Below are 62,843 nucleotides of genomic sequence, written 5' to 3'. Positions count from 1 at the left end.
TGAACTTAGACTGAATGGATTCAGGGATGTCAAGGACTTGGAGATCGTAAAAGAACTGGAAAATAACCCCGGCTACAAAAATCCTGCAAGCTGCAGGGATAAGTGGGCTCCTTTTAACTGGAGAAATCTCACAATAGCTAATGAGCAACACTGAGCAATACTTGTTAGATACAGTGGTACCTCGGGATATGAACACCTCTACTAACGAACTTTTCGGGTTACGACCAGCTCTGGCCGCAAAAATTTACCTCGATGTGCGAACTCCGCCTCGGGGTACGGCCATTTTTCTGCCCTGACACGTGGTCCGTGGCCATTTTCCTGCCCCTGACACGTGGTCCGCGGCCATTTTCCTGCCCCTGACATGTGGTCCGTGGCCGTTTTCCTGCCGCACCGCGCCCGGCCATTTTCCTGCCGTGCTGCGCCGCGCCCGGCCATTTTCCCACCCCTGACGCGTGGTCTGCGGACGCCAGAACGGATTAATTACATTGAACCTTATGGGAAAATTTGCTTCGGGGTGCGACCAAATTCGGAGGGCAGAACAGATTAACCGATGGGGAAATTTGCGTCGGGTTACGACCAACTTAGGATACGCCCAGAGTCACGGAACGGATTAAGTTCGTATCCTGAGGTACCACTGTATATAAAAGGTTTTCTCTCAGGTAATAAGGCCTTATTTCTCTCAGGTAATAAGGCTTGGAACAGTACTCTGAGCACTGAGCACTATGTGCAACTGCTCAGTGACATTCACTGAGGGGGAAAGTAAAGTGTTAGTATTGCAAAGCTTACACTGGAGATGAAGGGCTAAACCTATGCTAATATGTACCATACTGTAGTCATAGGAATGTTGAATTAAGAGGAAGCCATTATATTCATCCCTCCTGAAGGTCTCCCATGCATGGGTCATGCTCATAGGGGACATATCCAGGTATAAATAAATTGGCCATTTTTGGCTGCATTGATCAACATTGTTATAGTCCCATGTAGGCTCATGGATTGGCCAAGGGACCTGGGGGGGGGGTGCCGCTTCCCCGGGGACCAGTAGAACAGGGCGACGGCCAATTTCTTCACATTTTTCAAATAATTTCAAGACCTCATCCCTGGTTAATAACATATTAAGGAGCTCCATCATATCTGCCCATGAAGGGTTGTGACTTCGAATGACTGCCTCTAAGCGTCTTATGACAGCCAATGGATCTTTTCGGAAGGAAGGAGTGTCAGAGCGCCATACTGCCAAGTCCGTTGGTGAAAAAGGAGTATGATATCTTAGAAATGCTACCCTCCCAGCTGTAGCTGGTTGCCCATCTGTAGCAGGTGTGGGAGGTAGAGATACTGGATTTAGTAACAGAGGTGCCATTATTTTGCCGGAAGGCAAAGTGCCTTCTTGCCCTTGTTCCAAACAAGTAGAGTCTGGAGCGCTGGCAATAGGGGATAAGTCGGCTAGTTCATTCCAACAGTGCCAATAAGACAATTGCTCGGGACAATTTCGTTTTAATTGGAGTTCAAGAAGCCTCAGTTTCTCACAGTGGAATGTACTCATGGGAGGCCAAATTGCATTACCACTTGTGTCTAGATATTGAGTCCATTCCATACATAGTTCACGTGCACGTCTTTTCCTCATTCCTGGCTGGATGGGCAAAATCCCCTTATCCCAAGCCTGTAACAATCTTCCCAAAGAGGAAGATGGGGGTACTGTCGACTTAGTATTCCCCATACCCTCTCGTGTCCCTAAACGTGGCACTGGTGCCCGTTGGATTTGGGGTGTGTCCAAACACCCAGAGACTCCCTATTAGAGTACTGACCGTCTGCGCGCTTCAAAACTCCTGATCACTTATCAATTTTGCAATTTTCTAGCAATTTTGCAATTCCTAGCACACTAGCGGTAATCGCCCAGTTATAGTATCAGCCACTCGTTTAAGCACAACTGTAGCCTCAGCTACTTATGCAAGCACAACCTGCCCGGGCACGCGGATCGCCCTGGTCCCGCTATCTGGGTTGCTCTGGTCATCACCCAACAAGAGCTAGCAGAGGCCCGGGGGCGTCTTGAACCAGTTCGACACACAGCCTTGGTCTGCAGTCGGGTTTTATAAAAGGGATCAAACACACATTCCCAGGTTCAGCTTATGGTCATTCACTCACAGACTCGCTACACACATATATCACTTAACAACCGAACACTGGGGCACAACAAATTATACACAGACGCTGGGCTTATAAGAAAAAAGAAAATTTTGGGTACTCACCCACTATGATGTTGTCCTAAGTTCATGCAATCGGTTGGCACAAAACCAAACTTCCCCTTACTACCTACAGGGCAATCCCGCAGGAAAACCACAAACCCTCTGGGCAAATGGCCCGGTGCTGGCAGGGCGTGTTATCCTCCCGGGACCCAGCCCATTAGGTTAGCCCAGTCCCATCTGGAGTGCCAAATGTTGGAAGAAAGTTTTATCTTACCAGGTCCGTTTCTGAGCCAGGAGTAAAGACACTGACGAATTGCATGAAGTTAGGAGGTTTATTCTTCACCCAAGAGCAGAAGCAATGACAGCATGCAGTTAGGTGGGCGGCCGCGCTGGACCCCCTCCATGTAGCACATTATATACCTTTCCTTACATTCAGATCCACGTTAAGATGTCATGACTTTTCTGATCCAATCAAAGTCAGTTACCTTGATCCATACTCCTCCCCTTACGCAGGACCCCTTTCTCTGGTGCTGATTAAGGTTCCTTTCTATATGTAAACTAATTTTTATCACCTTGAGTATTAACAGCCATATGTAAACTATCCTTTATCACTCTGATTGTCCACCAGGCGCTGTCCTGATTTACATCCCTAAGAAATGAGGTCAGGACCGCTTATCTTTCTTTGTGAGGGGTCATCTGAACAGGAAAAGACTATCAGGTCAAGATAGTTTATCTGCTTACATGAATTGTTTTCCAGTCAGGAAGAGACAAACCATGAGAGCAATTAACGTATCCTTGAGATATTAAGAAGTGTTGAGGGTCACATTCTCAAGAATGTAACCTTTCGATAATCTAAAGTGAGGCCAATCACTGTGAGGTCAACCATACATACAGGAAAGGGAATATTGGCATATTGCTGGGCCTGCTGTTACTTCATGTTATACAAGCAGGTAAAGATAAATGTCTAAATATCTAAAAATGTCTACATGTCCCAACCTTCTAACACTATCATAAAAAAAATCCATTGGAAGCCTAAGCCACAACTGAATAGTAAAAGTTTGTTTCAGAAGAAAGCAGAGGAGGCGCAGAAGGGTCCCCAGAGCCGAAGCGCGCCAAAGGCCTTGCAATCTGCCACTCCGCCCGCAGGTGCCTCCAGACCGGCATGGCCCCCATACCACCTCCCGGCACCACAGGAGCCGAACTCCAGCTATGCCCGCGAATGAGCTGCTTGCGCCCTACCAAAGCCGCCCATTGGGCCTGCGCGGCTGGTGCCGTCCAGGAAAGGCCGAAAAGCCCTTGTCGCCATGCAAGAGGCGGCGGCAGACCAGGTAGGGCTCGCAGGGGCTCCCCGCGTCGTGCCACCAGTCCGGGAAGGCGTCCTCTGTGAAGCCGGCCTCAGGACACACTCCTTTCGACCTTGCAGAGAGCTCCACGGCCCGAGACACGCTGCCCTCGAGGTCCTGGGCCCTGCTCCTGCAGAGGTCCCAAAGGGGGACGCACCCTCGGCACCACCGAGGGGAGCAGGTGGCATTTCAGGCTCTGGCCGTCAGGTGGGTGTCTGTACGGGGATGCGCTCCCTGGCCGCTGCCCCAGAAGAGGGACAGACGGCAGGTGCGCTTTCCAGAGGAAAGGTGTCCTAGAAAGGTCACCTTTTGGTCCACCAGCACGAGTGGCAGAAGCAGGAGGAGCTGCCGCGTCCGTGTCGCTGGAGCGGAGGCGGAGTCGCATTTGCCACAGCAGAGGTTACGGAGGACTCGGGACGCTCCTCCACCGAAATTGTGGGCGGCGGAAGTGCAGAGACTGGAGCCCATGACTGGGACACCAGGCAGGTCGCTGGTGACACCAACATGTAGCGTGGGCGAGACGCTGGGCAGGTTGGAGAAGGAGCGAGCGAAAAGCAGGAGGCCCAAGAGGAGCTCGGCGCATGTGTCTACTGGACATAACCGCGGGTGGGTGCATGAGTGAGAGAGACGATCACGCTGGAACGGTATTGGACGCCTGCCAGGCAATTCCATTGTAATCGAACTAGGCGAGGCTTCATGGGGCCGCTACTGAGTGGGAAGGAGATGCTTTGGGTCTTCCGAGGAGAGCAGAAATGGTTTGGCGCTGGCCCCATAGCAGCCCTGTCCAGTGGTGGTTCTTTCTGGTCAGTCTTCAGAGGCAACCACTGAGGAACAGCTGGCAGTAGACTTGGTAACATGTTTTTCCAATCAGCCGCCTCTAGTCTGCCAGCTTCTCTCCTTCTGGTCTCATGTTCTGTCAGAGGTTGGATTCCAGGATGCAGCTTCATTCCCTTACCCAAGTTTCTATGTATGCATGTGGATAAACTACCTTGAATTGAATTAGATCTATCACGCCAAATTTCATTTATTTCTTGTGAATTTTGATGTAATGGTTAAAGTGGCAGATTCAGTCTGTGAGACTGAATTCTTATTCAGTGGTGAAATTTGCTGGCTAACTTTGGCCTAGTAACTCTCTCTTGGGCCATCTCTCCCATCCCACCATTGGTTTAAAGCACCGTCTCTGTAAAAAACAAACTGATCACAAAAATGGCTTTCCATATTACTGCCCTTGTCTTGCATCTCTGACATCGTTGCATTGTTCTGGCAAACTGTGTTGTCCAGATTTGGCTGATTTCCAGTACAGAAGAACTGACAAATAATCAAGAAATAATTATTTTCAGTGATGAAGAGGAGGATGGCTGCATCTAAATTTGGGGTTGTAGACAATTGGAATTGCCCCAATATGCCTCCTTTTTCCCATTCAATAAAAGAGTGGAGCTCTGCTCTTCTTTCCTGTACCTGGTTGGAAGCCTGGAGAGAAATATATTTATAGAATAGGTAGGGAGAGGTAGTGATTATGAAAGGAACATGCGGGAAACTGAAATGTGCTCCAAGTCGAGCTCAATTCCTTGTGACTTCATGGACTCATCCTGGAAGTTTCCTTGGCAATAATACAGAAATGATCTGCTGTCACTTTCTTCTGAGATGACTCACTGATCTCCAAGTCAGACCACCCAGAGCACTGAGATTTTATGTCAGTTCCTCCACCAGGAGGTGATTACATGGCCAGACCAAAGGCATAAGGAAGTCCGGACCCTGAAAGAAGAGTTCCTTGTTTTATGAAGATATATATAACCAGAGTGTGGAATGTAGGAAGCATAAATCAAGAAAAAATTCAAATTATCAGAGTGGAATATATTATATTGAATAGTTTAGGAATGAGTGAACTTAAATGAAACAGCAAGGGCCACTTTAAATAAAATGATTACATGATAGTCTATACAGGTCAAGAGGTCATCTGAAGGGTGGCAATTCTGCTCACAAAGGATGCTGCCAAATACATGCTAATACAGTATATGATAGGATCGCATGTATTTAGAAGTTGAGTATATCCAGTAAACAGCAGTAGAAAAGTAAATGCACTTCCTACAGACACAGTTTGTCTGTCAGCCCAATTTTTGCTTAATTGTGACTTGGGATGGGATACATCAAATACCGTTCCCCAACAATATTACAAATAAAAATGTAGTGTCAACAAAAAACAAATCCATAAACCAACTTATCAACAGGGCTTACCAATCATATACTCCATTTCCAAAAGGATGGGCTCATCTGTTACTTTGGCCCAACACCTGTGAAAAGCCACATTTTTAAAGGTTTCCTAAAGACTAATAGATTTGGGGATTATGTATAAGCTTTTGTTTTTCCCTGTGAAAAACAACTACCTTGGTTTTGGCGTATCTTGGTCTATAGAAACAAGAACACTGAGAGAACAATGACTGAATTTGAAGATCTTATAATATGTAATAATAAACATTTGTTAGGTACAATTTATAAATTACCAGTGAAGTATGATTCAGAATCCAAACAAGTTGAAGACTATGATTCAATAGATGCAGAATTTAAATATAGAGATGCAACAGTGGGAATTATCATTGCTCTGGTCTTAATTGCTAAAATAATTCTTTAAAAAAAGAAAAAGAAGAAAATGGAAATGTAAAGAACAGGTTGGATTCCCTGCCTCCCCCCAGACATTTATTATTTATTAGAGCTATATGGGCATATTTATTATTTATTAAACTTATATAGCCACCCATCTCAAATACATGATTCTGAGCAACTAGTGATATTAAAAATAAAGAAACCACATACAGAAAACAAAACACAGAGCAGTCAAAAGAAAATTACAAAAATATCATACAGTCATCACAACCAGGAAACAGACTCCATCACATACCCAGGGCCCCAGGCCCGAGCACATATGTAGTGGCAATGTTGTAAACCCCAACAGTACTGGAATATGATTCCTAATGGAATGGAGCAAATTCTATAACAACCTGAGATATTCTTATTAAATTTCACTAAACCATATATTCCTTCAAAATACATTGAATTAGCATTGTATATGTTAACAGCCACAAGGATTCTATTTGCTTTTTATTGGGGAAAACCTTTGACTCTTTTGGAAGAATGGCTAACTAAATTGTGGTAGTATGTTTCAGTGTTGATGCTATTCCCTGCAATCTGGTTCTGTAATCTAGAAAGTGCCTTGCAACTTGTTGTATGCATCCCACTTGAGTGTTCTGACACTCAAGAAATTTTTTTTTGCAGAGCTTTTGAATGAAATGCCACATCTGGGATTCATAGCTAGTGAAGCTACCTGAGCCCTCCACCCCCCAAAAATGCAGGTTTGGCACTGCCAACTTTCTAATGCTGATAATATGGCTGAAAGAAAAAAAAATGCTGAACTCTTACCCCAAATCTAAGTTTAAACTGAGAAGCAGAGTTAGGCTCTTGTAGCTGTCTGTTACAGGTTCTGTCCCAAATATATGTTACAGCTTTTTTTTGTTTTTACTGACAAGGAGTTTTATATGGCTGTACTGTCTACTGCTTTTATTACTTAGGGGGTATTGTTTAATAGTAATTTATTAAAAATTACAATTAAAAAGATAAAAACTAATACAAACTAAAAAAAAGAAAAGAAAAAGAAAAATAGAAAGTGCAGAGAAGAAAAAATAGAAAAATAGAAAAGGAAGAAAAAAATAAGAATATAGTAAAGAAAAAGAAAAGAAATATATAAAGAAATGACCTCCCCCTTCACATCACAAGTATAAACTATTTTAGTGACTTATCATCTTCTCTTAAAATACAACAAATGATATTTTCTTCCCATATCCCATCTCTTATCTATAACAAATCCTTAAAGCCTCATCGTTCAGTCCTGATCAGCACAGGTCCATTAAGGATTACCAGAAATAACAACATATCTATTTTAACCTTGATCAAATAAACCAACTTTATATTCATTCCTTTTAACGATCTTGAAGGGATCAATGTCCTAGAACTTGATTTTTCACTTTTTCTTTGTCTCTTCTTACAAAAATTCTTCAAAGTTTTAACAAGTCTCTTTCATAAATTGAATATAGGAAAATTATCCAGGTCACTCTCTTGATTTGTTATTTGTATTTAATTTAATTTAAATACTTTTGATTTTTAAATAATTTAATAAATATAATAAATAATGTAATTATTTAATTAAATACATTTAATTATTAAGACATTAGCTGCTTTCTTTTGTATGTCCAGCATAGCATCTCTTTCCATATCATTCTTGTAGCCTGTCATTTTTAAATCCACTTTAAGGTCAGTCTCAATCTTCTCCAGTAAAACTGGTTCCTCTTTCATGACATCTTATAAGCACAGTCTGTCTATAAAGGCAGATACTCTTAAAATTAACTTCTGGGTCCATTGTTCAAAAATATCCTTCAATATGTCCAATGTGAAAATATTTTGCTTCATTATGTATTAGTAAGTCAAATTTAAGTGCTCTTCTCCTTTAATTGTAATCTTTAGTTCCTTTTGGTTCCCTCTAGTGTCCAACCTTCAATGTCTCATCCTATCATGTTTTTTTTTAAAGAGAATTCAAAACAAAAGCATTTTCCCAAGGGAAGGATTCTTATAATTAATTCCAAAATCTTATTTCAAATCCATCTGGACCCTTAGTGCATTTGTAACTTTCCAAAATCAAAGTTCTAATCACCCTTTTGCTGTTTATTCCAGAAGAAAAAAAATAGTCCTTAAACTTGTATTTAAAACTTCTTTTGCTAAGGATTGAAGGAAACTCATCTGGTGCTGTAAAACCTGTCAATCCAAAGGTTCCTAATAGCTGAAAAGCACTTCACAAGCAATTTCCAAAAGTGATTAGAAAAGGAAGTATGCGAACCCAGTGTCCTTTTGAAGGCGCTGACCATGGTTTGAGCAAAAAGATGGCTATTCCCTTGTCTCCCAGAGATCTAAACCTGCTGGAGACTGCTATCTTGCAGTCTCTTTGTGAGGAGCAACTGTCTGGAGTACTTGTGGGCGATTTCAAGTCCTCTCCTTGTCCGAAGAGGAATTACGAAGAGCTGGTCTACTCACCAGCTCTTCATTCTGCAGTGGTTGTCAGCACTGCTTTTAGTGGAATTGTCTTCAGTTCACTATTTCCTCCCTGGAAATCGGGGGGAGGGGGCTACTTTTTGTCTACTTCAGCCAGTGTATCCTGTGAGCTATTCCCAGGTGCTGTGGGCCATGGCTACTCACTGTCCTTGCAGCACTTACAGTATTTGTGATCTATGGAAGCTGTGTGAAATTGATAAGAACTCAGTTTCCCCTGAGACTGAACTTCAGAGTGACAAGTGCAGTCTAAAAATGTGAGTTCAAATGGGATGGTGTACCCCTGATTATTCTTGCAATTCTTCCACCATGCCTGTGAATTATTACCTGGCCTATTTCTGAACATGGATTTTATGAGTGATAAATTGATATTGAAAAATGATGTGATAGGCACCACCTCCAACCTGTCAAATTATTTCTGGGTGTGAGTTGGATGCTCTTACAGAAGAGTGCTAGACCAATATTCAGAAACAGTCTAAGTGAGAGGGCACCAGCACTACTGACCTGTAATTTGGGTAACTTGAAGGGTGGCTAAAGATTTCATCCCAGGTGCCTGCCCACAGCTACCCAACCTCATCCCACCACAGATTAAGGATTATTATTATTATTATTTTCCTGTTGGTAGGCAACACTGAGTGGGAGAAACACCCAGCTAGAATCCATCAATGGCTGTTCTTAAATTGTTCTGCATTAAAACTGTAAGGACAGAATCAGTGGTGTTTTTGAGGCAGAATAGGTATACTGTAGTCGTTGGGGGAGCCCAGTTTATGCTGATATACTTTTCTGCTGACTGAAGGAATGCATATTGGTTATAAGGAAGACTCCTGTGTGATTTCTAAAAAGTATTGCTAGATGAAGATGTTCAGTCCCTTATTTGCATGCTGAGCCTTTCTACACTTTCACCATTTTCCTGCTAGTGACTTTTCATATCGCCCAGGCATTCTTGGTGATATAAAACTTGCTTCTTTACTCTTGCAGTAATGTTATGTGTCAAACTTTGACTGTACCATGGATTGTTTGAACAGTGTTTTTGTTGAATAAAGAGAGAATAGTTGGCTGTATGGACAATATGTTGAAGTGAAACAAACTACAGTGTGGGAACCTAGTTGATGTATTGGAAATTCTTTTTGCTTCTTAATGTGTAGTTTCATTCATAGGCTGAGTTTATACATTATGTACTAAGACAAAATATAGGTTGGTTTATGGCTTAATGCAATGGCTTTCAAACAATGTGATGCCCCCTAAAATGATAACATGAATTTGTGCGTACCCCTCCCCATATGACTAAAATAATTATTTTATTTGAATTAAGATTGGGCAAGAAATTTGCCATTTTTAGTAATTAAATTGTAGTCTGTATATTACATAAAACAGTAATAGAATTGTACAACTTTATGAATTAAAACACTTTCACTGGAAAAACCAAAAAGAAGCTCCAATTTTAAAAATTATATTTTTAATGGGAATTGCTTACTTTTGCATAATTCCTGAAATCTGCATTTCATTTTGAAGACAGCCAGTTTTTCTTTTAAATCAGTTTCTCTTTTACTGTTCTTAAAAATGCTGCAGTTTTCAAATCACTCACAGATTGTAAGTTTCTGTTACTGTTCTCTCCCCCACCTTCTTTCTTTTCTTCCTCCATCATGATTCCTGCTCCAAAAGGACCTCTAAGGCAGGGATTTCATCCTTTTTCTCACAAACCCCCTGGGGTTGTGACCCACACTTTGAGAAACAGTAGCTTAGGGCAATGTGTAAATCTTTGGATTATTCAACAACTTATAGTTAAAACAAGCCACAGGTTGGCAAATATGCAAAGCCAATCTTAAAGAGCCATTTAATTTCCTTATTTAACCACTAGATGTCAACAGGTGATAAATAATGTGGGAATTACAAAGTAGGGTTCTCTTTCAGGTATCTTAAGAACTAACATGTTCAGAAATAACGTTAGCATTATCATCACAGGGATATATTTCAGTGAAGTCAAAGTTTCAAGCATGAGTGAGACTACAGTACCTCTTTGTATTCATTAACACTGCTTGACTTTTTTCTGGCTTCTATATGAGCTTGAAAAAAAAATGGTTCTAAAGCACTTCTGAATCATTTTTGAAGTGTGCACTGGCTTTATAGGCAGCTTTCAATTCCAGAATATTCTGAGAAGCAGTGCTAGTCCTGATTATGTTGTTTGTTTTATCTGTGCTCTGTTGGAATATGAAAAATGAGCCAGATAACAATGTCACCTTGCATCTGCTTATCTCATTTAGTTAGAACCCAGTTGGCTCCCTAGTTTATCAAGGAACTGGGTGTAATAAGAGATGGAGATGACTCAAGCATCAATGGCGGAAAACTGAACCTGCCTGGACATGTCAGAAAGCCAACTTACAGGCTTCTGAGTTGGCAGCAGTGCAAGAAATAAAAAAGTCTTCCTACTATTTTTGTTTCAGCAAGATTCTATCCTGCAGACTTTCTCATTGGCAAAATGCCTTTGGCTTCTAATTATGATCCACCAAAAGATCAAAGATCTAAATCCTACAGAGATAACTTTCACATGATTCTTTTCTTGTAACATCATACAATGTTTTTCTGATGGATGCCATAGTACAGTTTGTCCACAAAATGTCAGAAGTCATAGTCTCTCTCATTTGTCGGTGGTTTTAATTATTTATGTCACTTTGGCGCAGCCTGTTTTAAGGAAGTTGATGGGTTCCTTAGCATTCTGAAGGTTATCACAGAAAGTTGTATGCTTGTCCATAAAATGAAAATGGGGTGATGGTCAGATGAATGCCTGCTTGCAAGATGAGGAAGTATAATTTTAAAGAGGTAATTATTTGCCTTCTGATGTTTTAATTAATTGTTCAAGGAGAATCTAGACAACTTTAGATCATTATCTAATCTTCCTTCTCTGTTGAAAGCAGTAGAAAGGGCGATAGTGACAAAATAATTTTCAGATGGAATAATGATAGACTATTTCAAAACAACAGCAGATTCTGTAACTTTAAAAAGTATTCTCATTACACTGTAAGATGTTCAGCTTGTTTTATCTATGCCCTCTAGAGACACAGAATTCTGCTCTTCCCAAACTTGTTACAGTGACATATGCCAGTGATTATGCCTAATTAACTTATGATCTCTGTAGCAAGCATCATCATTGCTTAATCCAATAAGTCTGTGCCTACACTGTATTGCTCTGGCTCATCCTAAGCAAGAATGCATTTAAGAGATATTCAGACTTCCTTGGAATTTGTGATAACTTGGATCTGAATTGCACAGCAGGTTGGCCCTAAGCCTTCACAACTTAATACATTTTAGTAATATCTAAACAAGGTCTCCATAAATAAAACTCTCTTCCTCTCTGTCCTTGTTCATCTGAAACTTTGCAGGAAGCTTTGTGGGGGTGTCTTTATGTTGCCTGTGCATTTTTATATAAATTGCTCTCAATCCTTTAGTTGGGAAAGTCAATTGGTCTTTTTTTTTTTTTAGTTCTCAAGGGTTAAAGTAAATTAGCAATAAAATAAAATAAAATAAAATAGAATAAATAGAATAAAAAGAAAGAAAGAAAGAAAGAAAGAAAGAAAGAAAGAAAGAAAGAAAGAAAGCAAGCATACTTGTGCCTGTTAATCTTCAACATAGCCATTTCATACCTTCAAAAGGGCCTGCTCTCTGTGCAGATGTAATCTGATTCTCCCCAAAATTTAAAAATTTTCTAAGCTTTTCTTTATTTTCTTCTTGCACTCAAACTGAAAGATATCCGTGACTGCAAAAAATGAACGCAGGCAACTCTGCTTTGGTTCCAAGCTTAAGTATTGCTGGAATCTGCCCTTTTTAATGGCAGTGCTGCTGCTTCTGATAAGAATATTATCTCTTTGTACAAGCCTAGCTTGTATTTTATAGATTAATCCAAGTGATGCCAAAGGGGACAGGGCTCTAAACTATTATTTTCTTTACCTCATCAGCTTTTATATGCAGCAGTGAAATATAAGCCCTTTTTGAGAGAGAATTAAGAGTTTTTAAATTTAAGTTATAAAAGGATTGCAGTGAGATACTTCAACATGGAGAGGGACAAATAAGGATAAATTTATCAAGAAACACTTCTTATTTGGATTAAAAATAGATGAATTCTTGTTCTCTACTGTAATCATTTTTTCTGGAGATGACTGAAAAACTGAACCAGTGACCTATCTATGACTAAACAATATTGCATGTTTCCTTATTTCTTAAGTTGTTTCCTAAAGAAGTGTCATTGATTTTGAATGCAGAATAATTACTAAGTTCAAAGGTCATCAGGCAACTTTATTTTGTGATGATGGCTATCATACTCATCCAGAACCCTGGCGGAGCTACCTAAGTTGGAAGGCTGGTGGATGAAGTTCATACATGCTACATACACAGTACACATTAGGATTGTTAGGGAGGATAAAAGCTTTATTCTCGTCTTCTCCCTCACTGAGCACACAACCATTCCTCTCCCTCCTTCCCACCACTTACATGTCCTAAGTTTTTTCCATGGGAAGGAGATGAGACATCTTGCCCCACTATTTTCTTCCAGAATTTTGTCTCTGTGCTTCCATTAGCATTAGAGAAATGGATGGACACACACACACACACATACACACACTGCTCAGATGATGGCCAGTAATGATTGGCCAAGAATGGAAAGGGGGGCAGTCTGATAGCCAAAGGTTGCCCACTTGGTAAATTGACAAATTGATGGGAATTGTCCCTACTGTATCTGCATGTATATTTCAGGAATCTTGAGCCAAAAGAAAGAAATATTTTTTTTAAAAATTATCTTTTTAGTTTCCAGTGAAATTAGCTTTATTTCATGTGTCCTCTCATGTTGATAAATTACTTTGGAAATCAAAGTCAAACCCAGAGGGAGTTTTTATTCTGCAAGCTTCATTGAAAGGGGTAGGATCATATTTCTTGTCTTTAGATCTTGTTAATAAACATTTCTTTTTAAAAAACGATTAGTGTTTCATTTCATATGCTTCTATCTTAATTTAGTCAAAGTCATGTATAACTGATTAAACTTAATAGCTGATAACTCTGAATTAATTTGTGGAATTTTATCGTGGATGAGCATCATAAGACACGCTTCCTATGTATGCTTCCTAAGTATACTTCTCTTGCTGACCAGAGCAAATAAATTTAATCCAAGTGATATTTATCCAGAACATATATGACATTCTGTTTCCATAAAAAGAAAAGAAAAGAAAAGAAAAGAAAAGAAAAGAAAAGAAAAGAAAAGAAATCAACAAACTCATTTTAACTAATTTATAGCAGCACCCAAAACCTCACATTATCTTCCAGGAGTGATCAAACACAGAAAGCTACCAGATAAAATACTTTGTTGACATCTCTGGTTTCAACACTTTTTGCTGCTATTTGTCCATGCCTTTTCAGGAAAATACAGAGTGGCTTCCAGTAATGAGCTTAACATCTGACTAGAGGGTAAAATCCCATGGTTGCACAATAGAATGTTTCACCCCACACGTGCTGCAATCCACATGAAATTAAGCTGAAACGAAGCATATATCTAGCAAAGAGGAGAGAGGTAATGCTTTTATAAAAGGAGACCTAGCTTGATTTTAAAGTCTTGGAGCTCAAGGTACTCTCTGTCAGGGCGCGTTCCTGATATATTGAACTGTGCTGCATGAAGGCAATACAGAATGCTGCTCTTTTATCAGTTTCCATGGGATTTCACCACAGAACCTCTCCTGGATTCAGACCACAGTATCCAACATATGCTATCAATGTGCTGGGTCATAAGAAACTAAACCTGCATCACTGTCAAGTGTGAAGGCAACATCTGAATACATTTTAGCTTTCAGATACAAGCGCTGTTGTGAATGGAAATTGGGCACACAGATCCCAACCAGAAATATGAAACCACTCTCTATTCCTTTCTGTGTGATATTCCTCTGTGTTACACAGTTTTCACAGAGGTACTCCTTTAAATGAAGTTTCCTTATGCATTATATTTTGAAATAAAAAATGTATTATGATTGTTCAGTGTTGGATTGCTGTTATTTCCAATTATATTTTCATTTTCTTGGGAATTTTTTTGATAAAACGTTTATAATCATGATAGATTCACCAATAAATATATAGGTCTGCAGAGCCAGCAGAATCCAAAGATAAATGGTTGCTTGTTTAAATGCTCCCACATATAAAACCTTTGAGGTTTATGCCAAGACTTCTGCCTAAGGTGAGGTTTTTCTCTCCAAGAAGATGGTTTTCATAATGGAACTTCTGTCACTGCACCCCAAAGCACTCGTATGCATCTAGAAAAAATCTTAGTGGCTTGACTCTGCTAATGAGATAAACAGCGCCACCCCATATGTTGCTTTTATGGCGTCTTCTCAGCATTAAACAAAACAAGGGATGGTGGGAAGTTAGAATGCTGAATTGTGTCAGTACAGATTGTAAAAATAAAAAAGATGTCCTTTTTATTTTTATTTGAAACATTCCTCTATGTCGAAATCTCTTCCATTGAAGTAATCTAGTACATCATAAACCAAGTTGCACTAAATCTTTCTCTGTGTGTGGTAACATTATTCAGAATGCAGGGCTTTGATTTGAAGTAAAACAGACCCCAGACTGGCAAATGACTATCATCTCGCCTGCTGGGCTACAGATAGAGTGGAATGAAGAGCGAGACTACAGTACTTTATTTTATTTTATTTTATTTTATTTTATTTTATTTTATTTATTTATTTATTTATTTATTTATTTATTTATTTATTTTTCAAATTTAGATACTGCCCATCTCACAAAAAGTGACTCTTTATCCCTCAACTTCAGCCTTTCCCTCCTTGGGCACTGTAGATGGCCTCTCCCAGCATTCTCAGCAACAGCCATGATGGCCGGGAATTAAGTCTGGAGGGGGCTGTGATTGGCTGCTGCTGTATCCTAGTGGTAAATTATTCTTCTGCGGTGGATCATTCTGTAGCTGAAATAGTATCTGCACACATGCATCCACAAGCTTAGGGAAACTGATTTCCAGAAGTAACCCCCACACATATCCAAAATCACTTAAGAAAAAACAAAACAAAGAAATAACAATAGCAACAAAACCTGAGAGGCTGGGTTTCCAGAAACAATGCAGGGAGAACCAAGGATGGATTTAACTCAGACAATTATGGCTTATTTAGCAAACTGTTTATTAAAGTTGTACCTTAGTACAATATGTGAATCTAGTACTGTATCTGACAATTGATGGTGAAGAAAAGCTGCCAGTCTAAAAAGTCCAAAATTTGGTTAATATTATTCATAATATTATTTACACTGAATGTTTAACCTCAGAAGGTATGATAGATTTTGAGGAACTTGAAGAAGCGACTAAATTTCTGCTTCACAAGGATTCTACAAATCTTTCTGAGAATATTTCTTGTGAAGTGTTCCATTGGGCAAATAGTTTTGTCAACTTTTGGAAAAATAGTATGGAAATTTACTCAGAAGTATGAAATGATAATAAAATTATTTTTCAAGCATAGATAGAAGTTATAATCCAGCATTCATGAAAAAAATGCAGATTTTTCTGATGAAGCAGAATTGATAATATTTTCTGTTATCCATGTGAATTGGCAATAGAAATGGATTTTGAGGAGCTAATTCATGGTTTTGCAACCAAAAAAAAAAAAAAAAAAGCCAAAAAGCAAAATTTTTAATGGAAATTAGTTTATTTATAAAATGTTTACAGTAACTATAAAATATTTGCATTAGTGTGTTTATAAAATGTGTGCAATATTAGTATTGATAGTAAAAAATAATACAAAGCAAAACATCAACAAGATAATCTCCATAGTCCATAGGCTTCATATAACTCTTCCTCAAGATGGATGTTATATTAAATGTAAAAAGTGAAAAGGAAAGGAAATATTTTGAGGCTGTGGTAGAGAAGCCACAGGGTGGGGTACTCTGCAATGTTAAGACATTAATAAAATATTCTGTAGTGAATGCGACTGTGAGAGTTAGGTCTCACATTGTGAGAGGAAAACAATTTGTCACTAAAAAAAAAAAAAAAAGGTGGAAAGTGAGCCTCGTACCCAAAGGAGAGAATTTCCCCCCACCCCCATTATATAGCTCCAGACAGAGGAAGAGGCATAAGAATTTCAACTTTAATTTCACTATAAAGTGACCACATTTGATATTCAGAGGTTTTGGAATTCTTTCATAATGGCTTCTTAGTTTTTCTACAATAAAATTACTCAGCAGAAGTTCCTCAATTCTTGTGTGCCTATTAGTCGATTCCAGTCTACCTTGCTGGCAGAAGCTTGATATTGGAGAAATTCCATTTCAGGAAATTCAGTCACAGAAAGAGGTAAATGAAATGGTAATGGGTGGAAAAAAAGCAAAGCTCCAGAAAATCAAACTTTGAAGAGCCAATCAGCCCAGTAGACGTTGTCCTCTCAGATGTTTGTTTGTTTTTTACAAGGAGGCAGACAGTCTCCATTTTGCTTTTGTCTTGAGCATTTGGTTTTTGTTTGTTTTGCTCCTCCAAGGCTGGCTGGAAGCCAGGTAAGAGCAACACCTTAGCCAGCAGCAACAGGTCTTGAGCTAAGATTAGTGAAGCTAATTGTAATATAGATTTTATTTTCTGTTTTATTTTATGGACTGAGATCTTGGCTGAGGTTCTGGTGTCTCTGCTGGTATAAGATCCTGGGAACAGCAGACTGAGATCAACCCCTTCAGAATGCAGTTGTTCATTCTTTCTCCCTTTTCTTTTCAACTTACTTCTAGGCCTTGCTGTATATAATAAAGATGTTAAGATACTTAATGAGCCAAGGTTCTAGGAAAGAAATCTAGCCATTAGCTTACACTTCCCCACCAGGTAAGGCTACAGAAGGAAGAAGGTTGTCCTCCCTGGAAAAATCAGCAGCAGAGAGGATTTATCTGGAGTAAAGTGACTAGCAAGCAACATACTTAGTCTGTTCTCCCAGGAGCTATAGAGAGTATGAGCAATGTTATGGGAGGATGGCTTGGAGACTCCTTTGTGAGAATCATGGATGCCCAAGCCACCACATCCTGTGTGCATGGATTCATATAGATAGCCCATAACATCTTCTTTCTTAAGTCATGAGATGGGATGGCAATATACATGTACTTGTCCCATCTTGCAGAATTATACTAGGCCTGATGATGCTTGGGCCCTAAGAAGACATGGCTAGCTGACTGGATCCTAAGCAGGAGGACTCTACCATGCACTATTGCATTCCAGCCCTCACTAGAGGTCCCTTTCTCCCTCTATGCTTATGTCAGAATTCCTAGGTGTTCAGAAATAACACAAGGCCTGTTTGCAGTTTAACAGCCCAAAACCCATCACAGAGAAGAAGAGAGTCTATTTCATTGGAGAAGACCAGAGTTAATCACTATCACTGTGTAAAGAAGTACTTGCTTTCTCATCTGTCTTCAGTGGCTCATGATCCCAGTTAAGGCAGATCAGAGTCCAGGGTTGTTTTTGAAACCCTGATTCTCAACCTATTGCATACATCAAGGATGTTACCTTGAGGATATTTTATACATTTTAAATACTTAAATAAATAAAACAGTTATTCAGCTGTTCAGAAAACTCAATTCAAGAGTTGCAATGAGAAGTTTTCAAGAATATTACAGTTCTCTAAGCAAAGGAATCTGGTTGATCACTATGCCAGCAGAGCCATTGTCTCAATTCAGTTACAGGTAGTCCTTGTTTAGTGACTGCAGTTCGTCGGTGATGAAAGAGTAACTTTGAGACTAATCCTTGCAAAGGTTGTAAAGCAAAGGAAAGCTGAAATAAGATTGTAAGCACAGTCATGGTTTCACTTAGTAACTGCTTCACTTAACAACCAAGTTTCTGGTCCCAATTATGGTCACTAAACAAGGACTACCCATATAGCCAAAATTTTAGCCTGAACTTAGTTCTGGTAGTTCTGAACATGCAATGAATGTTTGATGGAGAGGTGAATGCCAACAAAGGTAGGAATATGTATGAAATGCTTGCCTCTCATCCCTTTCAGCTAAACAAGCTTTTAAAGCAAAAGATTTACTGCCTTCCCCAACCTTGCATTCTTCATATCTGCTAGACTTTGATTTGCATCATCCCAGCCTGCATAGTTAATTGACATGTTGGCTGGGATAATGGGAGTTGGGTTCCAATAAACCCAAGACTTCAGAAGACTGGAAATTAAGTTCTTGTGGAAGCATTCCAAATGTTTATTTAATTTATCTGCACACTTAAAGCAATAGCTTTTATTAGTTTGCTTCAGTTCTGGGCCAATGAACACATATTTAGATTCAGGCCCTGAATTGGTGAATAAATGTGCACAGCAGCTGAAAGACAGGAAACATTAACTGCTTTTATCCCAGGCAAAGTGGCTGAATATGGAATCCAAATCAAATAAAAATATTTATAGTGAAAAGAATCTGCTAAAACGTGGCAAAAAATACAACACATGCAATGAACATTATTTTTTGCAATTTGTTCAGGTATCATGATAGGTTTCCCAGTACCTAATTGAATTGCTTTATATTTCATATGCTTCTGTATATTTTCAAACTCCCAAATCTGATATTAGATTGAGTAGCTATTGACAGATCTTTTCAATTGACTGCAGGAATTGTCTCACTCCTTGGAGTCTGTTTCTATGCAGCCTGCTGGTGAGGCACAGAACTGTATGCTGCAGTTGAGCATCTTTAAGGCAGGTGACCTGACCAAGGTCTTTTTAAAGGGGGTATATGAAATGGGGGCATTGGCCCAAGGTCTATGCGTGGAGGGAGAGCTAAGAATAATTTAGTATTTGCAATGATCAGATGAATTAGTATTTTTCATTCAAGACAGCAAAACTAACCTGTTAAAATATAATAGCATGAATTACTTCAATATTACTAAGAGACTTCTTTCCATGCTGCCCCCCCCCCCCAAGTATATGTATTGATGTAGCATGTGGCAGGAGGAAAGTATATATGGTGGGAGAGAGAAGAGGATAATGTTCAAATGAGTCTCTCAACTCTTCATCTCCAGGCTATGGACATTAGCTATCATTGTCCCAGCCAGCATTACTATGAATTGACAATATTCTTGCTAACTCAGGGCAAATCTGTACTTACCATTGAAGCTGTTCCCGTTCTCTGCTCATGCCCACTTCACTGAAGAAAATCCTATGTGAGACCTTTTGGGAAGCACATCAATTTGCAAGTTGTATCGTCTGGACTGCAATCTACCATGTTCTTCTACTGGACAGTTTCCTTGCTGCCATGCCCTCCCACCTTTCTTTTGCTGGAAAGCAGTGGCCAATCACTTTCCTTCCTGTGGGCAGGTCTTCCTGGACACACACACACACACACACACACACACACACACACACACACTGAGAGAGAGAGTTAAATGCATGCACACAAAGCCAAAGCATTTAAATACAGATACTGTATATGCAGGCATGACAAGCAATTTATTATTTTTCTTCTTTCCATCTTGTGCTGTAATATTTCTATAACTCTCTTGATCTGCACAGCTGAAATAGCATAGTGGTTACAAATCTTTGCTTGGAATAGAGTTTCTTGTTCAAAAGCAGAAATGTTTTTGGTTTTGTTTTAATTAGGGTTTTTCTTTTCTTTTTATCCTTAGGCATAAAAAAAAACCTCCAGGATTTTATTTTTCCAGTTACCTGAGGTAGAGGTATTTCACCTCCCAGCTCCCAGATAGCTTAAGTTTTAAACTGTGTATCTCGTATGCTAAGTGAAGATCTTAACCAGTGTGCTGTTTCAGCAGTGCTGATAAAGGGTGCTACAGAAACATTAGAGTATCCAATAAGCATTGGCTCAGGTGAAGGGGCAATCCTTCATCTGCAAATTAGCCAAAAAACTGCTGAGGCTAGTCTGCAAGAAAGTGAAGCACTCTAACCCAAACAGTGAGGAGCACTTGCGGTGACATAACAGAGAACAGTGTACTTCCAAAGTAGAAAAGATAAAAAAGACTTGAGGTCACTTGGAAGGTGAGAGGGGAGTTAATGCAGAGTGAAGTACAGTATCTACTTCTACTCTTTAGAAATAGTTGCCTACTTATTCAGGTGATGGGGCAACCAGGTACTAGTCGATTGCCTTTGAGTTCTGACTTCTGACATCTTAGGCTTGTCTCCTGGTTGTCTTCAGGCCGTCAGGCAACTTCCTTTGCCCCATAGCTCCTGGTTCTTGGCTTCATTGTGGTGCCTGTGGCTTAGCCCCAGGTACCACTAAATTCTACTCAGAAAATAATTCAGCCATCAGTTTGGGCAGTGTCTGTCTAGAGAGTAAAGTATCATATGTTGTATTCAGCTTTTCTGTGCAGGGTCATGTTAGCCCAATCTGGAACCTTATGACACAGAATTGCTGTGTGATGCCTGTGAATGGGTCTGCTAAGGGCAATTGCGTAACTGAAGAATGAAGGATATCAGGAAGGAATCCTTAAACCTGAAATTTCAGTATAGAAAGATAATAGCTAACAAATATTTTTCTGAGTAGAATTAGGTATTTTTTAAGGTTGGTTGGGCTTTTGTTATGATTTGACTAATCTGATAGAAGGCACAGCACAGGAGTTTCATAGCAAAGACCAAGCAGACCCTTTGCCAAGGGAAGGTTTCATAATAGCTTCCTTCTGTGCAAGACTGCAGGAACAACCAGGGTTGGGCATATGCTCTGTACCTTTGCAGCTTTCCCTACCTCTGGAGGTAGCAATTTGCCTTATGCCAGATAATGTATTCTTTGTACTATTTTATCCTAACAAGAATATTTCTGCATAAGAAAGATGGCGGAGAGAGCAGGAGCCACGGATAGTCTGTCCTCTCATTAGTGTGCTGTTTTTTGTGGATTGTTAGGGCATTGTCTGGGTCAGCACCCACTTGGATGGAGGCTGGAGGGGTTTTTGACCTGGAACTGCATTTGGACTCGTTTGGGCTGTTTGGGCTACGTTCCTGGAGGACAGGCCGCGTTTGCTGTGCTGGTCTCGCCTGCCGCATTTGCCGTGCCCACAGACCTGGCAGCAGCTGTGGAGATCGCCCCTTGGTGCTGTGTGCTTTTTTGCTGCAGATGTTTCTCCCTCATAGATTCTTTTCTCTGGAAGGGGTTGGTCGGCAGCTGTGTTGGAGGGACTGTGTTGGCTGCTGGGCTGGCTAGGCTAGCGCTTTTTTGGCTGGCAGTGACAAAAGACTGGATGTTCTTGCAGCTCGTTGGGACATTGGGAGATTCCTGCTGCATGCTGATGATGGAGGCCCTCTGCCTGCTGCGACATTGTACAACCCTGGTGGTTGCTCCTGGGCGTGGCACCTTAGCAGCTCTCCATCCGAAAGGCCATCCAGGACATTGGGACTCTGGAGGTGTTGGTGGTGGCTGGGCAGGGGAGGGGATGACAGTAGAGTGGCAGGCTACTGTGGCCCCTCCCTTCCTGCGAAGGCCATTTTGCCTTCCCTTCTGTTAGTCTGGAAGAGGAAGAGGACGACGTGGTGTTTACCACTTTGGTGTGGACTCTATCTAGGCTAGGTTGCCTATGTTTGTGGACTATGGGTTTCCTGCTGAAGACCAGTTCTCCCCTCTGGGTGAGAGCCAGAGGAGGGAACTGGTGGGGTTGGGGTGAATGGAGAGGGAGCCCTGGATCAGTCAGTGAGAGTGGCAGAGGTGGGATTCCTGTGAATGGGAGTGTGTTTTTGAGTGTGTTGAGTGTGAGTGGGGGTGGGGGTCGCTGAGTACCCTGATGGCACTGAGAGCTATTGAGGCTAAATTGCCTTGGGGGCTTGGCCTCCCCTCCCTGAGGTAGTTGGTGTGGAGGACAGGGAGTGGTCCCCAGTCTTGGAAATTTGGGAGCTGGGACTGGGGGATAGTGTTGCCTTTGGGGTTGGGGGCAGGCCAAATATTATGGTGGTGACGGGTATAGGGAGATATGGCAGGAAACAGGGAATGGATCATTCTCGGGGGACTTGGGGCCAGTGTCTTATCCTGGTTTCACATTCCAGCTCCTTGGTCTCAGCCCCTGTACCCAGTTAGCAAACCTTCAGAGGCCCTGGCTTTCAGCTGCTGCTTCTAAATCCTGGATTGGTCTTAAAAAGGCTTCTCTCATTTGCGGTTTAATCGTCAATGAGAGGGCAGACCTGGCATGTATTACTGAGACCTGGCTGGGTCCAGAATGGGGATGGCCCTTTCGGAAATATGCCCAGCTGGGTTTTGGGTCTGGCATCAGCCAGGGCCCTGGGGCAGGGGTGGAGGCGTGATGATCATCATGTGGGAATCTCTTACAGTTTTCAGAGTATCCAGAAGCTTCAGCTGGTGCAAAATGCTGTGGCGCGGGCAGTTATGCATGCCTCTAGAACAGCACACGTTACACCTCTGTTCTGGGGAGACAGGTTTAGAAGATGGCGGCAAGGCAGCAACCGCTGTAAAGAGCTCTTATAAAAGACTATTTTTTTATTCCTTTCTTTTAATCTATTGTTTTAAATACTAGTCTATCCTATTTTATATTTATCCTCCTATTTAAAACAAGCTGAGAGAATTAATGAATGGCTCCTGGCAAGCGATCAAGGAATTTGGAGGAGCCGATATCACTGCCAGCTTGTAAGCAATCTAAAATAGGAGATTTTTCACCTCAAATGTTAAAAGCAAAGCTCATTGGTGGGAGTTTGCCCTCAGCACAGCAAATTGCCTTTCTCCCCTGGGAGACAGTTATGAGTTTGTGGAGCTGGGGGATGGAATTGAATCCAGGTCTGTACCGGGGAAGCAAACAAACGGCGAAGCCAGATCTGGGGCGGGGCAATTAAAGGGGCAGTACAGATCTCTACCTTACGGAGCGTCAGAGTCAGAGGGAAAAGAGAAGGAGAAAGAGAAAGAGACAGAGAAAAAAGAAGTGTTAGATGTGCTGTCTATGGAGCAGTCTCATCTTGACCTGATTGCACAAACTGTGAACCGTATATTTGAGAACATGAAAGAAATCGAATCTCAACACTCTTGTCTCATTCCTGAAATGAAGAAATTTCATGCAAAAATAGATAAAATATTTCAGGAGCATCAGATGCCCTCTCTGACACTTAAACCAAGAACGCAGGAGTCACTTCGAGATCCAGCCTATGAACAGGAGAGTGAAGCCTCCTGGAGAAACAGCAGTGAGCCAGAGCATTTTCTAAAATGTAAAGACAACACTCAAAGCTTGGTCTTACAACCAAACAAGGTATGTTTACCAGTTTGTTGCTATAGAGGGAAAATACCAAGCTGGAAATATAAATTCCAGGCTAAATCTCATCTCCGTGATCTTTTTCATATTAGATCCCACCTAACTGATCTTGCATCTATACTTAACCTTAACTATACCCACCAGGCCCAAAGAATAATACTAGTATTTAAATCTGCCAAATTGCCCTCCTTAATTCAAAAGTACAAAAAGTCCTTATGGTCAAAAGGGGTCTTCCCAGCAAGCATCTTTGTTAATACAACAATTAAAGCATTACTCCCAAAGTCGTCAGTAATCAAAACAGCAAATAAGGAACTTTTAACCGAGCCATGGGAATCAAAGCATTCACAGCTGGTCTCGACAGACAGGTCTGTAAAAGAATTCCAACAGCCATTAGAAGTTATTGGCGAACAGCAGGCCCAAGTTCTGAACTTTACAACTCATAATTTCCTAGAGAATTCAGTAGAAGCAGAGCTCTTTCACTCTTTTGGAACCTCATCCTCCATGGAGCAACAGATGACCATAGAGAGATTAGAGATCACAAAAAATAGACTCCAAAGCATAAGAGAAAACTTAACTTCCTGTCCCTTAGTGAACAACAAAGAATCCATGATCTTTTCTTCACCACGGTCTTACAAGAAGTCTATTCTAATTGCTCCTAAAGTCCCAGGAGACTGTCAGGCCACCCCCAACTCTCAGGATCTATTGATTGATTTAAACACCACATATATGGAAGCTGACCATTCTACGCCAAAGTTCATACTACCAAATGGTTGTATAGTTGATGACATTTCCAATTCTTTGAACCAGATAACCGAGCTGGACTGACTAGCATCTTATTCCCCTTCTGGCCCCTTTTGTCTGGTCTCTTGGGACATAGTGGGGTGGAAAAACAAAATGTATGATCCAGACTTTCTTAATTTTTTAATTTCTTTTGATTGTATTTTATTACAGGAAACATGGTCAGTGGACCCTTTAAATCTTAGTGGTTTTAGAAATTTTTTCCTTTCAGCCTATAAGCTACATTGCAAGGATCACTCTAGGGCGGGTCTGGCAATTTTAGTAAAAGCCAAGCTTGGCCTTAAGACTTTATTCCTAGACCCATGCCCTCCAATAGCACAAGTGCTTAGGCTGATATTACCTTCCATAAACTTAATTATAGTTAATGTTTACCTACCTCATCACGTGGAAGGTGGTGAACACTTTGACAGTTGGGACAGGCTCTCTAACTACAGTATATACTGGTTTTAACTAAAAAGTTTCCTGATGATCAGTTTTTTATGGCCAGCGACTTCAATACCAGAATTGGAGATAGCATCCACGATTGGTTTATAAAGTCTGGCTTTGACAGTGAAGAGCTTCTACCACCAATCTTGTGTTTACCTCATTCATCTAGTGATATGGTGTTTAATACTGCAGGGGATAAAACGTTAGACTTTTGCATTATGCATAATTTTATAATTTTAAATGGTTTATGTCTTTTCCCAGCTTGAAAGGGGTTTACTTTTAGATCTGTCTGGGGTCAAAGTGTGATTAACTATGTCATTTGTTCATCCAATTTACTGTTAGATATGACTTCTTTCGATACTGAAATTCGTACTGAAAGCGACCATCTACCCCTGATTACTGTTCTAAACTACAACCTGTCGAATTTTGAACGAGTATTGTTTTCTGACAGTCGAGACTCAGAGAATATTTTTAAAAGAATTAGCTGGTCTACAGCCCTAGAAAGGCAATTTTATACCTTACTTGGGTCGGAACCAATGATTAGGCTGTGATCAGAGCTAAGTAATTCAAACTCGATTGAAGAAGCTCTCACTACTTACTCTCGTTTAATAAGTAACTGTAGCTTTAAAGCCAACCAGTAGAGTCAGCGGTCCTAAAACCCACCACTTGGTTTGACCAGGAGTGCTATAGTGGGAAAAAGAGATTAAGAGCTAAATTCAAAGAATTATGCCAATCTAGGGACCCTAGTAATTATAATGAATTTTTAAAATATAAGAAAAGTTATCAAGATCTTATATCTAAGAAAAAGAAATTATACTTTCAGGGTAAATGGGATCAGCTGTCCAGGGCTATAAAAACTAATGATAGCAAATCCTTTTGGAGATTAACCTTGAGCAATCCCAATGGCAAACTTTCTTTTTCCAACCCTGCGATTTCTCCCTAGCAATGGGGGTAATTTTTCAACATTATACGTTGCCCCAGTAGCATCCCATATTGAGGTCAATGACCTTACTTCTACAGATTTACCACTGTGGCCCCCAGTGAGCATAGATCAAATCACTGAGCTAATTATTGATTTAAAAACAGGGAAATTGCCCGGTCCAGACGGGCTTCCTGCCGAGCTATTTAAAATATATATTAACTGGTGGGCTCAGCCGCTGGCTACCTTATTTGCACTTATTAATCACTATGGTATAGTGCCAAATGCTTGGCTTAATGCAATAATAATCCCAGTTTACAAGAAAGGAGGGTTTGATCAGCTTAGTAACTTTCGACCTATCAGTCTCTTATCAATTCTGGGCAAGCTTTATGCTAAACATCTTGAATGCCACCTAACTGATTGGATACATTTAAATGACATAATTAGTTCTGAACAGATAGGCTTCTGCAAAGGAAATTCTGTTATCGACCATTGTCTCATACTGAATTTCCTTATAGAAAAATATTTGAACCTAGAAAGGAGGAAGCTCTTTGTAGCATTTATTGATCTCAAAATTGCATTTGACCTAATTCCAAGGGACCTATTATGGACCAAACTGACGAATCAAGGAACTGACCCGAGACTTTTGTTTCTATTAAAGAAACACCATACGGCTACTACCTGCCAAGTAAAATACTCGCCTAAGGGCCACCTAATGGAGAAGATACCCACCCAGAAAAGGGTTAAGCAGAGCTGTGTCCTTGCCCCTCATTGCTTTAATCTCTTTTTGAATGATCTAGCACACTCCCTTAGCTCCATTAATGGTCATCCTCCCAAGCTTGGTGGCCTTTCCTCCCCATTACTACTTTATGCTGATGATACTACAATTGTTTCTCATACAAGAGTGGGTTTGCAAAGATATTTGGATGCATTTTATAGCTATTGTCAACACAATTCACTTACTATCAACTATTCCAAATCAAAGGTAATAACCTTTGCCAAACGATGGCGCTCACAGAGATGGTTCATAGCTAATACAGAAATCAAACACGTTAAAAGTTTGAAATATCTTGGCATCACATTTAGTTATAATCTTTCTTGGGTCACTCATCGCAATAGGACAATCCACTTGGCTAATTGTTCGGCTGCTCAGATTAAACAATTTTACTTTACAAGAGGAAATCAATATGTACCTGCAGCGATTAGAATATTTAATGCCAAACCTTTCCCCCAAATTTTATATGGTATGCCCATTTGGCTGGGAGCTTTTAATTGCAAAGTAGAGAGCATTCAAGCAACTTTCTTGAGGCAGCTTCTGGGGGCTCCCAATTGTGTCTCTTATCTCACAATTTGTTCAGAAACTGGTCAACACCTGATAGAAACCAAAGCCTGGTTAATAACAATCAAATATTGGCTTAGGATTTTATTTAGAGCTGCTCCTCGAAGTCTGTTATTACATCTTAATATGGACAAATATATTTCACTCTGGTCTCAGCATATTATGTCTAAACTCAAGCAAATTGAGATTGTGATTGATGACTTATATTTATCAGATGAAACCTATGTATTTAGAATTATTAAACAGAGATTCTTAGATCTAGAGTACCACAAACTCAGACCTGCTCAACCCTGTGTTTGTTCCCCTGCCATGCTTGGTATTGAAACTTACTTGGGTAAGATGGCACATTATTTGTATGATCTTGAGGTTCCATCTCAGCGTAGGGCCTTCTTTTTGGCCAGAGTAAACTTTTTTCCTTCCAAGGTACTTTTCGGAAGGTATAAATGCATCCCCAGTCATAAGAGGCTCTGTTCTTGGGGCACTCCCAATACAATTCACCATATAATTTTTGACTGCCGCTTAATTGAGACTCTCCATTATGAACTGCTTCTAAAACCTTTGCAGGGCCAATATCTGCTAAATACTGTCTCATCCTCCCAAAATTTATTGAGAAACTCTGTGCCTGCAATTACCAGAATTGTTGCTAAATTCTTGGAGGAAGTACTCAAAAGTAAACACAAACAATTTCCACAATGAGTATGGCTACCCCTTTGATTAATTTTTGATATGTAATTGTGTGTTTTTATATTTCTTTGTTTGTCCTTTTAATGCCAATAAAGGTTTGATTGATTGACCTCTGTTTTGCAAGCTGCATTGGTTGTCATTCTGCTTCCAGGTCCAATTCAAGGTGCTGGTTTTGACTTTAAAGCTCTCCATGGCATGGGGCCAGGTTATTTGAGGGACATGTCTCCCTGATTGTATTTGCCCATCCCATCAGATCCAGCAGAAGAGGCATGCTTCGGGTCCTGTCTCTAGGGAGCTACACTTGGTGGGTCTCAGGAGGTGGGCCTTCTCTGCCCGCCTTATGGAACATCCTCCCCCACCGCAAAGTGAGGCTGGCTCCATCCCTGTTGATTTTCTAGAAGTCCCTCAAAACCTGGTTATGCCATCAGGCCTGGGAGCCCCAGGGGACTGGCGAGGTACTGAGGAGGCTCTATTGTTCTTAACATCTGCTGTCCTCTCTTAGCCTTTGTGATTTTTAAATTGTTTTAATAATTTTTGTTATATGTTAACTGTTTTATAGTTTTGTATACCTCCCAGAGTCAATTTTTCATGAGTTGGGCAGCCATATAAATTTGATCAATCAGTCAATCAATAAAAATAAATTCTGTGGCTGTTCATTATGCTGAAAGTCAGTTATGTGCCCTGAGCTTCACAACTGAACATTTTGGCTATAATGACCCAACACAATAATCACAGTACATTGTTTAATTTTGAATTTTAAGATAAAATTCTCATGCTAAGATCTAAAAATTGTCCACTTTTCAAAAATTAACTTTAGTTCTGAAATCTAAAGGAAAAATGCCATTAAAAATAAACAGTTAATGGAATTCATATCTGCATACTGGTAGAATTCCTGAAAGGCCTTCTAGGTTAGCAAGGCTAGTTCTAAACGACTTCCTATGCCTCAGCAATTTTTCACTTGGGTTGCAATGCTGATAGAGAATATTCATGGCCTTCTGCACAGAGTTTGGAATTCCCCAGATTGCAAAAAGGTCTGTAAGTAGGTCAAACAGCCAATGGTGATTCCAGGCTGCTGTACTGCATCTTATACCTGTGCAATCTTTGCCATAATGACTCTGCTAAGCTCAGAGATGTCATTTCATGAATCATATTCTCTGTTTCCAAAGGTATCCCAAACATCACCCATCATTTTCTACTAGATTTATTCTCTTCTGGTCCCAGACACCTTGATTGTTCTTCCTGTCATCAAATATACCAGTTGTTCAGGGCCCAAGTGGCCATCCCAGTCATGCAGTTATGTGGGGAGGCAAGTGACATCATGCAAATCGTGTGAATTACATACTGGAGTCATGACACAAGTATGTTTGCACCATTTGTGCAATGGTATTGTGACATATGCAGTGACATTTTTGCTGTCATGGCAGCTTCTGCCTAATGCCTATAATCCCAGTACCAGTCTTAATAGCTATTCACTGGCAGTACTTCCACTGTCATCTTATACACCCCATCCTTTAGTCTAAGGGCAAGTTGCAAAGGGGGTGAGTTTTTGCATAACTTCTGTGGTGGTGTACTGTGAAATAAGGGTACAGCCACCCAACCACCAGCCTCAATGGTAAACAATAACTCTGCCACATTGTCTCTTGTGCTATTGCTCAAACAGTAATATGAAAACTTTAGTAATCTAAATATGTAGGGCAAAGATTTTAAAAGTGCAAAGGCATGATAATCTTTCCAACATTTCAAATTAGGGAAAACAGAGCGATGTAGAAAATAATGAAGGATGCAATTATAAGAGTAAATAAAATTCTATTCCAAGAGGTTGGTTTAAACACACACACACACACACACACACACACACACACACATGGATATATATATATATATATATATATATATATATATATAAATGTGTGTGTGTTTGTATGTATGTATGTGTGTGTACACACACACACACACACACACACACAGTTAGTAGTCTAGCCAAATAGACTTGATTGGGTTTCCTGGTTCAACAACATTTTGTACATTGGTCTCAGCCAGTCAAGTGATTCAGCTGGGAAAAACAAGGAATAAGAAGCCACAAGAAATTCCAGGAATATCTAAGAACATCCACAGAAAAAAATAAAGGGCATTTTGCACACTGAAAGTTAGACTAGAAACTCAAGAAGAAAAACTAAATGGAAAGACAGACAGACAGACAGACAAACATCCTGGAGGAAGGCAGAGTCAAATGTTTCTGTATTGTTGCCAAAAAAACAAGTGTGGAGTCAAGAAAGACTGCTTTTTTAAACTGTTCAGAGAGCAGAGGAAATGACACACAGCTATAAAATAATGTAAAAACTATTTCATTATTTGAACATCTCATATCTTGCCTCATTTGGAAAAGGTATCTTTTTTAAATGTCCCCAAGGATAAAAATGAGAACTTGTCATAGAAACCAACAGAAAAATTCAAGATTTCAATGTAACTGGAACTGGATAGCAATGTGTGTGTGAATCAGTCTCTCTCTCTCTCTCTGTGTTATACAGTGGTACCTCGGGTCACGAACTTAATTCGTTCCGCAACTCTGGTCGCGACCCGAATTGGTCGCGACCCGAATCAAATTTTCCCATAAGGTTCAATGTAAATACAGTTAATCCGTTCTGACCCCTACAAGTTTGGTCGCCAACCGATTTTGGTCATGACCCGAATCAAATTTTCCCATAAGGTTCAATGTAAATACGGTTAATCCGTTCTGAACCATATGTATTTTTTTTTAAACCACAAAAATATGAAACAAAGTACAGTACAGTACAGTATGAAGAGAGATAATGCTAACCTTGCTTGAGGCGACTTCTGGCGTGGAGGACAGGAAGGTGGGTGGGGAGGCGGTTATTGTTTGGCAGGAGAGTCCCCCTCCAAAAGGACATCGGGGAGATCTCCTTCAGGGGTTTCCTCTCTTCTTTGCCTCTTAGCTGCAGGCTGAGTTTTGGTGAAAAATCTGTCTAATGTCACTTGTTTTTTCCTGCGCTGCATAACCCTCCAGAAGAGCCCTGTTTCATCGCAGTTGAACACTTGCTGAGCTACGGATCCTTCCGCCTTCATGAATTCCGCAAATTCTTTCTTGTAGGTTTCTGCAGCAGCCTTGTCAGAACTGGAAGCCTCACCATGTCTTGTCACACTGTGGATGCCACTTCTCTTGCGGAATTTACCAAACCAACCTCTGCTGGCTTTAAATTCTTCACTTGCTGCGCTTGTAGAGGGGTTTTTTTTGCAGTAAATCACTGTGCAATTTCCTGGCTTTTTCACAGATCATAGCTTCACTAATGCTATCACCTGCCAGCTGTTTCTCACTCAACCACACTAACAAAAGTTTTTCCACCTCTTCCAGCACTTGTGTCCTCTGCTTGGTTAATGTCATTACTCCTTTTGCCACATCAGCTCCTTTGATGGCATCTTTATTCTTCAAAATAGTCGAGATTGTCGACTTCGCCATCTTGTACTCCGAGCCCAGATCAGTCACACGAATACTACACTCGTGCTTTTCTACAATTTCCTTCTTCAATTCAGTGGTTATTTTCTTCAAAACCTTATTCTTACTATGCTTGCTCTGCACTTTCTTTTTACCACCATGCTTGCTCTGCGCTTTCTTTGGAGCCATGCTAAAAAGCACACCAAAAAGCTTCACAGCCAGTGTCTGTCTGCGACCGCGATCTCGCCTACAGGAAGCCATGACCACGTGTCACGGCAGGGAAAATGGCCGCAGATCCTGTTCGTCACCCGATGCGGAGTTTGCGAACGGAAGCAAAATTTTGCGAACGGTGCTGGTCGCAAACCGAATTGTTCGTGAACAGAAGCATTCGTGAACCGAGGTACCACTGTACATTTATGAGTGTGTACATATAAACTTTTGGAAATGATAGATAGATAGGTAGATGACAGAGAGACAGAGAGAGAGAGAGAGATGATAGAGAATGAAACAAACTATTGGGCAGCTTGGAGGAGAAAAAGATGAGGGCTGATTGGTTGATAATGTTTTCTCTCAGCTTTAGATGTGCAAACATGTAAGTAGGTAAGTAAGTAAAAAAGTAAGTAAGTATGCGGGGATGCGGTGGCGCAGCGGCTTAATGATGCTGAAAGTTGCCGGCCAGAAATGGTCGACGCTTCAGCGGTTGGAGTCCAGCCTTCGCGTTAAACAGGATGAGCTCCTGTTTCCTCCCCAGTTCCTGTCAACCCAACAGGTCGAAAACTCACGTGAGTAGATAAATGGGTACTCTCACTCCGGTGGGAGGAAAAATGCTGGTGGCGCTTGCAAAAGGAGTCGGGAGCAGTTGCCGGTAAGCACGAAAAACCGTGCTCGCCCGAAAAGGGCGTGAAGCAACAGAAACCCTGCCTCCTGCGCTCGCCAGCTGGGGTCTGCTCTAGGAAGGAGGCTCTGGCAAACCACTTCCGAAACAATTGCCTTGAAAACTGCAAGGACTTGTCCAAGCAGTCACTGCAGAGTCGGTAACGACTGAGCGCAGATTTAAAAAAAAGTATGATCATGTTCATAGTATTTGAATGTCAGAATAGATCTGCAAGATGCAAGGATAATCTAAAAAAACTCATGTTGGTTTTAAAGTGCATTGTGAAGAGCTGAGTAATAGAAAGGCTCAATGATCTAGCAAAGCCTTATACAGTAAAAGAGAACCTGGAATAAAATATAATCTGCCAAGTACTATAGATTGCATACAACAGGCTAAACACTGTGGAATCCAAGAAATCTGCAGTGTCATCAAGAAGTATTAGAAACTTAATATAGGTTGGACTGGTGCTGGGAAAGTAGTTCATAACATTCACCAATTGCTTTAAAGCTCAGAATGGCAAGGTGGACTAAAGAGTAGCATACTATAATCAGGCATTATTGTTTGCTTTCTGCGGGTTAGCCAAAATATTTGTGCAGTATAATCCAGTGATAATAGTGCAGCCTAGACATGAATCTGGGAATTATTTTAATTCATTGTCAAAAGTCACACATATGTCTTAGGTTGCAATTCTAAATCATAGAACTGGACAGGACTTTAGATCTGATCTTTTATGCAGTGCAGAATCCACTAGAGCATCTCCTACAGATGATCAGCCAGTTTGTCCTCTGAAGACCTCACATGAAGGAAAATTCACAACTTCCTACAGCAGCCTGTTTTGCTAGCTGACAGCTTATACAGTCAGAAAGTTCCTCCTGTTGTCTAGCCTGACCCTCCTCCCATGAGTAATTTTAACCCACTGATTCTGGTCATACCCTCTAGGACAATAGAAAATAAGCTCCCCCACCCCACCCTTCTGTATGAGAACCCTTCAAATATATGAAGACTGTTATTACACTCCTGTTAACTACCTTTTCTGTTGGCTAAACATGCCCATAAGTTCCTCATGAGGCTCGGTTTCCAGACATCACCATCATGGTAACCCTTCTTTGAATTTGCCCCAATTTGTTACTGTCCTATGGAACTATCATGCCACTCATGCTCCAAATGGGACTTGACCAGGGCAGAATATAGTAAAACCATTAGAATGAAATAATTTCTTCCCATTGATTCTTTGTTTCTGTTAACACACCACAAGATAGTACTTGCTTTTTTAGCATTTGCATTGCACTGCCAATTCATGTTTAACTTGTGGTCAGCAATGACAATCATACCCCTTTCAGATCTATTACTGCCAAACCAAATCTCCCACAATAAATACCTGTGCCTTACATTTTTCCTACCCTAATGCATAACTTTATATTTCTCCCTGTTAAATTCTATCCTATTTATTTCAGCCCAATGTTTAAGATAGTTTAGATGTTTTTTAATCTTCTTTCTTTCTTCTAAGTATTAGCCACCCCTCTCAGTTTTGTTATCTGCAAACAATCTGAAGTGGAGCGATTGATGAGGACTCTTTAGATGCAGTCATTCAGCCAACTGAATCTAATAGGAATAACATCTAGCCCATATTTTACCATTTTATGAAGGAGAACATCATGAGACACTCTGTCAAAGGCTTCACTGAAGTCCAGATTCACTGAGTCTATAACATGTCCTTGATCTACTAAGCTACTCAGTTTATAAAGGAGATAAGATTAGTCTGGCATGATTTCTTCATGAACACTCATGCTGACTCCTGTTAATTGAAGCATGCCTGCACAAGTACTTGCAAACATGTTGTTTGATAATCTGCTTGCCCAGTATAGATCTGAAGCTGACAGGTCTATATAGCTTTTTGGGCTCTCTTTTCTCTTTTTGAAGATGAGGATGAGATGTGGTTTCCTCAGTCATCTTTTCTAGTAGAATCTTATGGGAGAAGGCTTGGCTGAAGTCAAGATACAATACCCCTTCTCACAGAAGTACATGGGAAAAATATCAGATGTGTGTTTATTTAAAAAAATGACATTCTACAATGGTACTCAATTATTTTATATTAACAGTTTGTTATATTAATTGCAGTTTGTTACAATTCCATTAAATTTGTAATATATAAAATAATAATGTGTCACATATATTATCTTAATGATCCACTTTAGCCAAGAGGCAACATAAAACTTGAAAAAACAAAGACTATCATGTAGATAATTGGATTAATATTTCTAAACTATTGCTAAATTAGTTACCAGAAATCAACTCCATGCACCAAAATGGTAACTGTAATTCAGCCCTAAAATTATATACTTTTAAATCTTTTGTTTCTAATATGTGCATTCATGGTGGCTGTATTTTTGTGTATTCCAGAAGCAACAAACCTGTTAAGCCTCAAAGGAATTTGGTAATACATGATGAACAGTGAAGACATTAAAAATCTAAATGTTAAGAAAAGTAAGAATATTACTTTTAACATTTCCACAGAAATAGTCATATTAAAACACTTTCTAAAAACCCAATGAAAGTATAAGATAACAGAATTTTCAAAACAGACACCTAGTTATCATAGAAACAAGATATCAGTCAAAATGTGGTAATGCTTTTACACAGCTTTCATTTATTTTAATGACTCTCCCCAATATTTTGTCCCTTATATTTATATAATCTGATCTGAACTGATCAGATGGCCTCCATATAGAGAGGTACTAATAAACACATACACATATGTTTGAATAATAAATACAACAAAGTGGGAATTAGTAGAAAAATAATTAAGGCTTCCGGTTTTCTTCTTTTCTGGCTTTTTTACCACAGGAATTTCTCTCTCTCTCTCTCCTTCTCTTTCTTTACAGTTGCAGCATTTTCTCTTGCAGTTACATATCCAAATATAGTTTCTGTCACAGCCTGTTGTTTTGCTGCAAAAGACAGGAAATAAATGAAAACTGAGAAGCAGAAAAAGGCAAAGCTATCTCAGCCACACACGACTTGATCTTTCTTGTCCGTGTTCCTTGGGGTTCCAACCACAGGTTTACTACTTCTATTTGCAGCAGACCATCTGGCCCTAATTACAGGACCTGCTAAAGTTTTTAGGAGCACCCATATATCTTGTGTTCAGAGGAACACTTTTGTTAGGTATAAAATATATGTTCTGCATTTATACAACTGTTAATGGTGTTATTAAAATCATCTAGTTTTTTAGTGTGTGTGTGTATAATGTATATTGCAATACAATTTGAACAAAATAAGAATTCAGATTTTCAACAGAAAAGAGGCAATCCTATATTCAGGTTGCTTAAAAAAACTTGACTGCCTTCAGTAACTGTGTGCTGGATTACAGCTAAGGTGTACTAGAAAGTGGGTTTTGCATGCAGGTCTACTCAACAATGTTTGTAAATACCTGGTTAATAATCTCTTGGACAATCCTCTTGACCCATGGCATTCTGGGGTTCATGCAGACTTGTTTCCCATCTTTCCTGGTGATTCTGTTACAGTGGGAAGAATAACATTAGTTTTTGAGTGACTGAGTTCTGAACAGCTCTTGTCTGACAGATGGTAACAAGAATGGAGCAGGCCAGATCTGGACACTTACATGACTTCTGGCCTGACACAGTGTGGTCCCTCAGGTGTGAAATCCACAGAAGCAATGGATTCAAGTGAAATTCTCTGGGAAAAGACTTTCACACACTTGCAGCGCAATTCTCTCGCTGTGGAGGAAAAACAACCAGAGATTCACCATGCAATCCTACTCATATTTATGCAAATGTTAACCACAATGTGTTCCATGGGCCTTACTGGAAAGTAATAAGTATACTCAGTGGACCCATACCACATACTTAACTCCAACTATTCTCCCAAGGATAAATCTTTTAACTGGTTTGAAAAATAAACAACTCCAAACTTTGACTCATAAATGAATCCCACACAAGCAGGCAAAAGATTTTACATTATAGTAAACACTTATTATATCAGAACTGCAACAATTATCAAGGTTTTTGGAGGTTTCTTGGGAGATATGGTTTCATTTTTTTTTTCAAACTGAATAAATACAATTTGAACAGTTTGTATTTATGCATTTATTATATAATCCCATCATCACAGGTGCTCTTAATTTTAACATTATCATTGTAGAAACCTGGTCTTGACAAATAAACATTTAGTAATAGAGAATAAGAACAAACCTTTTTACAACATTGCTTTATTCTGAAGGGTTTCTGTGGTTGTTTCCCTATGTTAACATAATCTGTTAGCATTCAAACTCCAACTATCATATTTAGTTGTCATGTAGTACATTCTGTTTTCTTTCTTTTTTCACATTTTATAAATAAAAATTTTCAGAATATTCAAGCTCTGGTTTATTGCACGTGTGTCATTATTTTTTACCTTTGATACAGACACCCTTACACATACCCAAGATCCGTATCTGCTGTAACCTAAGCACCATGCCTGAACTGACTACAGACTCAGGGAAATTGTCTCCCCATTTTTCTCATCTTCTGCAACTTTTCTGTTCCAATATTTCCAGCCAACCTGGCCAACTTAACCTCAACAGGAGGTATGATAGTGCTGCACTGGTTTTAAAAACAAGAGCCAGAGCAGCTTTTTAAAATCATATCTGATGGGCTCCACTTTTCTGAAAGTAGTGATATTTGGAAGAAGGATTACCTACTTTCATGGGTTTGGGGCTGAACAGTGCCTTTCAGTACCTTTAATATAACCCAGGCTATCTTAGGTTATATTATAGACTGTGTTAACCTAGCCAGCATGAACCTAGCCAATATAGCATGGGCTTTTTTTTAAATTGCCACCAAAAAAAACAACAACTCACAATTTCTACTTTGTGAAGAAAGTTCAATTTCCAAAAATACCAATATATAAAATATATTTAATAGAAAAAACTGAACTATGAGAACAAATGATAAAAAGTACAGTTAGAGTCATTTACTATACTATAGTCATGAAAGGTTGATCAATAGTTGTCAAACAATACAAATATTTGGATTTGAATAATATGAATCTGAATGATTTTAATTTGGTTAGCATAAGAGTAATTAAAAGTGTAGTATATACATTGATGAAAAATATTTGGATAAGAATGCTAAAAATGCTTTAATTATTCACTTTATGTTCCTTAAATTATTTTATATAGATAGAAATAAATAGAACCTTTAGTTGTAAGCACTGATTAGGAAATGGAAATAATTATGGATATTTAATTTTGAACATGTATTGTATTTAATTAGAAATAATTTTTATTAATGAGTTAAATTATCAATAGAAACCCCTTTTCATATTGACTGTGTATAAACAGATCTTCAAATTATTGTAACATGATAGTTTTTGACTAATCAAACAATTGTTTGGATCCTCTCCAGTTGTTGATTTCTTAGATGAGTTATTTTGCCATGACAGAAGTTAGAAATTTACCTTATTTCACTATTGAACAAACTCAGCCAGCCCACATACAAATAATAGGCTGCTTTTTTCTTGTAGTACCATTTTTATAATTGTTGTATACCTGCCTGGGATTTTTACAATGGAAAATCATATTCAAATATTTTTAGTCAATAAATACATTTGAAATCTGAAAGTAGTCATGCTAGCTTCATTTAAACTTGTATTTTGAACTTTTGGTTTTAAACTGCCATGCACTTCCTCAGCATGTAAATGGGACTGTGAATATGCTTAAGTATCTATTGAGTGCTCAGGAAGATCTCTGGTTCTGCAAAAGCACCCAAAAGAAGCATATGTACGTCACAGAAATGATGGATTTTGAAGAAGAGGTTTGCTAAGCACAACGTGCTGTGTTTTTTGGTGCCATCGTTGTTTCAGAACAGGGGTGACAGTTCTGCCTTGGAAGCGTCTTCCGTCCACAGAATTTTGCCCCACGTCCTGTTGCCAGGTCTGCGATTTGATAACGCAAAGCTCAAAGGGAGGTTCAGGCACCAAATTGTACAGATGCCATCCAAAATTAGGCAATTATACACACACACACACCACTACCTAGACCTCATGTTCGGTATTGGGATCCTTCAGATGCCTGGTGCTAAGAGTTTTCCAGGTTCCCATATTCGAATTGTGCTACCCAGGTACAATCAGCTTCTCTTCCCAGTTGCATCAAATGAAAACAGAAAACACCTGAAGTCTGAGGACTGCGGGGCACTGCACAATCAGCTTCGGAGCACAAAACATCCCCTAGCCAGGAAGCCCCCCTCATACAGTCGAGGAGTGGGTCTGAGTTGATGGGGGCCCCCTACAAGCGTTTGTTTCTGCGCGTGTGCGGCGGGGAAACAGGATCCTGCCCTCTTCCAAGCTCTCTGCGAACGGAGACTGATGACAGCCTAAGCAAGCGGGTAGAGATGCAGGAAGATCGGCTGCAAACGCAGCTCGATAAACGTGCGCAGAGGCTGCGACCGCCTCACCCTCGCGCTCCCCACCAACCTCCGGCAACGGCGGGGAAGGAGTTCAGTCAGCAGACTTCTACGACTTTCCAGCCTCCGCCTCAGAAACCCCGCTTGGCCCAGGAGAAGCGGTTGCCACCTGCGCACAGGAGGATGTGCGGAGCTGAGAGGCAGCCCAGGCTGGAAGGCAGCCCCCAGTCCGCCTTCTTTCTTGCGGCTCCCTGCCTGGGTCAGAAGTCAGCTTACCCTGGGGCTGCAAAGCGCTCCCGGTGAGCAGCAGGAAGAGGACAATTCGGGCGGTCATGAAGAAGGCTAGGCGGTTCATGCTGGGACCGCGGGCTGCAGCGCGCTCTGAGCGGGTTCATGCCGCCGCCGGGCTTTTATCCTTCCCGGGCCGACCTGACGGGATAACGACGCTGGCGAGGAAGCGGCTCTCCCCGAGGGCGACGAGAGGTGGCGCTCTCAAGCCCCACCCCTTCAGGCTGCCCTTGCGGGAGCGAGGGCGGAAAGGGAGGAGAGCCGGGAGAGGGCAAGCGAGGCCGCCTTCAGGAAGGAAGAAAGGAAGGGAGATCGCGAGCGGGAAGTTCAGGAAGGTCTTTTAGTCTGGACAACGATGGGGGTCTGAGCTCAGTTTAGAAATAGGTGCCAAAGACACTGCCCGGCTGGCATCCAAGACATGCCCTTGGCTGATTTCACGACGTTCAGCAGGGGCCGACAGGTTACTTTTTGGAAAGCGGATCGTCAGGCACCCCCAGCACTGAAGGCTAGACTGAAAAGACCTGGACGAAGGAAGTGGCGAAGATTTCCATATTGCTCACAAGTAGACAAACTATATGGAGCTGACCTCGTAGTCGCTAAGGTTGAGCTGGCTCTAAGGAGACGGTGTTTTTACCTTAGGAATGGCCATCGGTACAGTCACCCAATAAAGAGATAATTGCTCAGAACAAATTTAAAGAGGTGCTTGCTCAGAACATGATGGAGTCTGTGGTGCTGGGATGAACTGAATGCAATTCTTCCCTGCAGCTGTTGGGTTTCAGGACCTCCTTTGTCCTAGCTTTGTGTTGCGATTCAGAATCTGGTTGGGCGGGCCTGCTTTCCCAGGCCTGATGGGAGAGAGAAAATCAGAGTTGGAAGCAGCCCTTTAAACCAGTGTTTCTCAACCTTAGGAACTCTATGGCGTGTGGATTGCAACTCCCAGAATTCCCCAGCCAGAAATTCTGAGAGTTGCAGTCTACATGTCTTAGAGTCGTCAGTGTTGAGAAACGCTGCTTTAGACCATTGACTTCAGCACCTGCTTAGCACAGCTGTCCATTTTAAGCAGAAGACTGTCTACAGTACTCTCCACTTGAACATATCCAGTGAAGGGGAGCCCATCACCTTCTGGGGAATTTCTTGACTTGCACTTTGCAATTAGAGAGAACAGATCTTGACATGTTTGAGATTTTGACAAGAGCTAACATATTCCCATAGCCTTTTCTCTAAGCTAAATGTACCGACCTTCAGTCTCTCTTCATAGGACTTTGTTCCTAATCCTGTTAATGTTCTTTTTGCCCTTCTCTGTGTTTATTCTAATGTTTCTGAATCCTTAAAGGATTTCTATTCCATTTGTACTCCATGTCAAACTGCATAAAATAAAATATTTGCACTTCAGATATCTCTACACATCTGAAAATACAGCTATTGTGTAATTTTCAACTTGAGTTTACTTTGAAATCAGTGTATTTGATTTTTATTCCCAAGTTCATAAATGTAAGAGTCAGATCAAGGAAGCCTTGGTAAGGGTTGGTGCACACACTTAGAATCTGAGAAGGTACTGTGTACTTTACTGTTGGAAAATGGCTGCAGGGGGAAAGCCTCTTCATTCACAAAAGCGAGATGTAATCAGCTGAAGCAACACTTTTGTGTAAGAGCAACAATATACGTAGATTGCTTCTAACCTCATCTGCCAGATATTACTTATTTTATGCCTTTCCAAGACAGATGAAAATGTTTCCAAAAAAAGGCAGCCGCTCATATAGTTTTTTCCCAAGAAAGACCATTTGAGAAATAAAAGATGACATCAAGTGCTCTTCTTTGCAGCAGTATGCCAGCTACTCAATGAGGAAATAAATAATACTTGTGTGCATGACAAAAGTCTGATTAAAACCAAAAAGAAAATCACTTCTCAGAAACAATTAACCAGAAAACAAGTTGAGAAAGTGCTATCAGCATCACCTTTCCCCATAGTGGCTCATCTTTAATGTGCCTTTAGTAGAATTTATATTTTATTTATAAGGCCTCCCAACTCATACATTATGACTCTGGGCAGCAGGCATGTGTAAAACCAATATATTTTTTTAAAAACCACAACCATATATACATAGCTGAGGCTGGAAATAACAGCCACTCTCTTTCTTAACAGAAGGGGCTCAATTACCATCCTGGCCTTGTAGGGTCAGGGCCTCCTCCATCTCGGTAGGGAGCTCATTCCAAAGGGCAGGAAGAGCAACAGAGAAGGAATAGTAAAATAGCAAGTGAAAGAGTAATTGGGCATTTTCTTTAAGAAAGATGGTGTAAAAGCTAAGAAAAGGAAAGAAGAAGAGAAGATAGAAGCAGTTGAGAAAAGGGGTGAGAAAAAGTAACAATAGTATAAAAAGACAAGGCAAGACATTAGTGGCTCTTATGAAGAAACTGAGTTATTATAGTATGAATAAGCAAGGCCATTTCGTGGATCATTGCCTCGTAGTGGTGAAAGGGCTTGCACATCCCAATGATGCTATGAGCAATACTCTTGAGGGTGCATACTCCCAGCATTGTTACCCTTGATGGTCAGGTCATAAGTGAGGAGCGATCCTATGTATGATCCAAATAGCAACCCAATCTTAAAAGATGATTCTCTTGAAGTGCTTCTAGTTGTTTGTAAGCAGATATATCAGTGGTCAAGGAACTGGAAAAGACTGATTTATATTTCAATTTTGAAAAAGGGCAGTGCTAATGAATGTAATCCAGACTTTAAAATAACAGTGAACAAGAACTGTCAGATGTACAACTAGGATTCAGCAGGGTTACCCACAGTCATATCATATTCAACATCTGATAAATAATGGCTTGATAAACAATTGCAAATTGTGCAATGGCTTTTGACTGTATAGATTATAAGAAATTGTGAATAGCTCTTAAAAACATGGGTGCCCTGGGCCACCTCATCCGCCTATTGAAAAATTTGTGATGATCGGATAGCAACATACACATTATTCAATTTGCATACAGAATATATAATGAGAAATACTGGACTAGAAGAAATAGAGCTGAGATTAAAATTGCTAAGAGAAATATCAACACCCTTAGACATTTTGACAGTTGGACATGAAGAAGATTTAAGAAATCTCTTATGGAAAATGAAAGAAGAGAGTGCAAAAGCTGGTATGATGGTCCATGTTAAAAAAAATAGCTATGGCATGTCAGCCCAATGGAAATAGGAGAAGAAATTGAAGTAATAAGAGGCTTTAGCTTCATAGGCTTAAAAATTCAGTGGTCACTGTAGCCATGAAATAAAGAAAAGAAAGCTACTTGGGAGAAAGACTACGACAAATCTAGATACCAAGACATCATACTGACAGCAAAGGTATTCATTGTCAGAGCTATGGTTTTCCCCATTATAACATGGCTGTGAAAGTTGGACATCCATTGCTTTTCAACTGCAGTGCTGGAGAAAATTGTTGAAAATACCTTAGACAGGAAGAAGAACAAATAATTGAATACTGTAATAAGGGAAGTAAAACCAGGCTATTCACTGGAACAACTAATAACAAAACCAAAGCTTAGATATTTTGAACACATCTTGGGAATACAAAAATTACTGGATAAAACCCTGATGCTTGGAAAAAATTGAAGACAATTGAAAAAGAAACCAATGGAAGAGAAGGTGTTAGATCCTCACAATGATGACACAAGTGATTACAAGAATTCAGCAAAACTGTTACTGACAGTTGCTAATCTTGGTAAAATGATGTTCACTGAATCACAAAGAGTTGGAGTGACTGAACAACAGGCCCAAGAAATCTGAACAGAAGCAGTTGTTTATATAATATTGTTGTTAAATAAAGTTATAAATGTTCATGATCAACTGGTCCTCTGAGGAAAAAAAACAGAATATAATATTCATCTCCCACCCCTAAGTTAATATACTATCAGGAGAAAAACCAGTAAGTTTATCAGTTTGGGATTATCACAATCTGATTTTAAAGTATATTTATTTATCTCCAAAACAAGCTTAGGAGAAAGTATGCTGCTTCTGATAAAATAAACTTGGTTTCACACAAAGTCTAAAACTTTGGTCAGGTACATACATATTTTGTTTTGTTTTTTAATAGTACTTGTTAAGTAATTATTAAGCATTACAATTAAAAAAATACAAACTTAAAAAAGAAATACAAAAAACAAATAGTACAGAAAAAAAGGTAGAAAAAAGGAAATAGAAAAATAGAAAAGAAAGAAAAAATAAGAATATAGTAAAGAAAAATATAAATATTTAAAGAAATGACTTCCCCCTTCATAATAACTATAAACAATTTTAGTAACTTAACACCTTCTCTTAAAATACAACAAATGATCTCTTCTTCCCATATCTCATCTCTTATCTATAAACAAATCTTTAAAGCCTCGTCATTCAGTCCTAGTCAGCAAAAGTTCATTAGGTACATACTTACTTTGTGAATGATGAATAGATTAAAGCTTGTCATGTCTACCACGCACATACAGTCTCAATTTTTCTTACTAACTGACAAGTTTTGATTGAAGACTATATGATAGAAATTATTTTCCTAAATTACGTATATTTTAGGGCTACTAACTCGTTGCTTTAGGTTGGAGATTTCCCCCCTCTTGACTTTTTTCGTGTATTATTTTGCAATTTTGTAGTTCTGTCAACATTTAAAGTGTACTGAGGAGTTGCTTGCCTAAGGCTATCTGCTGAACTCATGGTTTATATGAAGCAGCTGTACCTGTTGTCACGGCATCAGATGTTCACATCTGGGAAGGTGAGGCTGAGGAAAGCAAAGTCAAGAGGAATGAGGAAGGTTGAGAATGAGGAAGGAAACTGCCGTTTTACCTTGCCATAAATTCACTGGGTATTTTTAGGCAAGCCATTGTTTCTCTTTTCAACTAACAGTCTGCAACATGGGACAAGGGGATTAAAACAATTATAAAAATAGTATGCATGAAGTGTCTGGAACATTCAAGAATAATATATGTACATGCATGAATATTATTATATTGTCAGGGTACCATAAAAACATCCAAACCATTCAAAGCCCTTGAATTGTTCCAAGTGTAAACTCATCACACCTCTTGATTTTAAAAACTGTTAATTAGCATTTAAACTAAAGAACACCAAGCCACTGGGAGAAAAGAATGTATGATTTCAGTTCCCTTTGGCACCAAGTGCTGTACATTATAAATAAATAATTATAATTTGGATGGTCTGCTCCAGGTGCCTTATGGATCCATTTGGCTTCTGGCAGGTGCTTGGGAATTTTTCTGATGAACTTATGGGTGAATTAGTTGAGGGCCTGGTCTGCCACCGGTATGAGGAAACATCACTGGACCTTGATGAAATTGGCCCTGAGTGGCCCCTTTCTGCCAGTCAATTCTAGTTGTCTTCATGGTTGTCCAAGGATCTCTGGAACACGAAGTAGCAGAAGTTATACTGGAAGTGCAAGTGGAGAATGATGAAGGCTACATTTGACTGACATGGGTCCCCTACCTCTGGGGGTTGAAGCCCAGAAGTGTTGTTTTTCAATGATTGGGCTGTCCCTCTGGAATGACCTCCTATTGGAGGTTAGTTTGTCTTAAATGTTATCTGCTTTCCAGAAAAAGCAGAAAACACAGCTTTTTTTGGAGGGTGTTGGAGTTCTGATGCCATGTATTGTTTTGTGGTTTTATTTATAAGATATTCTTATCTATTATTATTGTGCTGGCTTATTTATGCAAGCTGCCAAGAGTCTTTTGTGATTGCTGCGGGACATAAATAAATCGATTATAAACCAAATGTTTATAAGTGACATTTTAAAATATAAAAAATATTATTGAAGAAAGATTTTTGGTTATCTAAATTAAAACCATGTTTTATATTTGATTTTTCTTTTTTCTTCTTTTATTTAATTTTTAGAGCACAAATGAGTAAACAGGGGATCTAAAAAATGTCAAGATTATAGTTTTCCAGTATATGTATGTTTGATTTTGTAATTTTATTATTTATTCCAACACAAAGTAACCCAATAAACATAAAAATGTGCCCCTTAACTCACATGCCACTTGTTAAAACTGGCCTTTAGCAATTGATAGCTTGATTGATACAATCAGTTTTAAAATAATTATTATATATTTCTCTATTAGCCTTCTATTAAGGTATTCAAAACTGTTCACAGTCACAGAATGAAATATATTTTATAAAAAAGACTGAATAACAGTTAATAATGGTGAAATATTCTATGGAAAAGGCAACGTGAGACATTCAATAATGCAGCTTTCCAAGTAGATAGCCTTTTATGACTCAACTGTATTTTCCTTCTAGTCTTCCAATAGCTATACAGTAGTCTTTTGATAAAAGCTGTGTATTGAATGTAACTGCCCTCTACAGATCATCAAAGGAAGCTGCCTCATATCAGATTGGATTACTTAACTATCTAGACTAGCACAGTTCAGTTAGACTAGAGTACACCTCTAGAACCTTGGGTCGTTTCCATGCTGGGGATGTCAGCTATACACAAACTCTCTCAAACCAGAAAGGGCTATAACGGGGACCATATGCAGTGGTGTGCTGCAGCTGTTTGTTCCATTTTCTGAAATTTTGCAAGCCGGTTGAAAGCAGAGCTGAACCACTATGTCTAGCGTGTGAATCAGTTATTCCGCGGCCAGTGGCGTGGCATGGTGGCAACAGTAGAGCCAGCACTGCCAGTTCTTAAACATTTACCAGCCCAGCCCTGATCATATGGGGCCAAGTCAGTCCAAACAGTAGTGGTCTGAAGGCATGTCTGAATCATCTTCATGTGTTAACACAGAGAAATAATTCCATATGATGGAATTTTGCTTGGTCACTATAGAGAAGTATTTCATATGAATATGTAATAAAGGTAAATAGTGGATTAGATTTGATAAAGAGAATGCCTAAAGAACTCTAGAGTGAAATTTGTAGCACCATTAAAGAAACCAAAATCCCAAAATGCAAAAAAGCAAAAGAAAGTGAAACAGGTGTATGCTGCCCCATTGGAAATAACTGAACCAAGGCAGAATAAGGAAAAAGCAAGAAAGATAGAGAGAATTTGCCCCACAAACATTGATTTCTAGTGAAGAAGAAGAGAAAGTTATATTTAAATAAATAATGTAAAGAAATTGAGAATATTAATCAAATGGAAAAGGTTAAAGATTTATTTAAGAAAATTGCAGAAATCAAGGGAATTTTTTAATGCAAAAAAAGGTATATGAGAAAAATGACACAAATATACAGAAGACTACTATATACAGAAAAGATGCCAAAATGGATGATTCATACAAAGATTTGATCTCTGAACCAGAGCCAGACATTTTGAAAAGTTAAATGGGTCCTTGAAAAATTTGCTAACAGCAAAGCTGCAGGAGTTGATCAAATACCAACAGAACAATTTAAAATCTTACAAGAGGATGCAGTTAAAATGCTACATGTGGGTTTTAAGCAAGTACAGAAAACTTGATCATGATCAATGAACTGGAGATCAATGTATATTCTAATATCATATATTTTTTCAGTTGTGAAATATAGAGTTTATATTACTCTTCCTTTCTTTATTTCTTGGTTTACCGTTGCTCTTACAAAGCAAGCCAAAGTCAGTTTGTCCTTTTGATTTTCTGCAATGTTGCTGGTTCTCCAATTCTAAAGTGATTTGAAATTTCACTCCAATTTCTTAGTGATTTTAAAAGTAAGGAAGAAATAAGATATGCTGCAGAGTCACATCTCAGCTTCTACACTGACACAGTCACATGAGAGAAATAACTTATCCTGTCCCTCTATAGCCGTGCCTCCCACTTTAAATGCCTTCCTGCAGTGCAACAGTGGAAGCTGTTGCAAAGTCTGTCCATGGGCGTGGAAGCTCTCACCTCCTGCCTGTTATTAATCAGAGATAAAAGGAGTTAGGGTGGGGTCTGTGGGGAAAGGGGGATGGGACTGAGGTTTTGGGAGAGGTGATAGGACTTGGGGAAAAGGGGGTTGGCCTCCATTAGAAGCTTTTGCTGCCTCCTATTGCTATTTTGTGGCCCACATAGCTTTGCAAAGATGTTCTTGATGAAGGAACTACCTAGGACTGTGCCATTGTATCAGAATATACATCTCTAAATATGATAACTACAGATGTGTTTAGCTACACCTATTGGAAGTCACAACCACTCAGCCCTTTGAGGTAGTCCAAACAAGAAGCATAAACCATGAGTACTAACACTATTTTTATTGTAAGGTTACAGTAACAGAATCTTGCAAGTCTGAAAGCACTTCTCCCCTCCCTTACTTCTACTTTCCAGAAAACTAGTGAGGGTCCCCTCTGAGATGCTTCTCACGCCCTCTTTCCTTTTGTGGGCTGAGATACCTTTTGCGTGGCAGTTGTTTAGATTGTGGCTCTTCCTCCTGTCTCCCAAGGTCATTCTCATAGCCCATTACACAACCAGAAAGTTTAATTTATTGTAGTCCACCAGAGTACCAGATTAGAAAGGCAGTGTTGGAACTTCCAGGATCACCCAACTTGTGGGTGTAGTACTAATGATAAAGGGGGAATCATAATCAAAAATTAGTTTATCTTTCTCCTTTGTTTTCCTCCTACAATGTCTTCCTTTGTCTTTCAAGAGAAGAAGTCTGCTCAGAATCCTGTATCTTTGGCATTTAAAATTATTTTTACCTCAGTGATCTATTGAAGTTATTCAGTTCTACAGAAAACTGAAGAATTGCCTGGATTTGCTTTGTCCAGGATATTGCTCAGTTTGTGAAAGGATAGACTTTAGAGACATTTTTATTCATTTAAAAAGTTAATATGTTGCATTTTAAAACTCCTAGTTTTCCTAAGCCTGTGTACACTAAAGAGTATTTATATGAACTATCTAGCAAAAATTCAATAGAACATTAACATGAACGCAAATTTTAAATATTTAAAAAGTAAAAGAGCAACACAACCAAATCAGGCAGAAGCATAACATCACAAATCATTCTAAGGGCAATTGAAGTAGGAACAATAACTTCAGATGACAATCCAATTTTTATCTAAAGACAGCTGTGATTCCTTAAAAATAGGTTTAAAAAACTGGGACGCTACTGTTAAAAAGGCTGGTTATCTTGATATGCTTGCTAGTCTACAGGCTTTGCAGAGAATCACCACCAGTGAACAATTGTTCTTTCTGGCCTGTAGCTGAGCACAGATATATTCAGCTTGCCAGCAATAACTGAATGTCCCATCCCATCCCCATCCCATCCCTACTCTATGATTCATAAAAATATTGATAAATGCAGGTTTAGAGAAATTCCTGTGAAATTCCTGAGAAATTCAAATGAGACTTATCTACAATATGAGGATGAGCCAATCATGAGCCTCTGCTGAAAAGGGTGTTCCAATAGCTATGGATCAACCCACGTAGCACTAGCATCATTTAACCTACTTTTTAATATCCTGTATATGAGGATATGTATATGAGGATCATTGGCATCTTGTCAAATAATATGCTCAAGTTACAGTATCCTATCTTAGGAGTTCTCATGGTCTACCAAATTAGTGATTCTCTATTTTTTTTTTTAAGTGGATAAGATACCTCAGTCATGACATACTTCTAACTTAAACTTATTTACATATATAAAAAAGCACTGATTCCTACTCAGAATCTTGGGGAGAGGTTATTATTTATCTTCTTCTTTTAAAAAAAAATCTTGATTAAGGTCAGTGACCTAGACTAAATAAAACATACTAAACAGAACCTACAGAGCAGAACTACAAAATAGAACATACAAAATAAGGCATTGTGAGAACTGTCTATTGATCCTTATTGTTTTCGTGTCTTCAGTTAGTGGTACATAAGAGAACTCTCTTTTTTATTCTATGGCTGTTATGTTTATTCAGGAGCCTTTGATGAGAGATTTTTTAAATCCCATTTGAAAATCCAAGTAAAAAAATGTCTACCAGATCACTGATATCCACATTTAAAAGATTTTGTTAGGCCAAGGTTCTCCAAAGTGGTCAGTATTGACCCCCAAGAGTCTATGGGACTATCCAAGGGGTCGATGTTGTTGTAGCTGTTGTTATTACTATTCACAGCACTATTAGTTAAAGCAGTATTTATTAAATTATTTTCTTAAATGTTTGGGGGGGTGTTGATGAATAATCTGAAACTTTATGAAGGGATTGATGAACTGAAGAGTTTGGGGACCCCTGCTTTAGGACTTATTTTTCCCCAAGCTATATTTGTGTTTTTACATGCTTGATAAAGTTGTATTTAATAGTGCTTCCCATCAATTTATTACATTAGAAATAACATTAAAACTGGTGTCTTCATCATGATAATCATGGGAACAAATGTGATCATGAACATCTTCTTTAGTTCGAGAGAGATTCCTTATACCATCTGACCTATGCTATGCTATGCTATGCTATGCTGTGCTGTGCCGTGCCGTGCCGTGCCGTGCCATGCCGTGCCGTCCCATCCCATCCTATTCCGGAAGTCACAATGCTGCAACGAAACAGCATATAATATCATCCATGTGAGTCCAGTAGGCATGTGGAAGATAAAAGAATGAGAAGTGCCTATAGCTCAGTGCCCTGTTTAGAAGTAATCCTACCTGTCCTGAAAAACAAAAGTTGGTCTGAGTCATAGGGACATCCTGGGGAGTAGACAGTGTAACGAAGATCATCCTCACCAGTGTATCTTCTGCCAAACAGGGCTTCTGCAAACGAGCAATCCCACTAGTTAGTTCTTCTGTGAATAGACCATTTCCCCATAGGAATTATTTTGTGAAGGTGCCCCTAAACCTCTTGGAATTCTAAATATTCCCATCAGGTCATAAAGGCTCTGGAGGATCCCTCTATAAAGCTGACTGCCCTGCAGTTGCCTGGCCCCGCTGTATCTTTTTTAAAGAAGGCATTACTCAGGCCCGTTTCCAGTCCTTGGGTACCAGGGCTAATTTAGGGTTATGTAACATATTTTTGTTAGAAGATCAGCATTTTCACATTTGAGTTCTTTTGGACAGATGCTATTTTTATTTGATTATTTGTCACTACCCATGTTGGTTGGGAGTGATAGAAATTGTAGTCCAACTATCTGGAAGGCAAGGACTTGGGAGGTTGATCTAAGCTTTCTTCTATTGCTGTGGTTTCCAAGAATCTCTGGGAAGACAAAATAAAATATGTAAAATAGGTAGCCCTATAGAGCAGTGTTTCCCAACCTTAGCAACTTTAAGCTGTATGGAATTCAACTCCCAGAATTCCGCAGGATTCCCCAGCACTGCTACAGAGTGATTTAACATTCTTCTGTTAGTTAACATGCCTTCAGGGAAAGAAATGATTGTTGAAGTAGTTATCCTCAGCATTAATTCGCTACTAAGGCAGATGGCCTAGGATGTACAAGTCCAAAAGCCATACTCCAAAGTACTAAATGCCATGTGCAAAGGGTCCATGGAAGGGGAAGGGGGAAGGGGGAAGGGGGTGGGGAGAGCAAATGATGAAAGGAGCACCACGCTGCTGTGATTTCAACCTCTGCCCTTTTGGTATGTGTTTCTCATTTTGCCTGCCAATTCTGTGGAAGCCTCTAACTACGCAGAATTCTCCTTTGCCTCCTTTACAAGGCAATTTGTAAAACAGGACTACAAATACTTGTAGACTAGCAGGTATATTTGGAATTTTAAGCATGTCTTGGACATTCTAACAAAATGGCTGCCATGAGAAATTTTATTCATTTGTGCAGTGGCTGGCAGGGTGAGTATTTAAGTATTTATAAAATACCCAATTACCAGGAGACATACTGATTCTCCTTCCCACCCCCACCCCCACCCCCATAGCTTTCTAAGGATTTTCAAAACCTCTTAATTTGTCATTATCTCTTTTTTTTTTTCCCCTGAGAAGGAGGATACACTTCTAAGCAAAGTACTAACTGCATCTACTGCCATTTTTATTTTCTAAAATTGTCTGTGGGGACCCATTTGGGGCTTAGAGACATTCTTGGAAATAAAGCCCATATGAGAAGGTAGTACTTTGATGTCCAGCATGCCAGTTTCCCACTTAACTTTTTAAAATTAAAATAATATTGTTTTAAAGCAAAGTTAGAAGGGCTGACAGTGATGTGCTCATGGATGCCACATTAGGGATCTGGACCTACCACATGGATTCATGAATTATGATTCAAAACTATCCTAAAGTGTGTGAATTCAAGTGTGGAAAGACCTAGGCCTTATTTCCATGGCCTGCTTGCCCTGCCACAAAGGTCCTCCACTAACTATTTGCCAAGGACACTAATGAATGCATGACCTTCATCCAACCTTCAGCCTGCCCCTGGTCCACTGTGAGGGCAGTGTCTCCTTGTGTTTTCTTGTACTGCGTCAGAAGTATCTGACTTCTGCCACATGGGCAGTGCTGTGCAGTCTGACCGTGTCAATTCATTTCAGTGTAGGCAATGCCTTTACTCCTATTGACTAATATGCACTCTTGTTGGCCTGTCCCCTCCCCTCTGGCCACTGGCCACTGCCCTCCATGGCCATTTTGTCTTGGCCAGCTGGGCTGTTTGCCCTCTTCAGATGGAACCTTCCCCCTTAAAGCCTGACCATGTTTCACTGTGTGAGGCACATCCCAGGCCTTACATCGGTTCCTTAGAAACCTGAAAACACTGTTGTTTTTGGAACACTGGCACATTAGTTCCTGTACAGGTGACCAGGCACGGGTGTATCGTGGAGTAATACAAGAGTTTCAGCTGGTTTGAGCGGATGGCGCAGCAGCCTCTTTCACCTGCTTGTCCCTTTCTGTCATCCTGCAGAGAAATATCCCACATAAATGCAGCGGGGCAGGGCCACTTTGCATATTCAGTGGGATTCTTCCAGTGCTGCAGCCATTTGCTGCCAGCATTCCCTTGCAAGATTTGAGGTATTTGGGAGGTGGGGGTGAAATTGACAATAGTCCTAGCAGTTCTAGCCCCAAAATAGCCCAGCTGGTCAGTATTCTGCCTTATTTCATACCTCATCTTCTCAGTTCCTGTTTTTGAAATCAAGTTCCTTCTAGGCTCCCAATACAGTAAGGACAGGAAGAGGAGATGAACTTTCCACAATTTTATTTGAGGAGGACGTGGGACATGTTAATGCTGTTATACTTTAACAATATACTGGAATACCATCAGTTGCTATCTTTACTTTTAGGTGGGGCAGCCTCAGAAAACAACATGGAATGTTGAGCTGGGCTTTTGTTGCCAACTGCCAGTTTCTTTGTATTTGTCTGTTTGTATTTTTCCATTCCCATTGATCTAAAGCAGTGTTTCTCAACTTCAGCATCTTGAAGATGTGTGGACTTCATGCTTGTTGGGGAATTCTAGGAGTTGAAGTGCACTCATCTTCAAGTTGCCAAGGTTGAGAAACACTGATCTAAAGTAAGAGATACAATGGACAAGGCTCTGTTTAGTTTCAGTATCCTACTCTAGATCACCAAGCTAATTGCCCAGTCCTGGAATGGGTCTGTCTATCCCCTCTCTGGGGCTATTTTGGCCTTAGTGTTTTCCCATGTTTCTTTAATTTATATTATTTTAACTTGGGAGTTGCCCAAATGAGGTAGGGGAGGAGGGGCAGACAAACCAGCCTAGAGAAGCCCAAGAGAGTCCGGAGTTCAGACCACCTTCTTCCCCACTGGTGGATGTTTTCTTCCATGACTGATGATGTATGGAGGGGGAGCAGCAGCAAAGCCAGGAGGAGAGAAACAGTCACCTGGACTATAACGACCAGCACACTCCCAGATCAGGATGACATCATTCAAAAGAGCAGACATAATAAAGGCAGGAAAGGGACAGCAGGGACAATGAGTGTTATGCCAGCATTGTTTTGCACCAACTCAAGGGTGGGTGGACAGCACTTTAATTCAGTCATTGCCTTTCCAATGGGACTGAATAGTTAAAATTTAGTGACTTAACTACTGGATGCATGGCTTGCTCTCACAGGGAATTGTTGGGATGATCCTCACATGCAGACCAGTGTGAGCTACACAGTGCCCTTTAAGAATCTCCCAGTATCGCAATACTACATCCATTGCATTTTCCCCCCCCCCATTCCTGGTAGTTGCTGCGCACAATGTATTGCATGTAGGATTGCTGGCTTAATCTATAACGCCTGTTTCATGTATTGACCCAAAGCGCCATCTGATACTCCTGATAATTTTGAAACACAGTACTCTGGGCAAGTGTTAGTACAATGCTTCTTATGTGGAAAGCAAAATGGTTTTCAGTAACATAGCCTGATATTCAAGAAATCAAGATGGAATTGGGAAAAAAATAAAAATAAATCTTTAAAATAGAGCTTTCTCTCCCTCCCAATTTGGTATTAGAGGGAAAACACGATATGATTTAAGAAGTGCCATGCCATAAAAAACAAGAAACTTAACTCTCCAATGTACTTCCTGGCAAATGTAATTTTCTAAGAAAAGGTAATAGGGAAGTGTAGGTGATTCATGAATTTAACCTCCAGCAACTCCTGTTTTATGCAAATCAGCTGGGGGAAGGGGAGAAACAGATAATAAATATCACACCCTGTAACTCCCCTTCCCCCAGCTGGTTTGCATAAAACAGGAGTATCTCATATCTCATCCCCGTTGATCTCCATGCAGTTCCCTTTTGATAGTACAGTAGTACATGGTCTTGTAAAGTATCTCACAGTCCCAACACCCTGAGATTTCTTTGGCAAAAGCATAACAAGGGGAATTATTTAAAACTGGCTTCAACTTGTCACAGTACAAATAACCTTCCTTTGCGGAAGAAGCCATTTCTCTACATTTAATAAATTTATTCACATATATGCACCTTTCATAAATCCTACATTGCTCTAATTCCTGATGTTCTTTGAAAACCGAATATGAGACTAGGAGCAAGTACATCTTAAGGAGGAACACCACTAGCTGGCCATTAGCAACTCAGTGGTTTATGCGATTCCCAGGATGATTCTGCTCATTGCTCCTCCAGAGAAGCAAAACTCTTTAAAAACAACTGTCCGTGCTTATATAGGTGCGCTAAGCCGTGTACTGTTCATGAGAAAAGGTGATTATATTCAATCAGAAGACCTTGGGATTAAAACAAGACAGCCCAAAATCTCATATTACGGCACTCCCACATTGTAACAGTGAATAAAGTATGAAAGGAGAGAGGCAGTTCCTTTCCTATCAGAGCCTCAAGCAGGCTTTCGGAGTTTAAATGATGGTATTGAATTTTAGTCCACTCAATAACCTGAATTGTCAGATGGATTGCAAAAGTACTTACAACATTAAGAGCAATAAAATATTAAAATATATTAATATGCAGCACAGGAGGGATGAAACAAAAGCTACTACTATGAATCATTTAGCTGGTCTAGTAATTTGATAAGGCTGCTTAGGAGAGATTTCTAATAAGACGGAGGTATCTGCAGGTGGAGTCAGAAAGATTGGTGGCTGTGACCACATGATTGAAGGCATGGTAGGTAATAAATGTAAAAAAAAAGGGTGGGAGTTCAATTGCATGATCATAGCCACCAACCTGGTTTTTTTGACCCCCTCTCCTATGGATGCCCCTGTCATGGTGAACTTCTCTGATGCAAGAAAGCCCTTTGAACACTTATAGGGAGAATCAACTTGGAGGAAAAGCCATTTTAATGGAGGAGTAAACCTTTCCTTTGGCCACTTTTCTTCCAAGATTCATCCACCTATAGCTTGTCTCCTTGCAATGCTTTAGGCATTTATAAATGTAAACCCACATCTAAAGCTCTATGGGGAAGGAAGCTGTTGTGGCAGGAGTTGCATTTGTAAAATCCATCTACATGAAAAGGTATAAGCATATCTCTCCACTTCCAAGATTTCTATTCCACAATGCTTCTCTTGCTTCCCCCCCAATACACAACTCTGCCCACCCACCCCCAGCCTCTGAAATGGTTATACGTAGCATTCCACCTGTTAAACTTTCCACCAGTATAGTAGAAAACAATTTCACCATCTAGTTCAGCACTGAAAATGTGCTTAGAAATGTCTGAATATTGTGACAATATCATTGTCTTTGTATTTTTTCTCTTTTTTAATAGTAATTTATTAACAATTACAATTAAAAAGATAAAAACTTATACAAACTAAAAAAAAGAAAGAAAAATAAAAATAGTGCAGAAAATAAATAGAAAAATAGAAAAGAAAGAAAAAAATAAGAATATAGTAAAGAAAAAGAAAAGAAATATATAAAGAAATGACCTCCCCCTTCACATCACAAGTATAAACTATTTTAGTGACTTATCACCTTCTCTTAAAATACAACAAATGATCTCTTCTTCCCATATCTCATCTCTTATCTATAAACAAATCTTTAAAACCTCATTGTTCAGTTCTGATCAGCAAAGGTCCATTAAGGGTTACCAGAGATAACAACATATCTATTTTAACCTTGGCAAATAATCTTTATATTTCTTCCTTTTATTTTTAACAATTCTGATCTTTAGTCCCTTCAAATAATATCCTAGAACTTGATTTCTTTTCATTTTTTCTTTGTCTCTTCTCACAAAATTCTTCAAAGCTTTAACAAGCCTCTTTTGTAAATCCAATTTAGTAAAATTATCTAGGTCACTTTCTTGGTTTGTTATATGTATATCCCTTTTAATTATCAAGACATCAGCCAGTTTCTTTTGTATATCCAGTGTAACATCTTTTCCCATGTCATTCTTGTAGCCTGTCATTTTTAAATCCACTTTCAAATCAGTCTCAATCATATCAGGTAATACTTGTTCCTCTTCTGTAGCATCTTTAAACACACTCTATAGAGGCAGACACTCTTAAAATTAACTTCTGGGTCCATTGTTCAAAAATATCCTTCAATATGTCCAATGTTAAAATATTTTGCTTCATTCTGTATTAGTAAGTCAAATGTAAGTGTTCTCCTTTAATTGTAATCTTTGGTTCCTTCTGGTTCCCTCTAGTATCCAACCTTCAAAGTCCCATCCTATCATGTTTTTTAAGAGAATTCAAAACAAAAGCATTATCCTATGGGAAGTATTCTTATAATTAATTCCAAAATTTTATTTCAAATCCATCTGGACCCTTAATCCATTTGTAACTTTCCAAAATCAAAATTCTAATCACTCTTTTGCTATTTATTCCAAAAGAAAAAAAATTAAGTCCTTAAACTTGCATTTAAAACTTCTTTCACTAAGGATTGAAGGAAACACACTCGGTACTGTTCCTAATTTCTTTTTATGTTTTATTTTTAATCATATATATGTGGGTATGGAAAAGAGAAGGATGGTGGGGGAAGACAGACTTATTTTCAAAATGTTTTCTGCTGCACTGGAATATTTACAGTTGCCATTACTTTTCTGTTAAGTGGTTTGTACTGATTATGTATGTAGAGTTTCTTTTATTTCTGTATGTCCATATTGATTAGTCTTTTTTTCAGAGGTCACCTAAAAACAATTAGAGGTCACAATTAAGAGAGAGGAAGTAAGATATTTACATATCCAACATATAATGATCCTTTTAATGTCAAACAGGACAAACCAGTTTGTGTAATGATGTCATTTCCGTACACTGATTGCTGTTCTTACTTTTTATTTCTATTGAAGCCATATAGTTTGGACCCATCCCCAGAAAGGAATTATTATGGTTAGTGTGTATAATTAATGATGTTCAGGAAAACCCCAGGACTTAAAAACAGTTTTCAAAATCCTTCCTTGACAATACCTAAATATTGTCTTGTATATATCTAAAGTTATACAAGTTATTTTTAGAAATGAAGTGCCTACATGGTTCTACCAAGGATAGGAGCCATATGGAGTGTCCACATGATAGCATAAAACAGAGATAGACAACGTGGTACCCATGGGCCATAGAAGTCCACGGACATCTTTCTTGGAACTTTCCAGGCAAGCTGCCCCACAGGACTTAATTTTTTGAAGGATTATTTTAATTCAGTCAAAATGGAATGAGAAGTTGGTTTACTGCAAAGCAAAGCACCAACTTCATATAATCTTTATTTGCACAAAATGCCCTTTGGTCCTCATATGCCGTCTTGGTATCCTTAGAAAATAAAAACAGTAGGTGGAGGCATCTCAGTGCTTTCTTTGAAGTTTTTCCACCTGTCCAGCAGGTGTGAAATTGACCAGTGTTTGTTTGTTGTACATCTGAGGAGATATTTTGGGGACAAAGGTAGCATCAGTGGAATGCAATCACTGGAAAGTCCCCAGAAAAAAGTGACTTGTATCCAATCAATAGGGATCACAAAGAGGTTACAGAGGAATCCTCTTTTCCCAATTTCAGTAGGAACTTGGTTCCCAAGAGCCCGAAGGGAGTTACATGTATGAATCCATATGAAACCCTCCAGTGCTACAGAACTATTTTGATTCCAATTTATACAAGAATTGGTCAGCATCGTTGGAGCCATGTTGCTCTCACAAAGAAAGATGTATTAGAACACATGGAGGAGGAGGAAGGGGGCAGGAGAGAAATAATTGTGTGGCTGTATCCTGTGTTTAGCTCAGGGGCTTTGGCTGTTTGATTCTTCAGACTTGAATGGCTTCTTCTTTGCATGAGAAGCTGCATGCCCTAATTAGAAACACTAATCACAGTTTCTGCCATTCTGCTCCTTTGAAGATTTGGAAACCAGAAAGTGTGGCAAAATTTCAAGAGAAAAGGAGAAGGTGGGCTTCTCATTTTCTTCCCTCCTCCTTTAGTTTTTATCTGATCTAACCCAACTGTTGTCCCAATCCATGGCACATTTTGAATGGAACTTAACCCCAGGGAGTTCCAAAGGACTGACTGACTTCATGAATTAGGGCTTTTTGAGGGTTGTGATGGCTTTCAGTTGCAAGAGTTTCCATGCATTTTCATTTATGTATGAGAGCAGATGCTCCCACTAGTAAGGAGTGGGAAGAGATGACATGACATTTCTATGTGTTTTTATTGATGAGGAAATATTGCAATGAGTACCCCCTACAGTTGCAGAGGTTTTTCTCTTCCATCTTCTTATAGCTATAGACTTGCTATCTTGCTTAAGTCTTATGGGAGACTATATGCCCAGCTCCCTTTTTTTCTGGGCCTGATGGGAAGCCCTGCTTATGAGGCTGGGGATTTTGTGGTGCCCAGTTGTTTTCTCTGCCTATCTGCTCCAATTGGGATTGAAAAAGCAACCCAGTCCTTCTCTCCCTCCCCTTATTTGAATGATCAGCAATAACTCTAGTTTCAAAAGGAAATAAATCTTGGATATGTGTGGCTGTGGATATCAGCATCTATCCATCCATCCATCCATCCATCCATCCATCCATCCATCCATCCAGGGGGATTGATAGTCTTCAGCCCAAAGAACAAAAGATAACACACCCACCTCATGGACCAGCAGTGCAGGATAGGTAGGGCCCTTACCAGGCAGCCCATCTCCATCCTGTGGATCAAGTTCTGACAGATGGCTAAACATGTGAAGAGAATGGTTGGTGATTTCAAATTTACACTAAAGTTCATCCCAGGAGGGAAAAACTTTGTGGCTGATGCTTTATCTAGACTGCCTCAGCATAAAAGCCAACGAGAGCAAATTGTGGCACCAGTGATTCCTAAAACACAACCTGGCTCAGTGGCATTTACCAGAGCCCAGGCAAAAATTTCTAAACCTGCACCAGTTAATGAACTGCTTCAAAAAATAAATGCAGCATTAGAATCAGATGAATGGTTCCAGGAAAATAAGAATACTTTAACTAGAGAACAACAAGCCTGGTGGATGGGAAACAAATTGTATGTGCCATCCTCTCTACGTAAGGACATCTGGACATTTTGGATTTATAAAAACTTTACATTTATTATGTAGCCAATTCTGGTGGCCTACTAAGAGAAAGGACATATCTGAATATGTGAATACATGCCCTACATGTGCTATGGCAAAAAAGAGAGGAGGAAAACCTTTAGGACTGTTACAGCCAGTAGTTACTCCCCAACAACCTTGGAAGGAGATTGCTATGGATTTTATTGTTGACTTACCTAAAAGTAGTCACAACACCATTATCTGGGTAGTCACTGATCTATTCTCTAAACAAGCACATTTTATTCCATGTGCTTCAATTCCTAACGCTAAAAAACTCACCAAACTGTTTATTCAACACATATACCGCCTCTGTGGCGCCCCCCAGAGGGTGATTTCAGATCACATCCCACAGTTTACCTCCAAATTTTGGAGGGAATTTATTAAATTGATTGGTTCCACACAACCCCCAGACGGATGGGGCTTCTGAGAAATTGAACTCATTATTGGAACAATATTTAAGATGTTTCACCAATCACCAACAAGATGATTGGACAGAACTGTTACCGTTTGCTGAAGTTGCTTACAGCAACATCGTGTACCAAAGTACTGGATTTACACCATATAAACTAGCCACAGGGCAAGACTTCATGCCTATTCCAGAGCTGCCTTTAAAGGATTTTCCTGAACTTTCAGCTGACCAATGGATCAATAACATCACACAACTATGGCCTCTAATTGTTAAATCACTACAAAATGCCAGAGAACAACATAAGAAATTTGCTGATAGAAAACGTTCTGAAACCCCTCCCTGGAAAGTGGGTGACAAAGTCTGGCTTTCTACCAAAAACTTAAAAAGCACTCAACCCTCTAAAAAACTTGGGCCTAAATTCGTTGGGCCTTTCCCAATTGAAAAGGTCATCAGTCCTGTTGCTTTTAAATTGACTCTTCCAAAACATTACAGAAACATTCATCCAGTTTTTCATGCTAATCTTTTAAAATCTCTCAAAGACTCTAGTACAGGGCATCCAACCAAACAACCTCCTAACCCAATTATGATTGAAGGACAAAGTCATTTTGAAATACAAGCCATATTAGACTCTAGGAAATATAAAGGCAAACGTCAATATTTGGTCCAATGGAAACATTTCCCAAAAACACACCATGAATGGGTGGATAGTGCAAATGTTAAAGCTCCAAGACTCATTGCAGACTTTTATGCCAAATATCCAAACAAACCTAAATAATAGTGTTTGAAATATTATGCAAACTATCATTGTATATGTATGTTTTATTTTTCCTTTCAGATTGTGTTCAGAATGTGAAGACATTCGTCTTGTTGGAGGGAGGCATGTCAGGATCTGCACAAGCTAGAAATCAAAGCTTAATTGAATGTAGACTAGTGGTGCATAGTTGACAGGGTTAAATGTTATAATTGTTAATTGGAGGCCCGCTTGCTTGTTCCTGCCATCAAAGTCAGGAGAGAAGGGGGAGGAAGCCAAGCCAGGTGCTACTGTTATCTCTGCAGAGGTGCCAACAAGGTCAAGCAACCATGAGACCAGGAGAAAGGCGCGAGGAATTTCAAGCAGGAAAAGAAAGTAGAAGGGGGGGAGGGGTTAAAAGGAAGGGTTTTGCTTAGCAATGCTTAGACTCAACAACCTATAGATGCTGTACATTTCTCTCAATAAAGAAATCTTTAATGGAACTAATTAGAGTCCAGAGGATTTACTGAACTTTGGGAATGAGTGTGCAGATTCTGACAGTATCAGTCCCAACTGATCCCACCTACTACTGGTCAGCTGACTTTGCCTCTGATGTAATAGGCAGCAAAGCAGAACAGACTTTACACACCTTGTAGCTGTCAAGGGTTGCTGTCTGCTAATGAGGAAACCGTTACTTTAACATCAGTTCAGTAAGAACAGTTTAAGCCTGTCTCACCTATAGGTTGGGGATCAGACAAAGGTAAAGTAATGCTGACATGACAGAAAAAAGATGTTCCCAGCCAGGGCATGATATTGTTGTTAAGTGCCAATGGGATACTGCCCAAGTATGTATCAGTTATAATTTATTTTTCCACTTAAATTCTGTATTTATGGAGCTATTCCTCAGAAGACAATCTGTTGTACTTGGGATACAACCAAAGTGCTCTGCTGATTCAAAAAAAAAAAAAAGAGAGAGAGAGAGATTTTATTCTCTCACCACCAAAGGTCAATATGCTGGTTGTTAAGTAATAAAGTTTAATGACAAATGAAGCAATACGGAGGAAGAGAATTCAATCTTGTGTCCTTAGCACACTGTGTGTCACTGCTGTTCCAAATAAGGTCAATTTGCACAAATGAGTAAAGGAGGTTGAAATCAGAGTTAGACTGTACACATAATTTAGCTGAATTATGTTTTTCCCCAAAGATGAATGCCTTTGGAGGTCTGAGTGCTTAGTTCCACACAACCAGGACGTTTCATATATGTTTTGCTCTGAATTGTCTTAAGGGCTTCAAATACTATAGTGAGGATTTTTGTAATAAAATATTAAATTTTAAATATTAGAAACATATTTAAGCATTCCATCCAGCAGCTGAAGGCATCCCATAAAGAAATCTCCCTGAAGAATGCTTAGCACTGGAAAAAAAAATTCACAGACATTCTGCGATTTTCTTTAAGGCTCTTGTTCACAACCATGTTAAACTGCATTTCCCCAATCCTTAAATTGTCAGAAAAATATGTCAGGATAATTTGCATTGCCCTGATCATCAAGCACTAATCTGCCTCAGTAATGAGCCCTGTCCTTACAGCTTTACCATGGCAAAATGTAAGAGTAGAAATTGGTAGATTGCTGGAAGACCAGTAGATTTATGTCCAAAAGGTTGGAGGTTGGTAGACAGAGGAAGAGTGTAACATGAAGCAGGAGGGAGCTAGCCCAGGAGATCCATCCCAGTATGTTAGGATAAGCAAAATGGCAATTACTCACTTCCAAAGTAAGAAAAACAGTAGAAAGTACAGCTTCTCTTTTGTTGACAGAAGCAGCAGAAACCCTGTAGTGCATCCATTTGGAACAGAAATAGCAAAACATTCTTTTCCACTTTACAAAAATCAATCTTCTTTTGAAAGACCACTCAGTATGTGTTTAATCATTGGTCTAGCAGTCTTCCAGAGTACTGGTATACCAATGTATATAAGGTGCCTGCAGAATACCTGAGTGGGGATTTGCAGTATGCAGGTCAGACATTATATAGGTAGATTCCTTTGCAGAAACTAAGTGTTTCTAGGTGTTTCTCCTGCAGCCCAAGCCAAAATGGCCATGGAAAGCATTGCTTAGTGACTGGAGAGGAGGGCTATGCCTACAGCAATCTCAATTGGCCAATAGGAGCCTGGCAGATAGATGCCAGTCCCAGATCAACAAGTTTGTGTATCAGCACCATAAATAGTTCATGCACCAAGACTTGTCAAGAGACAGCGGAAAACACAACTTTAAAACCAGAGCAGCTGAGGATGAATTTAGACTGCCTGTTCCCATGGTCTGGGGATGAGAAAAAGGCTGCCTCATGAGGATAAGTACTCTAAAAACAGTGCCAAAGTTAATGGGACATGAGGATAAACTCAACATGTGTGTGATGGATATATATACAAGTATGTGTGTGTGTGCGTGTGTATGTATGTATATATTTGTTGAGTTGGATACAGACTTAGTTGTATTTCAAGTACAGTAGATTATTGAAATCAGTCACAATTAATTAAACTCTCATTAAGTCAAGTTGTCTGTAACATGCATCTCATTGCTTTTGCTTACTGACTGTCCTGGGGAAGTGATGTGGATCAGGCCATAAAGAGCTAGAAGTGACTGAATGATGGAACCACCACCACCACCATCACAACAGCTACAAGGAATGTATTGCTGCAGCTACGTAAAGTTATGCTAAGAAAATAATAATGTTCAGGGTTTTCCTGCTTTTTTTTCAGTTGTGAAAAACAAAGTTAATATTTCTCTTCCCTTCCTCATTCTTGGTTTCCAGTTGCTCTTAAAAAGCAAGCCAAAGGCAATTTCTCATTTTGATTTTCTGCAGTTTCACATACCAAGCTGCCTGCCCACACATACCGTATTTTTCCGACTATAAGACGATACTTTTTTCTAAAATCCTTATGCTCAAAATTGAAGGGCGTCTTATTCAAGGAAGTCAGCCGAAAAGAGAACCGCACGGT

The 62,843-nt window shown here is 39.6% G+C and overlaps 1 protein-coding gene across 1 annotated transcript; it reads right to left on the bottom strand.

The window, feature by feature from the left end:
• Positions 1–34,318: 34,318 nt before the first annotated feature.
• On the bottom strand, positions 34,319–39,123 carry LOC103060149 (C-X-C motif chemokine 3-like). The gene is made up of 4 exons (XM_015888516.3): positions 38,943–39,123; positions 35,888–36,002; positions 35,696–35,780; positions 34,319–35,213 (listed from the first exon to the last, which is right to left on the bottom strand). The coding sequence occupies exons 1-4, from the start codon at positions 39,019–39,021 to the stop codon at positions 35,196–35,198; spliced, it is 297 nt and encodes a 98-aa protein (XP_015744002.2). The 5' UTR covers positions 39,022–39,123; the 3' UTR covers positions 34,319–35,195.
• Positions 39,124–62,843: the final 23,720 nt, after the last annotated feature.

Source organism: Python bivittatus, unplaced genomic scaffold (genome assembly GCF_059951505.1).
Source record: "Python bivittatus isolate LINGU-HERP-01145 unplaced genomic scaffold, Pbiv_v1 ctg000000_np1212, whole genome shotgun sequence".
NCBI classification, from domain to species: Eukaryota; Metazoa; Chordata; class Lepidosauria; order Squamata; family Pythonidae; genus Python; species Python bivittatus.
This window is presented reverse-complemented; position numbering and strand designations above follow the sequence as displayed.

Coding starts and splice junctions, on each gene's coding strand:
- LOC103060149 (XM_015888516.3), bottom strand. CDS start 39,021: ATGAACCGCCTAGCCTTCTTCATGACCGCCCGAATTGTCCTCTTCCTG. Junction 36,003..38,942: donor GAGCGCTTTGCAGCCCCAGG/GTAAGCTGACTT, acceptor TTTCCTCCACAG/CGAGAGAATTGCGCTGCAAG. Junction 35,781..35,887: donor TGTGTCAGGCCAGAAGTCAT/GTAAGTGTCCAG, acceptor CCACTGTAACAG/AATCACCAGGAAAGATGGGA.